This window comes from Acomys russatus, chromosome 13 (genome assembly GCF_903995435.1).
Source record: "Acomys russatus chromosome 13, mAcoRus1.1, whole genome shotgun sequence".
NCBI classification, from domain to species: Eukaryota; Metazoa; Chordata; class Mammalia; order Rodentia; family Muridae; genus Acomys; species Acomys russatus.
Window position 1 is genome coordinate 16,483,714 of NC_067149.1, and position 54,349 is coordinate 16,538,062.

General features: G+C 48.7%; 2 protein-coding genes across 2 annotated transcripts; both read right to left on the bottom strand.

Annotated features, from left to right (window-relative positions):
- Positions 1-869: 869 nt before the first annotated feature.
- Rab43 (RAB43, member RAS oncogene family) lies at positions 870-21,241 on the bottom strand. Its single transcript, XM_051154863.1, has 3 exons — positions 20,958-21,241; positions 3,565-3,748; positions 870-1,195 (listed from the first exon to the last, which is right to left on the bottom strand). Exons 1-3 carry the CDS (start codon positions 21,153-21,155, stop codon positions 945-947), a joined length of 633 nt encoding a protein of 210 aa, XP_051010820.1. The 5' UTR covers positions 21,156-21,241; the 3' UTR covers positions 870-944.
- An 8,953-nt stretch (positions 21,242-30,194) lies between these two features.
- Positions 30,195-47,708, bottom strand: Isy1 (ISY1 splicing factor homolog; the record flags this gene model as incomplete). The annotated part of the gene is made up of 9 exons (XM_051154864.1): positions 30,195-30,312; positions 30,653-30,739; positions 31,970-32,097; positions 32,780-32,902; positions 37,200-37,317; positions 39,020-39,132; positions 46,263-46,305; positions 47,058-47,123; positions 47,571-47,708. Coding segments are annotated over 9 exons (924 nt in total), but the record flags the coding sequence as incomplete, so codon positions are not given.
- Between the last annotated feature and the right edge of the window lie 6,641 nt (positions 47,709-54,349).

Below are 54,349 nucleotides of genomic sequence, written 5' to 3' on the forward strand. Positions count from 1 at the left end.
CCAGGACCACGGGGACCTAGAAGCTCTGGACTTAATTTCTCCACATGGGGAGAGGCTGTCATCCTCAGGGCCCTTTACCCTAGCCTCTGGGACACAACAGAAGCTCCCCGGGCCTGGCATGTGCTCTGAGCTGCCTGTGCAAACTGCTTCTTACTCCTTAAACCTTCACTTTCTTATCTCACTCCTCAACTACACGGGCAGATTAGCCGCTTTTGCAACCTGATTGGCAACATTTTGGGCTATTAGCCTGCAGACAGCGCCCCCACTGGCCCTACGCTTGTGTCAGGGAAAATGAGAAGCTACATGGAAAAGCAGAAAAACTTGAGAGGTCTTGGTAAGGCAGCAAGCCAGGCCCAGGGAGCGAGGAGCTCCAAGCTAGCAGTGAGGGAGGGCACCACTTCCACCCGATGAGCTCAGGCTTCCCAAGGACAAGACTTCGGCACCAGTCCATGGGCCTAACTGATGTGCTTTTTACAGTCTGGTTAGAGGCCGGAGAATGACCCGGAAGAACCTGGGGTACCAGCCACATCCCTGGAGAGCAGCAACCTGCTGCACAGCTGCAGCAGTCAAGGCAGGAGAAGGTCAAAACCAGCACGAGGGGGGCTGGGCAGCACAGCCAGCCCATTTCCCATCATAGTCTATGCTGGAAGGCTCAGGCTTGTCCTGGAATGTGAAGAACATGGAGGGAGCAGATGCTGGCTGGCGGCATGGTCCACATCCTGCCCTGGACCAATAGCCTCAGCATCCTGCCCTGGGCTAATAGCCTCAGCACAGGATACCCTGCTTCTGCCTTCCTACCCAGCATCCAGGCCAGGGGTGTGGAATCCCCCTAGAGAAGCCAGTGTGCCCTGGGGGGGGGCTAACTCTGAAGGGTAGGGCTTGACTGGCCGAAGCTGGTGGAGGTGGAAGAGGTCTCGGCCTGCCTGCCCTGCCCCCCACCCCAGTCAGCACCCACAGCCCCAGTTCTCTGCAATGTCCTTGCTGTCCAGCTGGATGTGGTCGGTGCTCTTCTCACTGAACATGGGGCCTCCATGCCTCATGATGAGTTCAGTGGCCACTCTGGTGAAGGCCTCCTCCACATTGCTGGAGTCCTTGGCAGAGGTCTCGATGGCACACAGGATGTCATAGTGCTCGGCCAGGCTCTGTGCTTCCGACAGCGGGACTTCCCGGAGATCGGCAAGGTCTGACTTGTTCCCTGTGGAGAAAGGTCAAGCAGAGCCTGGTAAGACCCACAGGTGCCAGACCTGCACTGTCCTAACCAGCAAAGCCACACCAAGGGCCCCCAAACATGGCCTCCTCCACCAGCTCCGGGTAAACACCGCTGGGTGTGGTGACCGACTCTTCTTTAAATAGTCCTTTTTATCTTAACCTTTAAAAAAAAATGTTATGTGTGTGGCTGTTTTGCATGTGTGTATGTCTGTAAACCACATGTATGCCTGGCAGCCCCACAGACCACAAGATGTCTTATCCCCTAGAACTGGAGTTATAAATGGTCTGAGCCAAAATGTAGATGCTGGGAAAACTCAGGTCATGAGAGACAGCTCAAAACCACTGGGCATCTCTCTAGCTCCTATTTATTTATTTATTTATTTATTTATTTATTTATTTATTTATTTGACAGGTATAGCTGTGGCTGGACTAGAACTTGATATGCAGACCAGCCTTGAGCTCAAAGATCTGCTATCTGCTTGCCTCTGCCTCCTGAATGCTGGGATTAAGGGTGAACACCACCACACTCATTTGAACCATTTTTAGATTATTTATTTTTTTTGTTTTTTCAAGACAGGGTTTTTCTGTGTAGCCTTGGCCATCCTGGACTTAATTTATATACCAGAGATCTGCCTGTCTCTTGCCTCCCAGAGTGCTGGGATTGCAGGTGTGCACCACCAGGCCCTGCTTATTTGAATCATTTTTAAAAAGAGTTCTCAGCCAGGGTGGTGGTGGCATGCACCCTTAATCCCAGCACTCATGATTAAAGAGGCAGGTGGATCTCTGAGTTTGGGGCCAAACTGGTTTACAAAGCAAGTTCCAGGACATCCAGAGTTACACAGAGAAACCTTGTCTTGAAAAACATTAAATAAATAAATGGAGTTCTTATTAGGTTGTCCAAACTAGACTTGAACTTGTTGATTAAAGCAATCCTCCTGCCTCTTAGCTTCTTGAGAGGTGGGACAGGTGTAGCCACCAAGTCAGGCTGCCTTTTTTTTTTTTTTTCCTTTTAAAAAACTCTTTATTCTCAGCTGGCTGTAATGAAAGTTTTGGTTTCTTTAAAAGCTCAGTTATGTTATGCAAACATATTTTTGTTTTAATCTCAAGTGTGGGATTTTAGTTTGGGCTCTCGTTTCTACACAGCTGATAATTGCAGGGTGTGGTCTTTGCCAGCTGATGATGGCCTGTCTCCTGGCACAGACAGGGGTGTGGTCTTTGCCAGCTGCAGTTAGTTTAATTCTGGGGACTCTGAAGGGTATAAATATGAGAGCTCAGAGAAAGATAGTGTGTGTCGAGCCAGGCGTGGTGGTGCACTCCTTTAATCCCAGAACTCGGTACACAGAGGCGGGGGATTGCTGTTGAGTTCAAGGCCAGCCTGGTCTACAAAGCGAGTCCAGGATAGTCAAGGATACACAGAGAAACCCTGTCTCAAAAAACAAAACAAAAAACAAAAAACAAAACCAAAAAAAGCATCAACAGTTGACTCAGTGATTTGAGGTGCTTGCTGTTAAGCTAAGTAATTCGACTCAATCCCCAGGACCTGCACAGTGGAAGGAGAAAACAGAATGTAAATTGTCCTTTGTCCTCCACACACAGGTTTTGGCATGTGTATACCCATATACACATACTAGACAGACAGACAGACGTAGTAAGTAGACAGGCAGGCAGATAGATAGATAAACAGATAAGATTTTTTAAATGTTTAAACTTCTTATTCTAGGCCAGCAAGATGGCTCAGCAGGTGAAGACACTTGTTGCCAAGTTAAGTGGTTTGAGTTTAGCTCCCAAGACCCACTTAGTAAAAGGAAAGAACTGACTCTTAACAGCTGTCCTCTGATTTCTACATGTGACAGCAGTGCATCCATGTGTGCATCCATACGTGTTCACAGACAGACAGACACACACACACAATGTAATTTTAAAATGAAAAAAAAAAAGTTCTTACTCTATGGCCTCTCTCAGTTTTTCATTTTATTGCTTTCCCGCCCCCCCCCCCCCGCACTGCTGAGGATGAAATCTATAGCCCCATGCACACTAGCCAAGTGCTCAACCACAAGGCAGTAAACCAGCCACATTGCTTCCTGCAGTGCTGTCTGCAAATGCCATGCCTTAGAGCTGGACGGTCTGGCACAAAGGGGCTGCCAAGCGAACTCCTGCACCTCTTGTCTTGTAATCTCAACTCTGGATCTAACTTTGACGCTGAAAAGAGGAATCAGGACTCGCAAACTATTGCTTCAATTTCTGGCTCCTTTCCTGGTCAAGCTCAGCCCTTCCCTGGGCAGGCTTGCCCTGTACTGGGAAAGAAAAAAGAGGAAGGCACAGAGGAGGCTTGTTCTTGGCCCCTCCCTAGCTCACCAATCAACAGCTGCACGATGTTGGAGCCTGCATACTTCCTCACGTCCTCAATCCAGTGAGGCACTGATAAGAAGGTGCTCCGCTTGGTGATGTCATATGCAAGGATGGCCCCATTGGCACTGCGGTAGTAGCTCTGGGTGATGGTTCGGAACCGCTCCTGGCCAGCCGTGTCCCAAATCTGTAGCTGAAGAAAGGGATCGAACCGTCAGACACATGTCAAAGGGACAGGAAGGGCAGCCCACAGACCCATGCCCACAGTGGGTCCACTGGCCTAAAGGCAGATCACAGAAAGTCCTCTGTGAGCCTTAGAAAGCAACTCAGGGCTGAAGAGGTGGCTCAGAGGCTGAGTGGCTGCTGTGCAATGCAAAGGACCAGAGTCTGGATCCCAGCACCACACAGCAAAGCAGCCACCCCACACACATCTGTAACCTCAGCTCCAAGTGTGGCAGAGACAGGGTCACTGACGCTTGCTGGCTTCTAGCTTAGTCAAGAAAACTTTAGCCTCAGGTTCAGGGAGAGACCCTGCCACAAAAGGAGTAGATGGGAAGTGACAGGAGGACACCCAACTCTCTCTTCTGGCCTCTGGATGTACACACACAAAAATAAAATAAGAGCTGGGCGTGGTGGCGCATGCCTGTAATTCCGGCACTCAGGAGGCATAGGCAAGTGGATCTCTGTGAGTTCGAGGCTAGCCTGGTCTACAAAGTGAGTCCAGGACAGCCAAGGCTACACAGAGAAACCCTCTCTCGAAAGAAAGAAAGAAAGAAAGAAAGAGAGAGAAAGAGAAAGAAAGAAAGAAAAGAAAGAAAGAAAAAGAGAGAAAGAGAAAGAAAAGAGAAGAAAAAGATAGAAAAGAAAGCAACTCAGAGATCCAGTGTGAGGAAGAAGAGGGACTGGGTTGGAGGAAAGCAGCTGGCCTCACAGCTTTAGGGTCCCTCATGACAAGAGGCATTTCTGACTAGAGTCCTTCATGGACAAGCTATCCTCTTAACCCTGACTGCAGCTGCAGATGAGGACCACTGGAGTGAGGAACTGGCTCCCAGGCTGCAGTGAGGTCTGCATTTGGGTCTTCTGCAAGCTCCCCGGGTCCTGGCTGTACAATATTGGGTCTAATGATACCACAGTTGGTGGTGAGGAGGCTGGACTGGGGCATGGGTGCCTGCTGATTCACCTTGGCCAAAGCAATGGGGCGTAGGGTCTTTCACCACCATTTATTTCTTCATTTGACAAAGGTCAGTGGCCTATGGGAGGCCTCCTGCTGGGCATGGGCAGTGGAGAGGGAGTGTGGACATGTGATGAAAGAATTATGGGCCAAGAAATCTCAACGTGTGATAAAAGACACTGACTTAAAAATCCAAGGAGATCAACAAATCCCAAGAAGAAGAAACAGATTTGTAGTCTAGAGCCGAACTGATGGGGGAAAAACAAAAGCAATTAAATCTACGCTTCCTGAGTTACTAGGTCACAGTAGCAAAGGCTTTTGTCCTGCATGATCACTTCCTTTATTTAAAAAAAATGTATTTATTTATTATGTATACAGTGTTCTGCCTGCCTGTGTTTCTGGACACCAGATCTCATTACAAGTAGTTGTGAGCCACCAAGTGGTCGCTGGGAATTGAACTCAGGACCTTTGGAAGAGCAGCCAGTGCTCTTAACCTCTGAGCCATCTCTCCAGCCCAATCACTTCCTTTTTTATTCTAATGAACTCTCACTCATCACCTCCACAGAGTAGTCCCATCTACTCCCTCACCCCAATTTCTTTTTCTTTCTTTCTTTTTGGACAGTGTTGGGAACTTGGGATCCAACACATGCTAACAAGAATTCTATCGATGAGCTTTAGCCCAGCTCAGACCCAACTCAATCCTCTTCACAATACTTCACTGCCTGACATAACCTACACACACACACACACACACACACTCAGACACACACACACTCACACACTCAGACACACACACACTCACACACTCAGACACAGACACACATACTCAAGACACGCACACACACTCAGACACAGACAGACACACAAACTCAAACACACAGACACAGACGTACACACACTCTTCATGTGAGCTCCATAAAGACAGGCCTGTGTCTATCTGGTTCTCTTCTCTCTCCTCAGCCCCCAGCACAGTGCCTAGCATAAGATGTTCACAGTGCCTAGCATAAGACGTTGTTCAGTACCAATCAACACTGGAGGAACGGGCGCTGTTTCTGTCCCAGGAGCCTGGCCTGGAATCAGACCAAAGCCCCAGTTCCTGACAGCCGACTGTGGGTCAATTTGAGCGTTATGAAAGCTGAGCGCCTTTTTCACTGCACAGAGGACAGAAATCAGCCTCAAGCTGCCAAGAACACCTACCGCATTGACACCACACCAGTCCCTGCTGCTGCACTCACAGGAGGGCCCAGCAGGGCTTGGTTCTGCACTCTCTCACCTGGCACACCTGCTTCTCAGGCCTTCCCAGCCCACACCTGGCCTTTAGGAGGGCTTCTCCAGGCCATGGCTACCTGGAGTTGTGTCCCTGAGCAGGGACCAGAGCACTTCTGAGTCCAGTGAGGACAAAAATGGGCTCCCAGAGCACACATGCTCAGAACAACACGCTGCCCTCCTTGGCCACCAAGCAAGGTGGGGCGGGTGAGTTTCTCTCCCTTCTCTGACCCTGTAACAGGAAGCCTGGAATCCCTCGGTGGGGGTGGGGCTCCCTTCCGTCCCACACTCAATGACCCCCCAGCTATGCTGGCCCACAAGTCTCCACAAGCTCGCCATGAAGCAATACTGTCCGCACCATCGGGTCCTACCTTAGCATTCAGACTCTCCTATGCATCCTTTATCACCCTAGGGCAGCTCTCCCTGGTACTTGGTCTCCAGCCCTAAGCTAAAGGAACTCTTGTTCCCTTGGTGCTCCTGCCTCTCTAACAGCCCGTACCATAGGAAGTATTATCTATTTTACTCAAGTATCCAACAAGAGGGCTTTAGGAGCTAGGCAGGGCGCAGGAGATACAGCAACACACACACACACAGACACACAGAGACACACACACACACACACACACACACACACACACACACACACACACACGACGAGACCGCAAGCTGCTTTCCAGGGATTCGTGGCTCACTGAATTAAGTCACATGGCTGCAGTAAATCAACCCTGTTTTCTAGGTTAAAAACATCACTGGAAGTTCAGTTCCAAGACATGCGTCCTGTCCTGTCCCTCCCAATGGAAGAGGAGTCTGTCCTGAGTAAACAGACAGTGGAAAGTTTCAGGCTTCTTCGCCTTAGAAGAAAACCTTGGAAAAGTTAGTTCTCAGGGCAAAAACTGAGATGGTCAGACTGACCCAAATACAAGTTCCTGAGCTATTTTTTATGATGTCTTGGGACATGAGTCAAACCAGGAGGTAGTGCTTGAGGGCTCCTCCTCCAACCAGCCTCCGCGGCCTGTGCTCTGTCCTCTAGGGAAGAACTTAGCTGCAGGTTCTCCAGTGCTGCAAAGCCCCCAGTGTGCTGTACGAATGAGAGGCGGAAGCCACATTCAAGGGAAGTGCAGTAGGTGGGCAGGGCCACTCTGCTGTCTAGCTGGGGTCTTGCTCTCTTAATAAGAATTGTGAGTAGGTGATGAAAGGTCTCCCAGAGCTGGCCATCTCCACCCCACCCCACCCCAGTGCCCCTGGGATGGACCAGCAGCCCTACAGCTCAAGCTCCAGGCTTTAGTAGCCAAAGGCTTCTGTCTCTGGGTCCTGAGGCTGGAGGCTCACTGCTCTTGTTTTTGTTATTGTTGTTTGTTTGTTTGTTTTTGTTTTTGTTTTCTGAGACAGGGTTTCTCTGTGTAGCTTTGGCTGTCCTGGACTTGCTTTGTACACCAGGCTGGCCTCGAACTCACAGCAATCTGCCTGCCTCTGCCTCCCCAGTGCTGGGATTAAAGGCGTGCGCCATCATGTCTGGCTTGCCCTTGCTTTTTAATCAGCAGTGGCCCCTTGGCAGCTACTGTGGTCCTCAGTCTCCCACAGCTTGCACTATGCTCCTTCATGAACCTCAATATTGGGGGCCTTAGCGCCGACAGTGGTTGGCGTCGCAGCTCTCAGGCCTAATGTGTCTAGGGCCCCTGGCCCATCCGTAAGACTTGGCAGCTCCTTGGAACTCTTCAAGCAACTGGAGCTAGCCGTTTCTCATCTCTGGTTCTTGAAAGCCTCTATTTCTTCACCTTTGGCCCCCTGGCCCCGCTGTCTGCCCCTCTATTCCCGTGTTTCTGTCCCGGCTGTTCTCAGGAACTCTTCAGCCGCCCTGTTATTGCTATTGCTGTTCTACTGCCACAGCTTCTGGTTCTTTCCTCGTGTCTCTGTGTTACCATGTCAGCCCACTTTACTAATAATAGTGATGAAAAGTAGGTAAGGAAAGAGCCTTCAGGAGAAGCCTTTCATTTGATCTAATGTTGCAACCCCACGGTTCAGTACAAGAGTGTAAACATGAACTGAACTGACTTCTTAAATGGCCAGAAAGGTGCTGTGCTGTGCTGTGCTGTGCCAAGGGTATCTGCACTATCGCTGTGTCCTTAAACAAATCAAGGACCATATTTGCCTCAATCACAGGTTTTCTGCTAAGCCAGAGAAATGTGTGCCCCCCCCCCGCCTCGGCCCTCCCCCTGCCCCCCTCCACCCCCTACCCCCACCCCCGCCACACACTTCTGTCCTGAGGGGAAACAGCTGCTGGAGTTTACCAAGTTGGTGTAGCTTCCTCATGGAATCCATGGAGTGTTCAAATTAGCAAGGGAGCCATGAGGCCAATCAGAGCCCACTGCTTGGCTGATAATCCCCTGCTCAAGGCAGCCAGGGTACCAGGAAAAGTTTAATAGCTGTCAAACCATGTTGGGCCCCATGGTGGCCTAAAAAGGTACGGCCCCCATACACGCGTGTGTTTGGATGCCTGACCCATAGGAAGTGGCACTATTAAGGAGGTTTGCCTTTGTTGAGTAGGTGTGGCCTTGTTGAAGGAAGTGTGTCACTTTGGTGGCAGGCTTTGGGGTCTCATATGCTCAAGCTATGCCCCATGTGAAGCATAGTATCCTGCTGCCTGAGGATCCAGATGCAGAACTCTCAGCTCCTTCTCCAGCACCACGCCTGCCTGCACGCTGCTGCCACGCTGCCCACCATGACGATAATGGATTAAACCTCTGAAACTCTCAGCAAGCCCCAAATTAATGTTTTCCTTTATAAGAGTTGCTGTGGTCATGGTGTCTCTTCACAGCAACAGAAACCCTAAGACATCCCCTAGATCTTAACTTACTTAAAGGAAAAATAAACATTATAAAAGGGTGCTAATAATAAAGGCCTGTTGTTACCACTGCTAGTGTTAACTGCATTGAACAGTGTTTAACTCTAACCCAGTGCCCAGAGGCAAGTCTTGATCTGACAGAATATGTGAGGATAAGAAAAGTGAAAACACACCGGCCTGAGGACATCTGCGGGAGGCCATATCAGAGGGATGGCGCCAGCCCCTGCATCCACAACTCCTCCTGCTCCCCCAACATAGCCAAGACACAGCATCAAACAGCACTTCAGTTCCTTGTAGTAGCGTGGCTCCTGCATGGAAGTTCCTTAACGACTAAGGGCAGCCGTGTCTGCAGGTGTCCTCATCACACTTTGGACAGCATCTGCCCATCTCACAGCTGTGCTAAGAGAATGGTCCATGGTGCCTTGTATCCAGATAGGCAGAACTCAGCAGGGTGCCCACAGCTGCTGGCATTCCCTATCTAACTAAAATAATAAAAAGACCAATCTTTTTTTGAGACAGGACCTCACATAATCAGGCTGGCCTCGAACTCTCTGTGTAGCCAAAAGGGACCTTGAGCTCTGACCCTCCCATCTCCGTCTTCTGAGTCTCAGGAGCACAGGCATATGCCGCCATTCCTAGTTCTATTCAGGGCAGGGGATAGAACCTATGGCATGTGGGGCAAACACTGTACCAACTAAGCTGCATACCCAGCTTCAATATCACACTGTACATCTCCAGTCCCAGGCCAGAGGCTGTGGCACTGGAACTCCGAGCCCTAGCCCTTCACTGTCTACAAGGCTCCTCAATGAGTTACATCCTCCGCCGGCCCCCCACGTCCCATCCCGTCCCTTCCCTTGCACCCCCCCCACCTCCCTCCAAGAATCGAAGTCTTGCCTGAATGTTCTCGATGTGCTTACGTTTGGCAAACAAGTCCTACCTCAGTTGTTCATAAAGGGCTGAGTGTTCCCATCAACCTCTTCTTCCCTTTCTGGAAGCTCAGGCCGCCCACCTACTACTATCCATGAGGCCACAGCACCAAGGAGAGCCTGGAGCACAAGGGTCCTTCCCAGGGACCTGACTCGGTGCAGATGGGCACCAGGGGACCAGGACAGCACCCAGTGAAGCTCTTCGTGTGATTGTGTCTGTCAGGAGAGCCTTTAGTGACATTCTTAGAGGCCACAAGTTATGCCCTCAGGGGCCCTCAGAGCGCCCCCAGTTAAATCTCTAAACTCAAGCTCTCTCTATCACCAGGTAAGGTGACTCTGTCTTGTTTCTTTTCTTTTTTTAAGTGGGGGAGGGGAGGGGTTAAGCTAGGACCTTAGGCTTGCTTAGCAAGTTGCTCTACCCCAGAGCTGCACTCCCAGTCGGCCAGGCCTTCTTGTTTTGCCAGACTTCCTCAGTCAAATGCACCACCCCACAGGCTCCGCTCCTCCCCACCCTCCCTGTGCCCCGCTACTTCGGTAAAGAGAAAGTAGCTGGGATCTCAACTCGGTCTTGGGTGCTTCTGTCCTGCTCCACACCAGCCTGCAGGACACAGCGCTGGGGCAGCCTCCCTGCTCTCTCAGACAAAACTGAACACTGTTTCCTGCTGCCCTCAGCACACGGTGGACGCGATGCCGGCGGGATCAGGCTGACCTGGGAGCAATCCATAGCCTCATCTCTCCCCACTCCCAAGCTGTAGCCCACGCTGCTTAGTGTGTTTCTATGGTCCGGCATGCATACAGCCGTGGCATCTGAAGCACCTTCTGTCCCCTGCCTCCTCAGTAACACTCCTCCATTATCAGTGCCTCCCGCAACCCTTTTGTCGCCATGACACCTGGACAAGGTGGACTGCGGCATCCTCCAGGCTTGTCCAAGCGTGCAATGTACACCCGTGCCTGTCCACGGCAGCCATAGCCACCACAGGGCCCTGCGCTATAGTAGCTATCTGTACTATCAACACAGTTGCCCTGCCTGCACCAGGTGTGTCTGCTGCATGGCTCAGAATCTCCAGCCACCACAGTGACAGCATCGGGTGCTATCCGAGATGAGGCCTGAAGAACAGGGGCCACACCATCTCCTGTACCTTTTCCTCTTGGGGACCTGGACCACTGAGAGAGGGCAAACCATGAGCCATGAGCCTGTCAGTTCCAGGAGAATTCTCTCCCTAAGTGGGAGCTGAAGTCCAAACCTCTACTCAACAAGCACAGCGAATCCATGAGCAGGCTCTGTGTGTCCTTCGCCTCCGCTCTTATTTCAGCTGCATGCTGTTCCAGCAATGCTCAGCCTGAAGCCTTAGAAAGACAGCTTTCCCTTCACAGCTTGGAATGGAACCCTGGACCTTGAACAGGCCAAGCACAGACTCTAACAAGTGAGCTACCCCAAGCAAGGCCGTGGCTCTCAACAGAGCCAGGAGCAGCCTCAGAAAGGCAGAGTTGCGAGTTTGCCCTGACACTTCAATAACAAAATTATTTTTCTTGTTTTTCTTTTTTCTTTATTTTTTGGGTTTTTTTTTTTGTGGGGGGTGGGGGGCTCGAGACAGGGTTTCTCTATGTAGCCTTGGCTGTCCTGGACTCCCTTTGTAAACCACAGTGATCTGCCTGCCTTTGCCTCCTGAGTGCTAGGATTAAAGGTGTGTGCCACCACATCGGGCTATAAAAGTATTTTTCTGTGTGATGTATTCTACATAATTCACAGAATTTCTGTGTACTTCCTAAATTTTTTATTTTTCTACATATTTTACCAAAATACAAACGTAGCAAATATTAGCAAGTAAGAGCTACCAAACTGATATTTATCCTGACAACTGTAACTTATTTTTTGGTCATAAAATTAGGATGATGATGAAGAAGAAGAAGAAGAAGAAGAAGAAGAAGAAGAAGAAGAAGAAGAAGAAGAAGAAGAAGAAGAAGAAGAATCAGCTTCTCATTGAAACATACTAAAAGTAACTCTAACTGCAAAAAAATATAGTGTTTGGAATTGAGGTCAGAGGTAGACTGCTTGCACAGCGTACGTGGAGCCCTATGTTCAATTCCCAGCATTGCAAAGCTAAGTTTTAAAGAAGGAACTTGGGAGCTGGTGGAGGAGCTTCTGTTAGGCCTTCTGTTCGATCCCCACCACCAACAACTCATCCGGCTTCTGCACTCCCCGCCACAGCAATGGCAATCAAGCAGTTGTCTGGTGTGAAATGACAAGGCTTCAGCAAACTGCAGCCAGGGACTGACCTCCCCTCACAGTTACAGCTTGGTGGCCAGCCTGTGGCACTAACAGCAGGTGGGTGCCCAGCCCGTGGCACTAACAGTAGTTGGGTGGCCAACCCGTGGCACTAACAGTAGATGGTAGAACTTTAGAGAGTAGAACCTGGTAAGAGGAAATTGGCTCCTTGGGGACATGATTTTTTAAAATAATTTATTTATTTTTATTTTATGTACATTGGTGCTTTGCCTGCACGTCTGTATGAGGGTGTCAGAAACCATGGAATCGGAATTACAGTTTTGAGCTGCCATGTCCTCAGGAAGAACAGCCAGTGCTCTTAACTATTGAGCCATCTCTCCAGCCCTGGGGACAGGAGTTTGAAAAGATACTAAGATATCTCTCTCTCTCTCTCTTTTTTAAAGATCTATTTATTTATTATGTATCCAGTGTTCTGCCTGCATGTACACCTGCACACCAGAAGAGGGCACCAGATCTCATTATAGATGGTTGTGAGCCACCATGTGGTTGCTGGGAATTGAACTCAGGACCTTTGGAAGAGCAGCCAGTGCTCTTAACCTCTGAGCCATCGCTCCAGCCCCTTGCTCTCTTTTTTTCAAGTCTTCCTCAGCTACGCGCTCCCATGATGTATTCTGTTACCAGCCCAAAGCAGCCAAGGAAAATACCCAGAAGCTTCTAAAACTGTGACCTACAATAAGCCATTTATTTATTTATCTTTAATTAATTTACTTATTTGTTATTCTGTTACAGCAATGAAAACTAATCCATACCTGCTGGCTGGAGGCTAAACCTTGGTCTCTCAAGTCAAGGTGTACTTAGTCCCCTTAAAAAGCTACTACTTCAAAAATTAAAATGGGCTGGAGGAGTGACGCAGTGTTAAGAGCACTTGCTACTCTTTCAGAGGACCAGGTTCAACTCCCTGCACCTGCTCTGCTGCTCACAATTGTCTGTAACTCCAGTTCCAGGGATATCAGACAAGCACATGGTATACATACATTCAGGTCAACATTTACACACATAAAATAAAATGAATAAATTTTTTTTTAAATGTAAAAAAAAAAAAGGCATAGTAGAACATGCCTTTAATCCCACTGAAGAGGCAGAGGCAGGTAGATCTCTGTGAGTTCAAAGCCAGCCTGGTGTACACTGCAAATTCCAAAATAGTCAAAATTATATAATAGAGAGACCCTGTCTCAAAAAAAGAAAGAAAAAAAGAAAAGAAAGAAAAAAAATATGAGACACATTCAGTAAAAGCCTGACACAGGGCACCATGTCAGAACTGTCCTCTGGACCTGGGTGTGCCCTCTAACCTAAAGTGAACCAGCTGGCTATTTTTTACTTTTTACAGTGCTGGGAACGGAACATAGGGCGGGCATGCTGGGCAGGCAAACACTCCAGCAACGAGCTATTACCCTTACAACTGGTTTTGTTTGTTTGGTGGGTTGTTTGGTTTCTTGTTTTACTACATTTTACTTATTTTTGTGTGCAGGAAAGGGACGTGCACGTGGAGGGCAGAGGGCAGCTCTCCTCCCAACGTGCGGACCCCAGAGATCAAACACAGGTCGTCAGGCTTGGCAGCAAGCACCTTTCACCACTGAGCCGTCTCACGGACACCCATTAGTTGGTTTTTGAGACAAGGTCTCACTAATTTGCCCAGGCCAACTTTGAACATGTAACCCTCTTGCCTGAGGCTGTGAGAAGTTGACATTACAGGCTTGGGCAATCAGACCCGATAAACATCAGTACTTAGGTTTTTCCCTGTGTTCATGAGCAAAGTGATGCCATCCCATGTGGAATGTGAAGCCAGATACAGTGACCCATGCCTTTAATCCCAGCTACCCAGGGGCTGAAGCAGGACAAGCCCTGGAACCCAGGAGTACCAGCCCATGCTAGTTAACATGGATCCTATCTCAAAAATAAAGATGAAAGTGGTGGCACAAGCCTTTAATCCCAGCATTCATTAGGCAGAGGCAGGCTGATCACTGTGCACTCCAGACCAGGCCAGTCTACATAGCCAGTGCCAGGCAAGTCAGGGCTACATAATAAGACCCTGTCTCAAAAAATTTATATATATATGAGCAAAAACAAATATGACTGGAAAGTACAGCAATGTGATTGACTCTTTGGCATCACAGCTTAGAACTTAAGTGTTTTGATGGGTGCTGTTCCTCTCAGAGTTGGCTTCTTGAAATGAGAGTTCCAAATGTTCAATCAGCTATGACACTCTACACCCAGAGTTCTTTTTGTAACCTTGTACTTTCTCTTCTGGCAGGTCTGCAGGGGTGGATCTGGTGATTAAAAACAGTCAACAGGCCACTAGGGCCTGCCATTGTGTTAGCAGTTCTTTGGTCCAAAATGAAGTCTGATGCCACCATGATGGCTCACAGCAGCATTTGTAAGGGTGAGACAGGAGGACCACAGCATTGAGGTCAACCTAAGTAAATTCTAGGCCAGCCAGACCTACATAAAAATAATTAAATTAAAATTTTAAAAAAGGGCTGAACATACAGTGCAGTGGTAAAGCATTAGCCTAGCATGTGCTGGATCCTGGGTTCACTCTCCAGTACTGTAAATAAAAGAACCGAGTCTCAAGCATCGCACTGAGGACTGGTTCTTCTTTTTCCACCGAGGTCTCCAAGACAAAGTGGTACAATTGAGGGTGGAAGAAGCGGGTGTGGGCAAGCTTGTAATCCCAGCTCTTAAGATGGGAGGGTTGTTTCAAACCTAAAGCTACCCTGGGCTGTACAGCAAGTACAGGCCAGCCAGGGTTACATAATAAGACCCTGTCTCAAACTATAACAACAAAAAGGAGAAGATATTAAATGAAGCTAATAAGATATTAATGACAAAAGGTCCTTACTCAAGGACTCGAAGCAGGCTAGAGGCGCTTTCTCTACCAGCATTTGGTTGGTGTCTATTGCAATATGAACAAAGTATTTTGTATTCAAACATTAGTCTTGAAGACTACTTTTCTCTCTTGGTCTTAGCGGTCATCTTCAACACTGCCCAATTCATTGAAACAAGTATTTGTTTAGATTAAGCACCTGGTATTACAATGTTGAAGCAATACTGCTAATCACAGTGCACAGTGCAAATGATCTATGACAGCCAGATTTTACTTTATTTTTTTAATTTTTAAATAACACTTCTTTGGGAGTGAGGAGCACCTGCGGGCCACCAAGTGTGGGGGCCAGGGGACACCTTTCAGGAGCTGATCCTTCCCTTCCACCATGTGGGTCCCAGGGACTCGAGTCAGGTCGCCAGCCTTGGCAGTAAGCACCTTTACCCTCGGAGCCACTCACTTGCTGGCCTCCATGACAAGATTTTACACCAATCCCCACCTCCTTCGCTTGCTGGTTTTGTATGCTCGCTGCAGTGGTGGAGGACGTTAAGACTCCAAAACCAGAACAGCTTCTGACCAACAGGCGAAAGGCCAGGCCCTGCCTGGTTCAAGACTTGCCACATCCAGGCTACCTTTGTTTTTCTCATACAGTGGAGACGCCTCCCACAGAGGCTGACTGCAAAGGTCACAGGAAACAATGAGAGAGGCGAGGGGAGACATGCACGCACTAACCGTGTCTCATGCCCCAAGTACCCAGAGAAACCATAACGGAGCCAGGTGTGGTAGCTGACACGGGAAATACTACTTGGGAGGTAGAGATGGAGGACCACAAGTTCAAGGTCACTCTGAGCTGCTGCGGGAGATAGGCAGTTATAAAAACAAAAGGGAAGCGAGAAGAGCAGAGGGAGGCAGGTCAATGACAAGCAGACAGAGAGCCCACACTTCCTGGCTCCTCACGCCACTTCCTCTTGCAGGGACTTACACACCATCACTTCCCATTCTGCTGGCGACCCACTGGAGAAGAATCTGTGAAGGCATCTTAGAAAATGGTAAGTTAGAAGAGGAGCCACCGTTTGCCCAAGGTAACACATGCTAAGCTAAGGGGTTAGCTTGCTTCTGTGCTCCACCCCCAATTCCTACATGAGCACTGCCCAAGGACGGGCAGAATCCTCAGGAGGCAAGGTTTAGTTTACAGTGATGATGGTGGCCACTGGTATCAAGAACAGATTTCATGAAATCACCGTGACCTAGAACGTCTCTTATCTAACAGTCCTTTTACTATTTCTGAGCAGAACCGAATAGTCGTCAGATTGATTTTATCCGAACAGGAAATGCACAGACGCAAAGCCAGATCCTAGCCTGGGAGAGCTGGGAGGACAAACCAAAGTGTTCTGGGTTGGGAGCGGAGCTCAGCAAGGAGCACTTGTGTAGAGTGCCCAGGAGCTCTGGATTCCATCACCAGCACTGAAACACACACACACACACACACTTCTTTTTAACCTCCCTACCCCTACTTTGGAAGTAACAGGAGTACGTATGAAAACAAAGAACATTTATGAGGCCAGGCACAATGAGCTTGAGGCCAGAACAATGCACTGAAAGCCTCGTCCAAAGGCACAGACTCCATGGAGGACAGGTGTGGCGGTGTCTCCACCCAGTGGCCAGGAGGCCTGAGGAAGCCCTGTAAAGGGTTTGTGAAACCCTAACCAGGCTGCCTGTACTTGGGGCCCTGGGTGCCAAGTGATCTGCAAAACCAGGTTTACATAACAGGCCTTTGTGTGCCCACATAAAGGAAGTGAGAGGCAGTGGGAAAGGACTCAGGGTGTGAGCAGAGCTTGGCTGGGGGGCAGCGCAGCAGGGAAGAGTGAGGGAAGAGAAGCAACCTCACCATCCTTAGTCATCTAGAGAGGAAAATAGTAACAAAAGCAACAGTTAAAAAAAACTCTTCTACTTGTTTGCATCATTACGGGTTTTTTGTTTTGTTTTGGTTTGGTTTTGTTTTTTTTTTTTTTTTTTTTTTTTTTTTTTTTTTGCTTTATTTACAATATATTTGGGGGATTAAAAAAGAAATGGGCAGTACTAATTGTTTTCTGCTTATTAGGCTCAGGGTAGCCTCGGGGAGAAAGGAATAACGGAAACTTCCCTGTGTATCCCTTTAAGTCTTTGAAATTTTGTAATTTGAAACCAATATGAATAGATCATCTATTAAAAAAAAAAAAAAAAAAGAAGGCTAGGAAGGGCCAGCAAGATGACTTAGTGAGTGAAGATGCTTGCTGCCAAGCCTGGCGACTGGAGCTCCATCCACAGGACCCACACAGTGGGAGTGAAGAAGGGACTTACACAAGGTGTCCTGTGCCCTCCCGAAGCCTGCTGCTGTAGCACGTCCATGCACGCATGCACACACCCATGCACGCACGAACACACACAATAATAAGAATATACTTAAAAACACAAGCCAGGAAAACGTAAATGTCTCCAAGCATGTCCACAGTCTTTCAACAACTTTCACAAATAGGTCAGGGGTCATTCGTCCCATTTCAGAGCTGAGGAAGCCTGAGGCTCCAAGAAAGGACTCCAGCTGCAAGGACAGGAGTACGGCCCAAGCTAGTAGGCTCTTGGCCTAGTGTTCTTGTTCAGACTCTGCAATCAGACAGACAAGCAGCATTGCGATTCATGTGTCCTGGCTGTACAGTCCTCAGTGCTCCAGTCAAACAAATCCAGGACACCTCAAACGAAGAGGCTTGTGAACCCACACAGCAGCTTATGTGGGCTGAGTGGGTTTGTTTTTTGTTGTTGTTTTTTTTTTAATTCAATGTCTATCTATGACATGTGTGTGTGTTGAACACGCACACATAGACGAAGGTACACACATGCATTTGTGTGGAGGTCAGGGGTCAACTTTCAGGAGTCAGTCCTCACCTTGCACTCTGGGTTCTAAGGTCAAACTCAGGCACCTGGGACTTTTACTTGCTGAGTCATCTAACCAGCCCCTGAGTGGGCCTATCTCAATGTTCTTATTAGCTGATAAAACACTCTGAAATATCCTGGGGCCAGCTCTTATTGAAAATATTTATAAGATTCCTAAGTGTGAGCACTGGCTGTGGTGGTAGGTGCCTGTGGCCCGAGCATTTGGCCCAAGCATTTGGGAAACAGAGGCAAGAAGATCACAAGTTCAAGGGCGTCCTCAGCTACACAATGGGTGTGAGGCCAGGCCAGCCCAGACTATATGAAGCTCTGTCTTTGAAAGAACAAAGAGGAAAAGGAAAAGAAGCCCAGGTGCACACTCTGCTCCCAGAGAGTGTGATGGTTCACTGGGTCCATCACCCTTCAAAACTTTGGGGTCACTTTTCCAGGCACAGAGGGGATCAGAAAGTGACCGCTGTACCCAGAAGCCAGCCCAATCCAGAGTTCAAATCCTGGGCCGGGTGTGGTGGTGCACACCTTTAATCCCAGCACCTGGGAGGCAGAGGCAAGCTGATCACTGTGAGTTCAAGGCCAGCCTGGTCTGCAAAGCAAATCTAGGACAGCCAAGGTTACGCAGAGAAACCCTGTCTTGAATTTTTTAAAAAACCCAATCAAACAAACAAACAAAAAACAGAGTTCAAACCCTGGTTTTGCCCTCTCTTATAGGAGACTGCAGGTAAGCCAGTCACTTTACTTTTCTTGGCTTTGGCTTCCTCTCTATAAATATTAACCAGTAAACAGGCATATAATGAACACATGTGTCTGACACTGGCCAACAGGATCTGGGTGTTTCAGGGCCTTATCTTCAGCAGGAAGAGACAATCCAGGTAATTTCAAGTCTAGGTAAAGTGCTCTAAACACCTAGACAATAGGAGGAAAAGACCTGGGAGGTCACGGGAGGACGCTGTGGGAAAGCTGTACACAGTATGACAAGAAGGGGAAACAGAGCAAAGCTGGTAAGGCAGGAACAAGTTCAGCATGTTTAAAGAAGACGGCTGAAGAGGCTGGAGGCTGAGGCTGGTGAGACACAGGGCAACGGTTGTAAAGGGAAGTGACTATAGAAAAAAAAAGAACTTGATCAGGATCTGTTATTTTCAATTTTCCACTATAGCAGAACTCTCTGAACGAACAAGTAAAACCGAAACAGAGAACGGGATGAGATGGTTTTGCTGTGACGACTGAAACACAGAACTGAATGCAGTGGGTCTTGACCTGTGGGAAGCAAAGCCTCTGCTTTCTTGGCCTTCCCAACTCACTGCAGGGAACTTCCAATCTCAGCAGGGCCCGGGGCGGATGGTGGCCTGCCTCCAAGCTTCCTCAAACTCTTACAAAGCCCAGATCAGGTGGGAGACAGGCTTTACTGGTAGAGCTTGTGTCTAAGTTCAATCCCCCAGCACCAGAGAAAGAACAGCATCGGTAACAGTGCCCTCCAGCCTGTACAACACACCATTAAACAGCTGACTCACAAGAGCTTCTAGAAAGGACAACCAACACAGCTTTGAGGTATTAACACACACACACACACACACACACACACACACACACACACACACAGAGCTCTGCTACTCCCAGGACCACGAGGCTGCCTCCTAGGAGGAAAATCTGGAGTGACCACATTGCGTAACCTAAGCGCAAGTGCACAGTCCACCCAGGGCTGCACTAGGTGACGGGTTATCTCCACAGGTAAACAGGAATACTGCCCCCTCCTTGACCAGTCAGCACAGAGCCACACACACACTGGGCACAGGCCTACAGCTTCCCAAAGGGGAACCGTCCTCCTCATTTTCACACTGTACTTTGCATGTTGACTGCACCCGTAACAGCCCTTCCTCCACCACCTGCTCCAAAGGGATGGTCCAAATCTGCCTTGCATCTGGCCCTTTCCACCTCACGGACACCAAAATATACCGGAAACCCAAAGGACCGTTTAAAAACCTTGCAGGCAAATCTCTAGAGGCACAGTGGTCATTTAAAAAAATAAAAAAATAAAAAAGATTGTTGACTTGCTTTTTTTCTACACGATGGGGACAGGAGAGAGAGGCAACACCCAGGAATTATCCCAACTTTATAGAAACAAAGAGCTGACTTATCCCAGCCAAGGGCAACAGAGAACAGGCCTACAGCCACCCAAATAAGCTGAGCCACAGAGCACCAGGGTCAAGAGACTCCCATCTCCTCCTCTCGGTGTCCCCCCCACCCCCCTGGCTTCAAGTCCTGAAAACACAGGAGAGCCCCCACCCAGTACTTGGTAGAGCTGTTTGGAAAATCCTTGTGAGCTCGAAGCCATGAAAAATGGCAAAGGTTTTCTGTCAGGAAAGTTACTGAGTGCCTCTGTGAGTAGGAACGATGCTGCGTCCTGTCCAGGATGCTACCGGTTTTTGTTGTTGTTTGTTTGTTTGTTTGTTTGTTTTTAGGGCGGGCAGTCACCTAGGTTAAGAAACTGATTTCATTCATCACAAATATTATTTATCAAATCATTGCCAGGACATTGTGGCAACCACATCCTGCTGTTTCTGCTGGGGTCATTGCCAAAGTTTGGTTCTCTCCCCCACCTTCCGGTATCTGTGAAGTTTTCAGTTTCCATCAACCCCTAGTTGGGGAAGCCCCCACCCCCTTACCCCCGACCCCGCGCTGGTCCTAGAGGAGTCGAGTTCCACCACCAAGTCCATATGAGACTGCAGGGAGGCGTGGCCACGGAGGAAATTCTGACAAAAACTTTTGGCCCACCGGTCCTAGCAGCCACTACTTCCTGGTCCCTCCCGGTTGGTCACGGGGATGTCGTTATCTGGCTGAGTGCTCCCCAGAGGGCCACGCAGAGGAGGGTCTGTCCCGGCATGCGCGGCGCTCAGGGAACGGCCCGCAGGTTGCCTTCCACCGCAAGTTATTTTGGAGGAGTCCCCAAGCCGTGGAGGGGTCGGGGGAGTGGACCAGGGGGACAGGATCCCTCCTCCACGCTCTGTCCGCCCACTGTCACCACTCCCAGAACCCAAGTCGGTGCTTTCGGACCTGAACCCAGCCCAGCGCGGACATCAAGGCCCCAAGCCCGTTCCGAAAGAAGGAGAGGCTGAAGGACCAGCCAGGAACCGCCCGCCGGGAGCAAAGCAGCGGGCCGCGCCGCCTCCTACCTTGACCCGCTTGCCCTGGATCTCCAGCGTCTTCATGGTGAAGTCGACGCCGATGGTGCTGCCCTGACGCGCGGAGAAGGCACCGGTCTTGAAGCGCTGCACCACGCACGTCTTGCCCACGCTCGCGTCGCCCACCAACACCAGCTTGAACAGGAAATCGTAGTGCTCGTCCTGATCCCCCGGGCCCGGGCCCGCCATGGCTCCGCCGGAGTCCTGGGACTCGGGAGGGCGGGCGGGGATGGGGTGGGGGGGGAGGACCCGACTTGGGCTTACGACAGCCGCGAGCCGAGGTCTGTGCGCCCCGAGCGAGCGGACCGGACGCCTGGCTACGTGGAGCGGTCGCAAGCACCTGAACGAGCTGCGCGGCGGACCGATCGACGGCCCCGCCCCGCCCGGAGCCCCGTGGACTCGGCTCCGCCCGGGAGCGCACCGCCCGGCCCTCCGCCGAGCTCTCTCCGCCAGCCGTCGGTGCAGCGCCGGCCCAAGGCTACCTCAGGCCTTCTAGTGCGCCGCCTTCAGGGCGGGGCGAGCCTCCCTGCTCTCCAGCACCGCCCATCCCCGGCCGCTCGGCGTCTGGGTCCCGCCCCCAGGACCGCCCAGTCGCCCCCCTCCCGGAACCAAACGCCTCCTACCCTGTCATTTCAGTCGGGACCCCGACGTCTCACCTCCCGACCCTCCCCCGTGCACCAGTCGTACCCTACACCACGGCCAACGCCCCCGACCCTTCTTTCCCTGATCCCGCCCCCAACACCGTTTTCTTTTCTCACTTCTCAGCACTTCTGTAACCCGGGCGTAAGCACCGCCCTGATCCTCCACTCAGCCCTGACCCCGCCCTTAACACCACCTTCCCCGCCCTCATCGTCCCGGAGCCCGCCTTAGCTTGGACCTAGCCCTAGGCACCGCATCCAAGACGGAAATCCGCCCGCACCTCTTCATAGCCTTCATGCTAACACCTCTCTAAATCCTCTCAGGGCAGCCCTCTGCCACTCAGTCTGCCGCGCCACCCCTCCCAAGAAGCCTTTGGCCTCTACTGGTTGACAACTGTTGATCGCTCCCGTTCATCCCTCCCTGACCTCCTGCCCACCTCAGCCGGGACCCACATCCATCCCTCACTGGCCTGCCAGGAGCAGGCAAGAGGCCTCTCTAGGGTAGTTGTGGGACAGGGGACAGCCAGGGCTGACTGTGAAGAAGGGCTCCTGAGGCAGAAACCTCAATGTTTCCACTTCTGAGAATCGAAAGCCCTGGTGACACACAGCAAAGGCAGCTTCCTTTAAGTCAAAAATGAAGACAAGGGGAAATGAAAAAAAAAAATTTTTTTTTTTTAATCCTTGCGGGTAGAATGACCCAGGGTCCCATTTGGAAGAACGATAGGACAGAAAAGGAGGCCAGGTCCCAGGCAAAACAGAAACAAAAACAAAGAAACATCTGCACTTGAGAAGAGGCACAAGGAAAACCTGTGGGCCAACTAACTCTCAGTTTGAACTAGATCAAATAGACCCCATCTCTAAAGATGACAGGAAATTGAGAATGTTCTAGCCTTTTCAGACAGCCACTTTAGACCCTCCAGGGCTGTTTGATTCAATAGATTCATTAATGGCTGTTGCAGGCCAAGCACTGTTCTAGGGCCTTGAGATCCATCCATGGGTGAAAGAGAAAATCCAAACCTTCCGGGGGGAGGGCAGGGGCGAGGGGGAGAGCTCCCAAAACTTAAGGAGACCACAGGGAGCGAGCCCACGGACGACGCCATCACCACAGGCCCTGTGAGCAGCCCCACTGGCCATGCAGATGAAAAGGGAAAGGCTGACGCAGAGAGAAAGCAGAAGAGCTGTTTGGAACTCCAGGCCGGTGAGAGAGGCCCCGCAGCCCCAGCCGGGAGCTACAGTGCCACCGCAGAGGGCTTCCAAGTTTGGCACACTCGTGGGTAGTGGGCACCTGTGATCAAGAGAAACTGCCTCCATTCCAAGATGTACCCTGAACCAGAGTGGCTCTGGGTGGGTTGACCTCTCAGCTGGGCCGAGGTCACTGGGAGAAGGGAAAGGGGAGTCCAAGAGCTGGGTGAGGCATGACAAAGGGGGAAGGGCGGTCAGTCAATGGCTTAGCCGGCTTCCACTCTGCCCTGGCCTGGAGCTGCTGCAGGGAAGAAGGTATTTTGGTTTCGATATGGGTTTTGTCAACAAAAGCCAAGCCACCATTTTCATTTATGGGGTACTAAGGCATTTTAAAATTGGACTATGAGGGCTGGAGAGATGGCTCAGTGGTCAAGAGTGCCGCCTGCTCTTCCAGAGGTCCTGAGTTCAGTTCCCAGCAACTACATGGTGGCTCACAACCATCTACAATGCGATCTGATACCCTCTTCTGCAGATAAAGCACTAATATGCAATAAATGAAATAAATAAATCCTTTAAAAAAATAAAATTGGACTATGAAGCCAGATGTGGTGAACACCTGCAGTCCCAGCACTTGGGAGCCTGAGGCAGCCTTAGGTTGAGGGTTGCTTTGGGTTCCAGGACAACTTGGTCTATATAATACCAGACCAGTCAGGGTTATACAGAAGACATTGTCTAAGAAAAAACAACAATGAATAAATTAATAAAATATATTTTAAAAATGAAAGTTCCTTGAAAATCTAAAAAGAAAAGGAAAAAACAACAACAAAAGCATGGCTGGGCGGTGGTGGTGCACACCTTTAATCCCAGCACTTGGGAAGCAAAGGCAGGCCAATCTCTGTGAGTTCAAGGCCAGCCTGGTCTACAAAGCAAGTCCAGGACAGCCAAGGCTACATGGAGAAACCCTGTCTCGAAAAACAACAAACCCAAACACTGTACCCATAGTGAGAGCTGCACAACTCGGGAAATGTATTAAAGCCATTAAAATGGGGGTTGAGGCGATGGCTCGGAGGTTAAAATGCTTGCTGTGAAAGATGGGACCCTGGGTTCATATTCCCAGCAGTCCTGTAAAATGTCGGGTTGTAGAGGTGCAGGCCTGTAACCATGGTGCCAGGTAGAGCTGACACAAATGGATCCTGGAGGCTCCCTGGCCAGCTTGCCTAGCCAAACCAGCAAGCTCCAGGTTCAAAGGAGACCTTGCTCTAGAAAAGATAATAAGGTAGGAAACAGTAGAGGGGCACTGAACACCAGCCAGCCTCTGGCCACTCTAAAAGAAACTTTTATTTGCCTGTTATAAATGTCACCTTGGAGGCTTACTGCCTCCGTCTGCCAACCTAGGCCTAGTCCTGGAAGCTTCTAGCCTCCCTGCAATCTAATCTAGGCCTAGAATGTTGTTTTGGCCTCTGAGACTTACTGCTAAATAAGATCACCCTTTCTCGTTCTTCCTGAACTCTGGCTGGCTGGTTCAAACTCTTCTCCAAGATGACTGATTCAATCTGGCTTCTCTAAATTTCTCACTGAGAGACCCATGGTGGTGCAGGTCTTTAATCCCAGCACTCAGGAGGCAGAGGCAGGTGGATCTCTGTGACTTCAAAGGCAGCCTGGTCTACAAAGTGAGCCCAGGACAGCCGAATACACAGAGAAACCCTGTCTTGAAAAACCAAATTAAAAAAAAAAAAAAAATCAACTCACTCTCAACGTTAATACTTGAACAGAACTGACTAGAACTCAGAGATCCACATGCCTCTGTCTCCTGAGCTCTGGGATTAAAGGTGTGTACCAAACTGGGCGTTGGTGGCACACGCCTTAATCCCAGCACTTGGGAGGCAGAGGCAGGTGGATCACTGTGAGTTCAAGGCCAGCCTGGTCTACAAAGTGAGGCTAGGACAGAGAAATCTTGTCTCAAAAAACAAAAACAAAAAACACCACACCTGGACCTAAACTTTTCTTTACCAGAAATTTGCTCTATACCAGGCTGGCTTTGAACTCAGAGACCTGTTTGCCTGTCTCCTGGGATTAAAGGCCTATCTGTATTCCAGCAGGATCACAGATACCCAGGTCTCGGGATGTGATCTCTTGTCAGAGCAGCCATGTTCTGAATTAAAATCCCTCTCCAGGCCTCTACATGTGAAAGCATATACAAGCACAGGCACCTCCCCACCACATATACATCTGCACACATACACCACACACACACACAGACACACTTACATGTACATTTTCAAATATTGTATTCTATGCTGTGTAAATCACATCTTAACAAATCCGCATTTCTTTTGGTTGGAAATTTTTTAAAAATACAGTGGCATTTTTAAAAATGCATTATGCTCACTTGGGAATAGAGCAGTTTAAAAATATATATTCAAGCCGGGCATGGTGGCGCACACCTTTAATCCCAGCACTCAGGAGGCAGAGGCAGGTGGATCACTGTGAGTTCGAGGCCAGCCTGGTCTACAAAGCAAGTCCAGGACAGCCAAGGTTACACAAAGAGACCCTATCTTGAAAAACAAAACAAAACAAAACAAACAAAATATATACATATATTTAATAAACTACTTTTCCTATAAAAATATTATCCTATTTCAATTGCAAATTTTAAAATAATGTCTATCTCAAACTTAAATGAAACAAAGATTTAATGTGTTTTAAATATGTGTGTGGGTGCCTGCAGAGACCAGAAGAAGGCATTGGACACCACAGAGTTGGAGTTATCAGTGACTGTGAACTGAGAACCCCAAACTCAGATCCTCTGTAAGAAAGACAAGTGCACTTAACCACTGAGCCACTGAACCATACCTCAAGCCCTATACTGAACCTTTTCCTCCTCCTTTTCCTCCTCTTCTTCCTCCTCCTCCATCTTCTTTTTAAGATTTATTTATTTATTTAGCCAGACAGTGGTGGCTTTAATGTCAGCACTTGAGAGTCAGAAATGGAAAATCTGAGTTCAAGGCCAACCTGGACTACAGAGTTCCAATACAGCCAGGACCACACAGAAAAACTGTGTCTGGAGGAGAGGGAAGAAAAATGTAATAATTTATAAGGGTGGACAAGATGGCAGTTCATCCTTATAAGCCTCCAATAAGAATAGAAATGGAGGGCCTGGAGAGATGGCTTAGCAAGTAAGGGTGCTGTCTGCTCTTTCAGAGGTCCTGAGTTCAATTCCCAGCAACCACATGGTGGCTCACAACCATCTATACTCTCTAATGTCCTCTTCTGGTGTGCAGGTGTACATGCAGAGAGAGTACTCACACATAAAATAAATTTTTAAAAAATTCTAAATAACAGATAATAGAAAAAAATAATAGAAATGGGAGGGCAAAGTACTACAAAGATGCCCAGATACCAACCATGATACCCTGTGTCCTTAATACAGAATCGCTGCTGCAAAATATGAGAGAAATAAATGCAAAAATAAAAACAAAGATATGCTGGAGCAGTGGAGACCTTGGTACTCCGGGCTGCTGCTGGTTATATCCCTTTGGGCAACGTTCAGCTCACCCAGTGGCCACAGAAAGGGCAGGCATCGATGCTCTCTCTTCCCCAGAACTGGAAAGCCATAAGTATAGGCCAAATTCACTCCTTCCCATCTGCTTCTGTCGATGGTCTTAACCTTCAGGCTTGGTCTCAAAATTCTCCTCCAGCCTCCCCCCAAAAGCTGTGCTCCCTTCTGTTTCTACTGCTATCCCCCAGATCAGGCCCAGCCTCAGCCTCTGGTCTACCCTACAGGCTCCCACTTCCCCCAGATCTGCCTACTGTAAGAGAGCTCACGATGACATTATCTGTTTACGGGACTTCAAGGGACATTTCTGACCCTTAGCAATGTCCAAATATTCAATGCCCAACTCTGCAGCAGCAGCATCTGCTCCCTGTGTCCCTGAAGGCCTCAAACACGCCAGCCGGAAGGAGCTGTGGCGGCACCATCCTCTCACCATTCACTTTACAAAAAAGGAAACTCCGTTCAAACACTGCGGCCAGTGGCCTCTGAGGTCCCAGGATGCAGTGAGAGAGATGCCCAGTGCACAGATACAAACAAGCCTAAGCTGGAAGAAGGCAAATGGAGCCAGCCAGACACTGACCACCCTAGGAACCTTTGTGTTCTTGAGGCAAGACGGGCTGGGACGTGGATCAGGACTGCATGTCCCTGTCAGGTCAGTGCGTACGCGATAACCCCCCCCCCCCACACACACACACACACTGAGCCTCTCCTGGGGGCCCGGAGGGAACAAGAATAGCTTACTGTCACGATGCTCTAGGCACAAGCTGGGCTAAGTTTTCATCCACTCATGGTGTGCACGGTCAGGAGTGGGCATCTGGAGCCAGGGACTGTCTTAGGGTTTCTGTTGCTGTGATGAAAAACCATCATCAAAGACAAGTTGGGGAGGAAATGTAAGTGTAAGTTGGCTTACATGGCTTACACTTCCAAATAGTAATGCATCAATGGCGGAAGTCAGGACAGGAACTCACACAGGGAAGGAACCCAGAGGCAGGAGCTGATGCAGAGGCCATGGAGGAGTGCTGCTCCCGCCTTGCTTCTCTTGGCGTGCTCAGCCTGCCTGTTGTTGTTGAAGATGGGGCTTTTCTTATGGTCCTGGCTGACCTAGAACTCACTTTGCAGACCAGGGTGGCCTCAAACTCAGAGATTTGCCTGTCTCTGCCTCCTGAATGCTGGACTTAAAGGTGTGCACCACCACCACCACCTGGCTCGGCCTGTTTTCCTATAGAACCCAGGACCACCAGGCCAGGAGTGGCCCTACCCTCCCATATTGATCGGTAATCAAGAAAATGCCTACTGCCTGCAGCCCGATCTTCTGGAAGAATTTTCCCAATGGAGGCTCCTTTCTCTCAGATGACTCTAGTTTGTGTCAAGTTGACATGAAACTAGCTGCCGCAGGAGCTACACATACAAAGAGAGAAAGGACAAGGAGGAGGAGGGCAGTTGAAGTCTTGGCTAGGGAGGGAGGCACTTGTCCTGGAGGAAAATAAAAGATACTGCTTTAGAGTCACAGGAGGCTAGGTGGGCTAAAGAGAGACTGGGATGAAAAGTCACCTTTCCAGAAACAGCAAACAGGGTTAAAGTATACAAACTAGCTGCCGCAGGAGCTACACATACAAAGAGAGAAAGGACAAGGAGGAGGAGGGCAGTTGAAGTCTTGGCTAGGGAGGGAGGCACTTGTCCTGGAGGAAAATAAAAGATACTGCTTTAGAGTCACAGGAGGCTAGGTGGGCTAAAGAGAGACTGGGATGAAAAGTCACCTTTCCAGAAACAGCAAACAGGGTTAAAGTATACATGCACATTAAGAGACTTTGTTGACCAATTGGTTACCAAGACTGGGTTTGCCCCCTTATGTGAAGACGTAACCAAGATCACCACACCCACATCAATAGCCACACTGGCCCAGCTGCCTCCCCCCACTATTTCTAGGCCTGGGCAGGAGCCCTGGACAGACCTGCCCTCAGTACTCAGCCACTGCTGGGGCCCCCACCAGGGACACCAATAGCAGGCCATTTACCTCCCTATGCAGAGCTTGTTTCCATAACGATGAAATCTAACGGGTCTATCCTGCACCCCAGGACATACCAAGAAAACCAGGGGAAAGCTTAATACCGTAAAGGCCAAGCCCTCAACTTTCAGATAAGCCTGGCCACCCCAGGCCCCTCCAAAGTCTCAAACCTATCCTAGTGTGTCCCCAGTGTTCTCAGATGCCTCGGGTCATGCCATAGGCCTGCTAAGACCACAGGGTAATCACAGGGCACCAGGTGCTGGAATCTGGGGTACAGAAGTTGAGGCAGGGGCCTAAAATGTTATGCTCTATGCTCAAAGTTCTTTCCTAAGCAGGCCCTGGATGGTGCTGGGCGCTATCCTCCTGCCTCTGAGGGTTGCTGAAGCTCCACCCTGGACCTGCCTTCTCCCTGTACACAGTAGCCTTGGCTTATGCCAGTCCTACTCTCAGGGAGGGTCAAGATAAGTTTCCTACTAGCGGCCGGTCGGGGTGGCACGCATATGTAATCCCAGCACTTGGGAGGCAGAGGCAGGTGGATCGATGTAAGTTCAAGGCCAGCCTGGTCTACAAGTGAGTCCAGGACAGCCAAGGCTACACAGAGAAACCCTGTCTCGAAAAAAAAAAAAGTTTCCTACTAGCTATGGCTCACCTCCTTTGCTCTGAACTCAAAGCTCCACAGAGAGTCAGCCAGCACAGCCACTGTTTGGCTCATTCTGAGTTGGCCACTTACAGCAACACGGCTCTGCCACCATCTTCCATGATGTTGTCCCCACGGGCAAAATCACCTTCCACTGTCCCTGTCCTCTAAACAGTCCGCACACATCCTTTGCATGGGATGAAGGCCTGGGTTGGATCCCTGTGCCCAAGGGAGGACCATTGACTATAGCACCACTGACCTCCCAGATGATCCCTCTACCCTCAGATCAGGAGGCCTGGGGCTCACGCTACGGGAGGTTGCTGATAGGTAGCCGAGACTCGGCTCAAGTGTTGCTTTGGATTCAGTCACCGAGCGGCACATGTGCACACATAAAGGCCACACACAGCCATCCTCAGCTGTGAATGTAAGCTGGCGGTGTGTGCACACCACTACACATCTGTCTACACACACACAGTGTTCAGGGCCTTCCATGACTGACTTTGTGTGCTCTCAGTCTAGATACGCCACAGAGCAAGGTCCAGGCACAGACGTTTCCTTTCTTATTAAAAATCTTTAATAAAAGTAGCTTTCTCTGATACAAGTTATAAAAGTAAAGTTGCAAACTCAAAATTCCTGTCCACAAGACAGAAGAAGGTGAAGCAGGCTCTCACAGGGGTGGGGGGTGGGGGTGGTAGTGGGGGGAGGGGTCCCATGGGAAAGAAAAGTGGTGCCTGGCACAAAGGGATGGCCCCACTACTCACCATGGAACTCCACCTGGGGTAGACTCACCATTTGTTTCCCAGAGAAGATATGTCTTTGAATTTAAATATGATTTGAATAAAAAACCATGTTTGTTTGTTTTTTAATGTTGGCTACCAACTGATCTTTCTCACTCCCTAAAATCACAGTACAAGATGGAATAAATTTTCCAGAGAGCTGATTTTACACATTCCAAGTGAAAATGAATGGATCCCTATGTAGCAAACGTATCTGTACAAAGGTGATGGTTACAGCCTGGGTACCCTGACAGCTTACTGGGAAGTCAGGGACAGGGCCCTACCATCGGGCCAGCTCACATGTCCAGTAAAGGAGAGAGGCAAGATGAAGGATGAGAAAGGCACAGGGCCTCCCAGCGCCAGCCGGCCTAGCCACAGCCCAGGGCAGCTATGAGGATGGCACGCTCAGGTGTCACAAGCACACCCAGCAGATCTTCCAGGCTCATCCTAGTACCCCAGGAGTCGCTTGGCTTCTTCACTCTGTGCCTGCAGGGTCTCACTGGCATATTTCTGGAGCAGTTCCATTTTCTTCCTCCGCACAAGCGCCTCCTCAATCTGCGGACACCCATAGCAGAGGAGTCACCCCTCGGCAAGGACCCCACCGGTACCACAACCCAAGCTGGGAATACATGCAGGGACGTGGTCAACAAGTCTGACTTGCACTAGAGTCTGCAAGACCTAGCCATCCCCCCCACCCCCCACCCTGGGAGCAATCAAAGCTCATGCTCATCAGTCCCGTCAAGAAGGTCCTGCCCTTCGCAGACCCCACAGCCCTCTGTGAACGCAATAACAAGCGCCACATGGTCGGGATTTAAGACTGCGTGGTGGGATGGAAGGATGAGGAACACTGGGCGGTGAGCTGAGCTGGAGGAATGGCTCGCAGCACCCATCCTACCTCCTGCTGCGACGGCACCGGGACGTGGGCGATGAACTTCTGCTGGCCATCCTCCCCCACCTTCTCCTGGCTGCCTTCCTCATCTGACTGCACAAGACAGATGTACAACCCATGAGCAGAGCACCACTGGCACAGGCACTGATACCTCGGGACAAAGCGTCACTCGGTGGGGCCTGGTGGCACAAACCTGCAAACCCACACTTTGGGGAAGCTGAGGCAAGAAGCCTGCCTCGAGTTCTAGCTAGCATGGGCTACAGAGTGACCCCATCTCCAAAAGCAACAAGAAACAAAAGCAAGTGGGACTGAAGAGTAATGTCTAAGGCCTGCCTCATGATCACAGTGACACCCTATCTCAAAATAAGAGAGACCTGGGGACAGGGTTAGCGGTAGAGGGCTTATTCCCCCAGGGCCACAGAAACAACCAAGCGAACGAAACACTTAAGACAGCTACCATTATTTAAAAGGAAAAAGAAATCCTTCCCTTTGTTCTTAAAGTAAGGGAAATGTCTATTCGGTGGGAATCCCCCTTTGCCCCCATCACCCCAGGACTGCACTTGTCTGTGCGCGACACTAGCCTGCCATCTGTCCTTGCTTGCCACAGCATCTCCCAGCACACGCTGCTTGCTTTGCTCCGGCACCTGGCTGAGCATGGTGTGTTTAGGCCACTGACTAAACCGATGAAGAATCAAGCATTTATCTTTAACCCAGACAAATATGGCCATCCTGTGTTCAACGCTTTACTGATCTCTACTGCAGGCCAGCCGGACCTATGCAGGAACCTCCATATCCAGGAACATAGTCACTAAGTCATCAACCCTGTCTCCAAACCTGCTGCTTTGTCAGCAATGTACAAGCAAGCGCCATCAATTGTACATGCAAAACCTGCCTCCACTCCCCTGTCTCAGAAGAGCACTCAGAAGCATTCTGACTGGTCCATGCTGGACCCAACAGCAGAAGAGGCTGGCGCCCAGAGGCTCGGGGTGAGAAGTGTGGGCCACAGTCCCACGCCTGGTCACAAGCCTCTGCAGAAGCCCACGGACCTGTTTCCATGTGAGAAATGTGTGTGGAAGACGACACAAGAGCCATAGGGGGCTAAGGCCGTGAACTAAAGCGCATTCACTAACTGCCCTACATCATTTGAGAGAACTGACCTGATGAAAGAAAGCTAATAAGAGCTCCCTTAGCCCCTCCTGTCTGCAAGCCTCCCTGTGCTCCACCCTGCAGCTGAGGAAGCTGGGTTCTGAGCCGTGGCCCAGTCTCCTCCCGGGTGACTGCAGCTCAGGAGAGGACAATGACCAGCAGGACCCACGCCCGTACCTCCTCCTCGGTGACAGCATAGATGTTGATCTCCTCCTCCTCCTCCTCCTCCTCCTCCTCTTCCTTCTCCCCCCTTGCCAGCCGGGCCTCTCTCTCTGCTTTCCATTTTTCTACCAGCTCAGCTCTGACTGAAGACAGAGGAGAACAGAGCATATTTAAAATACTGCACTGGGCTGGGAGGCCAAGATGTCCCCTTTGGAAAAAGGGCACCCCCGAGTCTGCCCTGGAGGTTGAAAAATGGCTGCAGAGGACAGTCTGTCCTACAATGCCTGTGGCCTTGAGTAGGTGCAAGGCAGCGAGAATGTCTCCAAATCCTCTCCAGGGGCTGACTGACATGCATACGTGAAAAAGGGAAGGACATATGCATGCTGGGTCCCACCCCACCAAACATTTCCAAATTCCTATGGGAGCTGCATGGACCCACTCCTCAGGCCGGCATGGCGTGCTCTGCAGGAGGAAGCACGCACTCCTACAGACCCTGCCTCCTGTCAGCTGCGCAGGAAGCCCATCTAAGAGCTGTCGATCCGGGGACTACTGAACAAGCTCAAGACAAGCTAGCTTAGAGGGATTTGGATTGTGACCTCTCACAAACTGGATCTGGACAGAGGAAGACCTGTGGCTTCACCGGCTGCTCCGGGCCCAGCATGACCCTGACTGACTCACCCACCACCTAGATGTCAGGTCACCGCAGGTCCCTGCAGACCTTTGGCAGCAATAAAGCCAGCTTTGGTATCATGCACTATTTAAACCATTTTCAATGGAGAGAACAGAAGGCAGGTGGCAGCGACAGTGACATGCCCACGGACATACGTTTCTTTTCATACTCTTGCTCCAAAGGCACAATAACTCCATCGTCTTCATCCAGGTAACCGTAGTATTCAAAGTCGATCGCCTTCATGAGCTCAGCACGTGTCTTTCTGGGAGGAGGAAGGGCTACAAGAAATGGCAGCAGCTTAGCTGACCTGCCACCAAGATCATCCTGAGCCAACCCTTTTCTCCATACAGTGCTAGAGCCACACATGTCACATGCACGGACACGCCACAAAGTCAGCACTTCTCTATTCACACATGGGACCAAGCGAGCAGGCCCACCTTGCCTAAAGCTGAGGCTTTGGCCCAATTTGAGTAGAATCTAATTAAAGAAGCCTATCTCTGGGCTAAGGTTATAGGCCAGCAATTAGAGTCCTTGACTCACATGCCCGAGGCCCTGGGTTCAATCCTCAGCAATACAAAAATAGATAACTAGCAAGTAAGTAAATGGAACCTATATGTTTTACATAAGCAGAGCTGGAGATGTGGGTCAATGGTGACCTGTGTTTAGCAAGGCTCTGGCCCCAGGCTCTGTCTGAAGCACTTTCTAACAATGCCCCCCAAACCACAGATCCATAATAAAGTTTTATAGGCAGAGAAACACATCTCAGGATTATTCATACAGTAGTAAAAACACTAGGAATAACCTAGTATTATAAGTCATGGCATGGGGTATCCTGAGGCCCCTTTTATGCTGTTTCACAAAGTGTCTTAACAACACAGGACATGGTATAATGTTGAGTGACACAAAACCATAAGAAAGGCAAATGACGGGGGTGGGGTTAAAGCACTCCTTTACTCCCAGAACTCAGGAGGCAGAGACAGGTGAATATCTGAGTTCGAGGCCAGCCTGATATACAGAGTGAGTTCCAGGACAGCCAAGGCCATATATAGAAACCTTGTCTCAAGCAAGCAACAAAGAGCAAATGAGAGCACTTTGAAGAAAGCATTTCAGACTAAGGACAACTATCTAGAATATAAGTTTAATTATCAAAGGGAAATCAAATGAAAAGTTTAATCTAACACTGGCCAAGGAATAAAAGTTGACCACTAAAGAAAGAAAAAACGTGGGGACTAAAGAAATGGTTCAGTGGTCAAGCTGAACCTACAGTCAGCTAGAATGCAGGTTTGGATCCCAGCATCCATATGGGGGCTTAGAACCATCTATATCTTCAGTTCCAGGGGATCTAATATTCTCTTCTAGATTTTGAGGGCACTACATGCATGCACACAGATACCATGGAGACAAAAATATCTATACACAGCCAGGTGTGGTGGCGCATGTCTTTAATCCCACTCGGGAGGCAGAGGCAGGTGGATCGCTGTGAGTTCGAGGCCAGCCTGGTCTACAAAAGCGAGTACAGGACAGCCAAGGCTACACAGAGAAACCTTGTCTCAAAAAACCAAAAAATAAAAAAATTAAAAAATGGAATTATCAACCTTATTAGTCACAGAAGCAAGCAGGGAACAGTAGCAAGCATCTCTGATCCCAGGACCACATAACAAGATCCAGGCTGGCTTGGGCTGCACAGTATGACCCTGTGTCAAACAAAACAGGGAGATGGCTCAGCAGCTAAAAGCGCTTGCAAGCCTGACAACCCGACTCCAATCCCTGGAACCATGTAACCACGCCAGACGCAGCAGCAAACATCTGTAAATCTAGAACTCCTGCATCAAGATGGGAAACAGACAGGAGAGACTCTGCCTCAAATAAGGCAAAAAGAAAGAACCAACTCCCAGAAGGTTGTCCCCCACATGCACGCTGGAGCACAGATATGCCTGCACTTACACACAAAGACACAACATTTTTTCAAAAACCTTCTAGTTATGAGAACTGGAAACAAAGGCCTGGCAATTGAAGAATGTGTTGAAGGGCTCTTTTCAGTCTCCTTTTGGTGCGAAGGCTCACGCCCAGGCCTCCCGCACAAGAGCTGCACCATCACTTCATCCCCTGCGATGCACTTTCAGTCCTCCCGACCAATTATGGAGTAGCTTTAAGTGCACACATCAAGGAGCGTCACAGCAGGGAGGGGACGGCCATGTTTTGGCAGACCTCCACTCCTGCCCACAGTTGGTAATGGCAACTTTATCTGCCACTTTAGGCCACGTCCTGTGAAGGTGTGGGCATCACACTGACTGGGGCAAAAGCACTGCCTTCCTCCTGACCACAGGGACCAGTTTTAACGTGCAATCATGTGAAGGTATAGAAGAAAAGTGCACTTTCAGTCAACTGGGGCTGATTACTCTCTTACCTAGTATGGATATCAGCCTTGAAAGGGGCCTAGAAGGAAACAGGAAGGTAACAGTAGTTCCCAGTCCCCTCTACTGGAGTCCTGAAGTGGGGCAGCACTTTACTATATGAGAAAAGAGTGACTTATGCACGCCACTCTTGAGCCAGGCATGGTGGCACAGGTGACTAAGGCAGGATGTCACCTGAGCCTTGGAGCTCATGAGTTAAGACATGCCTGGGTAACACTGAAAGGCTCTCTGTTGACAACAGCAAAGCCTACAGCTGAAATAAAATTATATGCTGAGGGCTGCAGACAGCAGCCAGCAGCACAGCACCTGCCTAGCGAGTGCAAGGTCTTGGGTTCAACTCTTAACACGACAGAAAAACTAAACATATTTAGAAAAACGTAAATGCGGCAGCGAGGTGGCCCAGTGGGTAAAGGTGCTGGATGACACACGTGTACCCCCACACACACAAAGATACTCCCACTAATAAATAAATGTTAATCACAATAAAGAAAGATGAGAAGTAAATGCAAAAACCAGAACAACTACAACAACACAACCCGGACACGACACAGGTCTGCAATCCCAGAACTCTCTAAAGGCGGAGATGGAAGTTACATGGCAAGTTTGAGGCAACCTGAGCAATGTGTTAAAACAGAAAACAGAAAACAGCTAGGTGTCCATAATCCTGGCAGGTGGAGGCAGGAAGGCCAAGAGCTCAAAGCCTGGGCTATATGAGACCATGATCTAAAAATATCTAATAAAATTAAGAACAAAAATTTTAAACTATTTTTAAAAATCTGGAAACACTAATTCCTACACCACAGAGCACATAGCTATACCAGAGCACACAGCTACCCCACATATCACACGGCTACACTGCACAGCACACGGCTACACCGCACAGCACACAGCTACACCGCACAGCACACGGCTACACCGCACAGCACACGGCTACACCGCACAGCACACGGCTACACCGCACAGCACACGGCTACACCGCACAGCACACGGCTACACCGCACAGCACACGGCTACACCACACAGCACACAGCTACACCGCACAGCACACAGCTACACCGCACAGCACGCAGCTACACCGCACAGCACACAGCTACACCGCACAGCACACAGCTACACCGCACAGCACACAGCTACACCGACGCTACACGCCAGCACACAGCTACACCGCACAGCACACAGCTACACGCACAGCACACAGCTACACGCACAGCACACAGCTACACCGCACAGCACGCAGCTACACCGCACAGCACACAGCTACCCAGCACAGCACACAGCTACACCACACAGCACACAGCTACACCGCACAGCACACAGCTACCCAGCACAGCACACAGCTACACCACACAGCACACAGCTACACCGCACAGCACACAGCTACACCACACAGCACACAGCTACACCACACAGCACACAGCTACACCGCACAGCACACAGCTACACCGCACAGCACACAGCTACACCGCACAGCACACAGCTACCCAGCACAGCACACAGCTACACCACACAGCACACGGCTACACCGCACAGCACACGGCTACACCGCACAGCACACGGCTACACCACACAGCACACAGCTACACCGCACAGCACACAGCTACACCGCACAGCACGCAGCTACACCGCACAGCACACAGCTACACCGCACAGCACACAGCTACACCGCACAGCACACAGCTACACCGCACAGCACGCAGCTACACCGCACAGCACACAGCTACACCGCACAGCACACAGCTACACCGCACAGCACACAGCTACACCGCACAGCACACAGCTACACTGCACAGCACACAGCTACACTGCACAGCACACAGCTACACCGCACAGCACACAGCTACACCGCACAGCACACAGCTACCCAGCACAGCACACAGCTACACCGCACAGCACACAGCTACCCAGCACAGCACACAGCTACCCAGCACAGCACACAGCTACCCAGCACAGCACACAGCTACCCAGCACAGCACACAGCTACCCAGCACAGCACACAGCTACCCAGCACAGCACACAGCTACCCAGCACAGCACACAGCTACCCAGCACAGCACACAGCTACCCCACACAGCACACAGCTACACTGCAAAGCATACAGCACACTTCTTTGACTCAGTGGCAATCATCAAAGGCCAACACCTTCTCAAAATCGAGCTACTTACGTTCTTTCTCAAACAGCTCTCTGACACCGGGTAAATCTTTTGCTGCCCCAAAGTACTTGTAACCGCGGTTTCCTGGGACTTCTTTACCCTCGTGATCCAGCATCTTAGGGCCGACTTTCTTATTGGAAAGAAAAAGGGGAGACAGGTCTGATACGTAAACCTACTTTTCTCTGTTTACAGTGCATTTTGAGATAATTATATCATACATGGACAATCTGTGCATTTTCCAAACCCCTGAGAAGTTAATCTAGGAAGATGTGGTTCCAGAGCACAGTGCTCACTAGCGTGTAAGTAGCCCTGGCTCAGTCCCCAGCACCACAAAGGTTCTAAAAATAAGAAAACAGTGGCCTAACATGGTAGCAATACCTTTAATGTCAGCACTGAGGGGGCTGAGGAAGGAAGCCTGATGACCTAAATTCAATTCCCCAGGACCCACATGGTAGAAGAGAAAAAAATGCCTTCTACAAGTTGTCACCTGACCGCTAAATGCACACTGCGGCGCGTATGTGCATAGCCACAAATAAATGAATAAATAAATCAATGTCATTAAGAAAAATGAAAAATCGAATGGAAAAATCAACAGAGCTGAGGCTGTAGCTCAGCACAGCGCTTGCCTAGCCTGGAGTAAACCTGTGTGTGGTGGTGCAGGCCTATAATCTCAGCACTTGAAAGCCAGAGACAGGAAGACTGCTACAAACCCAAGGCTAGGTTAGGCTACATAGTGTTAGACCAGCCTCGGCTACAGACTGAGACTTGGTCTAAAAAGAAGACAAGAAAAAATATATCAAGGCACCTATGTAGGGAGGCAGTAAATCAGCAGAGCCTTGTCTAGCTTGCACAGGTGCTGGAGTCAGTCCTCAGTACCATAGACAACCAGACATGGTGGCACATGCCTCAAACCCCGGCACTCAGGAGGTAGAGGCAAGAGGCAGAAGTTCAAGGCTAACCTTGGTTACTTTGAGGCCAACCTGAACTACATGATACCCTGTCTCCAAAATAATAACAATAACAACAATAATAATAGATATACAGAAGGGAAAACGCCAAAGTGCATGACAGAATTTTCTCAGCAGACTTTTGTGTGCACCATACTGCTGTATAAAATGTGTGTGCTGGGCTGGAGGAATGGCTTACACCTTAGAAACATATCCTGTTCCCCCAGAGGATCTCAGTCCAATCCCCAGCATCCGCCTCAGGAGGCTCACACCTGCCAGTAACTCAAACTCCAGGGAGATCAGACTCCTCCTCCCCCCTCCCAATATTCGTGTTCTCCCAGTGGCCCCCCCCTACACACACACTAAAACAAAAACTAAACAAAGCAAAAAAACATTTTTTTTCCTAAATCTAAATTTAAAGTAAAATAAAGTGTGGATGCCAGGCTTCTAATCCTAGAAGAGGCAGGTGGATCTCTATGAGTTCAAGGCCAGCCTGGTCTACATAACTGAGTTGCAGGACAGCCAGGGAGTCTCTACATAACAGAAGAATCTTGCCTATAAATGAGCAAGCAAACAAACAAGCAAATAAACAAATAATACTATAATCAAGATACTACAGGGGATGGAGCACAACAGGCAGGACTGTTTCTGGGGAGCTCAGGGAAGAACGTGAGGTGGCCATGGCCTAGGACAAGGCCTGAGCCATGTGGCATTTTAGGATTGTGCCACCATCCTTTTCACAGATGTTCAGCTGCTTTGCAAGGCCCTGTCAGCCGGCTCCTCGTGGACAGACAATGGCTGCACCTACAGGCCCTGCTCAGGCAGGCCCAGCTGCCAACAGCTCCCCAGCGTGTCCCGGGCGCTACGGCGCTATGGCCTACTTACTCCATAATCAGGGCCGCCCAGCTCCTTGATCCGGACCTCCCAGTGTCCTTTCTCCCGGAGCAGCTTGTTAATTTCATCATTCAGGTCTCGAATTCGGAATTCCCCTAAACCAGCTGGCAAACAAAAATGTTAGTATCATTTCTTCAAGACGGCATGCCCTAGAACAATGAACGCCAACACTTCCAACACATGCACTCAACGCTATAGCTGTAAGATGGACGGCAACTCACCCAAGGGTTACTACATAAAACTGCTCATGTAGACTGATAAGAAAATACCCGGTGTGGTGGTGCGTGTCTTTAACCCCAGCACTCAGGAGGCAGAGGCAGGCAGATCTCAATGAGTTCTCGGCCAGCCTGGCCTACATAGAGAGCTCCAGCCTAGCTAGGGATGCACAGTGAGATCCTGTCTCAACATTAAATAAATATCTTTTTTCTTTTTTGTTTTTTTGAGACAGGGTTTCTCTGTGTAGCCTTGACTGTCCTGGACAGTCACTTTTTAGGCCAGGCTGGCCTTGAGCTCACGGAGATCCGCCTGCCTTTGCCTCCCAAGTACTAGGATTACATTACAGGCATTTACCACTGCTCCCAGCCCCAGCCAATAAATAAAATTTTTTAAATAAAATAAATTGATAGGAAAAATCATCATCACCATTAAAAAAAAAAAAAAAAAAAAGCCAAGTACTGTAAACATAGATTCCCAATAGTTAAGGTAAAAAAAAAAAAATTTTTTTTTTTTGGTGGTGGTTTTTCAAGACAGGGTTTCTCTATGTTATCTTGGCTGTCCTGGACTCACTTTATAGACCACGCTGGCCTCAAACTCACAGCGATCCACCTGCCTCTGCCTCCCAAGTGCTGGGATTAAAGGTGTGCACCACCATACCGGTGTTAAAATATTCTTTAAAAAACTTCACCCCTAAAAAAAATAAAATAAAAAACCTTCACCCCTACCAAGAGGTGGTGATGCATACCTTTAATAGCAGCACTTGGGAGGCAGAGGCAGGTGGATCTCTGAGAGTGAGTTCGAGGCCAGCCTGGTCTACAGAGTGAGTTCTAGGATACCTAGGGCTGCACAGTGAAACCCTGTCTCAAAAACAAAACAAAAAACAAAAAAATTTACCTTAGTAGCAACCAAAAAAACCCCAAATGGAAACCCTTCTATATCATTTACACTAAATTAAAATGAACAGTCAGGGTTGTAGGCAACAGTCCCTGAGGCAAGCAGTGAGTCTGGTGTAAGCACCAATGGCAGCACCACACTATGCTGCTTTGGCCCTTTCAGGAAAGCTGCGTGTTGCTGCTCTTGAGAATTTTTGAGACTAAGGACTTGGTAGCCATCCCAAGGGACCAGCTGAAAACCAAGCACACAGGTGCATGCTGAAGCACTGCCTATGGTGGCCAAGGACTGGACACAGATGGACACCGCAACAAAGATGAGAGGACAGCTGGTGACCACACAAGCTGAAAGCGTTCAGGAGTCCCAGCAAGATCTGTTAGGCAAAGATGAATGGAACAAAATTCAAAATGGGCATGTGGGCTGGAACACTGTGCAGTGAGGGTCGTAACCTGGCCTGTCTCTGTGACAGCTTACACAGATACATGTCAACCTAAATCCAGCCCCCTTCATGTTAGAGATGGTGGGCTCCATCCTGAATAAGGCCACTAAAGACAACGAAGATAAGGGTGGAGAGAGCTCTGCTGCTCAGCAGAGGACCTGAGTTCGATCCCCAGCACCCACATCAGGCAGCTCACAATGGCCTATTAACTCCAGATGCATAGGATCTGATGGTGTCCCTTCTAGTCTTAGCAAGCACCTGCACCCACATGAACACACGCATCAAACACATGGTTAGAAATAAAATAAATCTTTAAAAAAAAATTAGCGATGCACAGCCATCTCATTATTCTGGAGGCTGAGGCAAGAAGAACAAAAGAGCTCACGGTTTAAGTGGACAAGAGTTCAAAGTCAGCGTAAACAGTAAGACCTTTTCTCAAAATAACTACAACCACTACCACTCCTGTGATCTAGTTAGCCTCTTAAGAAGAAAAACAAAAACAAAGACCTTTCATTATTTTGAGGATGTGCAATCCTATAGTCAGAAAGAAACTCAAAGCAGCCATCTTCCCAAAACAAAGATAATGTTTACCAAGAAGAAAGAGGAGAAGAGGAAGAGGAGGAGGAGGAGAAGGGAAAGAGGAGGAAGAGAAGAACCCTGTGTTTTAGCATCTTCTTGCTGACATTTGGAACACTACCTAGAAGCTGGGTGTAGTGGTGCACGCCTATGCCTCCCAAGTGCTGGGATTAAAGGCGTGCGCCACCACAGCCAGCAATTTTGTTCTTTTTAAAGACTGGTTTGGAGATATACACATACAGACATACATGTAAAAAGTGTATGCACAAATGTATGTATGTATGTATGTACGTACGTATGTATGTATTTTGGAGACAGGGTCTCTTGTTGCCCTAGCTGGCTTCAGACTATGTAACTGAGGATGACCTTTAACCTGAGGCTTCTGCCTGTAAATCCCAAAGCTCAGATACCTGGCTTCTGCAATGCTAGGGGTCAAACCCACAGCTGCACGCATGTTAGGCAAACCCTCCATCACCTGACCCACATCGCATCTTGCTCTGGCTATTTTAGATTTTTTTTTTTCCCTTAACATTTAGATTGTTTATTTGTTGATTTTTTTCTTTTCTTTTTTGGGGGTGGGAGTGGGGAGTTGAGACAGGGTTTCACTGTGCAGCCTCACCTGTCCTGGACTTGTAGACCAAGCTGGCCTGGAACTCACAGAGATCCACCTGCCTCTGCCTCCTGAGTGCTGGGATTAAAGCTGTGTGCCAGCACTGCCCACCATCTAGTTTTTTAAATAAAGCTTATCAACATAAGGAAAAAAAATCCTGTTGAGATTTTGATTTGCTAGCGTTTGCATTAAAGAACTGGTGCAGCATAGCAATTCCTTGTCTCAAACAATAGCAGCAAAAAAGGTGGGTGTGGTGGGCCATGCCTATAACCCTAACTCTAGGGAGGCTGAGACAGGAGGACAGCTGTGACAGCCAAGGAGAAAGGGAAAGAGGAGGGCCAGAGGGAAGGAGGGAAGATGGGAGGGACGGGAACTTACACTACGCAGAGGCCTCCCATCTACAAACACAGAGTCTCTTCATATTATTAGGGGCTTATTCCATTTCTTTCAGCAATCTTCTGTTGTTTCCAGTGAACAAACTCTGAATAGATCTGTAGGATTTATATGGAAGTAGTCTGGAAGTATGTCTCAGTCACAGAGTACCAAACATACAAGACCCTAGGCTCAATTCCCAGTAGCACCTAAGTACACAGAAAATGTATAAACATTTCTTGTGATTTCCTAGTAGTTCTGTTTTCCGTTTTTATTTATGTGTATTTATGTGTCTAACACCTGTATGTGGATACCAGCAGAGGTCAGAAAGGGTGTTGGATCTCCTGGAACTGGATTAAGTATCTGGGTTATAGCTTATAGCTGTGTATAAACAACCTGATGTGGAGGCAGGGAATGGAACACAGTTCCTCTAGAAGAGCAGCAAACGTCCCTAACAGCTGAGCAATCTTCCAGCCCTTTGCTTGGTTTTCTCTTTCTTTTCTTTCTTTCTTCCTTTTTTCGTGAAAATTCTTGAATCTTGAGTTTCTTTAAAAACACAGAAATACAGCCAGGCATAGTGGCGCATGCCTATAATCCCAGCACTTGGGAGGCAGAGGCAGGCAGAACGCTGTGAGTTCGAGGCTAGCCTGGTCTACAAATCGAGTGCAGGACAGCCAGGGCTATGCAGAGAGACCCTGTTTTGAAAAAACAAAAAAACAACAACAACAAAAAACAAAAACAAAAACAAAACAAAATACCAAACCAAACAAAATAAAACCCCACATTTTAATCCTAAGTGAGGGGACATGGAGCCTCTTTAGACTATCTGCAGCAGCTGACTATGATTTGCCTCGTGCTCTAGCAGAGGCATGGTTTTGCCAGCTACAGATAGTTTCTGCCATGTGTGACAGGTGGAATTCTGGGGACTTTCAGAGGGGAGATAAGTGCTAGGGCCCCTATAGTCAAGGTGGGTGGTTGTTGGTTGTGCAGGGCGGAGGGTGGGGGCTGGCTGAGGCTGATTAGCAGTTGTGCTCAAAGAAGAAACAAGAAGAAAGAAACTAGATTCAAGAATCTCTCCCTCTCTCCTCTCTATCCTTTCTCTATCTAATGTTAGGGGGTGAAAAAGAAGAACCCACAGAGTACTAAAAGGTCAAGCTATATTTTTGTTTGTTTGTTTGTTTTCTTTATTTTGTTTTGAGACAGAGTTTCTCTGTGTAGTCCTGGCTGGCCTCAAACTCAGAGATGGGCCTGCCTCTGCCTCCTGAGTGCTGGAATCAAAACCATACAGCATGGCAAGCAATGTATTTGGTTGGCTTTCAAACCTGGGTTATGTCCTTAACCACAGGGCTGTCCCGCCTGAGCCTCCCACTTGGTGTGTCGTGAGTGTCAACAACACGAACGCTCTTGAGTCCCACGCACACTCACGCACGTGTGTCAGCTGTTAAGTATGCAGGCATCTTTCTTCCTGTTGGTATAGTCAGAAAACTTAATTTGTAAGATTCCAATCATCTTGAATTTTCTGACACTTGTCATATGGCCTAGAACATGTTCTATTTTGGGGAATGATTTGTGTGCTCTTATAAGGGAAATAGGATAAGTAGTTATGGATGCTGGGGGGGGGGGGGGGCTGGAAGGATCAAGTGGGAAGAGTAGGGAAGGGGGTTGTGCGAGGCAATACAGGGAGAGACCGCTGAGCAGTATAGAAACGTAGTACAGTACAAACGTCCTACAATGAACTCATATTGAAGACGATCACCTCTTGTCACCAAAGGAAGTTTCTAGTACTAGATTGTGTTACATCTAATTGAGTTCTTGGCCAAAGGGGCCCCACAGAAATCCTTCAACAATCCAGGCTGTTACTGAGACTACAGGTTGTTCTCCACAAACTGACAGCAAGGCCCCCCTATTGAAGACAACACCTACACAACTCATGACGACGGAACTGCCCGGCCAGCGCCTACACAGCACCTTCACCCCTCCACTCCAGCTCCTTCGGTACAGCACCACACTTCGCACGCTCTCAAAAGAGACACTTACGGACCAACCAGCTACAAACCTTCTATTATCTACAACGGTGTCCTGCCTGCAAGATATGTTAGGGCAATGGCCTGAGGGAGTAACCAACAATAGCCAGTGTGACCTAAGGCCCGCCCCACGACATGGAGCCCATACCTGACACTGTTTGGGTGACTAAGAACCTGAGACTAAGATAGCTGAGGGACATAGGGTAAGAACTAAATAATACTGATCTAAAAATGGGGGAGGGGGGGGTTGCAGTGATACAATTAACCCTAATGGTGTTATGCTACACTTATGGATCGGTGCCTTCTTCTGTCATCGTCAGAGAAGCTTCCTCCTGCAGCAGATGGGAAAAAAAATAAAGACCAGCAGCCAGACATTCCAGAGAACGAGACCTTGGAACACTCAGCCCTAAATGGGATGTCTCCATTAAAACTCTCCCCTTGAAGGACGGTGGTGGCGCATGCTTTTAATCCCAGCACTAAAGAGGCAGAAGCAGGTAGCTGTCTGAGTTCAAGGCCAGCCTGGTCTACAGAGCCAGTTTCAGGACAGCCAGGGATATACAGAGAAACCCTATCTATAATAATAATGATGATGATGATAATAAATAAAAAACAAAAAACAAACACCAGAAAAGGAAGCAAGAGGGGATGGAGGAAAACAAGACCCTCCAGAACAACATGAACAAAGCTCATCTGAGCTTGCAGGGACTGACGCGTGCACAGGGCCTGCTCAGCTCTCCGCCTTATCTTCTGCATTCATATCATGGTTGTTGGCTTGTCTTTTCCAACTTTGATGTCATAGTTTTTGTTTTATCATATTATACATATATTTTTAAATTTTTATTTATTTACTATGCATACAGTATTCTGACTATATTTAAGGCCTGCAGGCCAGAAGAGGGCATCAGATCACAGTATAGATCATTGTGAGCCACCATGTGGTTCTTGGGAACTGAACTCAGGACCTCTGGAAGAGCAGCCAGTGCTCTTAACCTCTGAGCCATCTCTCCAGCCCCTATTTTTTTTATATTTTAAAAAAATGGATGACCCCAAAAAAAAAAAAAAAAAAAAAAAAGGATGAAAAAATGACTGAAAATCTAGCCTCTGGGGTAACAGCTAACTGCGTGGAGAGGGAAAATCAGTTTTTGACACTAGAACGACACTAGGTGTATCACCCACCCAGGGCAGGCCTCACGTTCTGTATCACCCACCCAGGGCAGGCCTCACGTTCTGTATCACCCACCCAGGGCAGGCCTCACGTTCTGTATCACCCACCCAGGGCAGGCCTCACGTTCTGTATCACCCACCCAGGGCAGGCCTCACGTTCTGTATCACCCACCCAGGGCAGGCCTCACGTTCTGTATCACCCACCCAGGGCAGGCCTCACGTTCAGGAGTACTGTCAACATACAATGGACGCCGAGGGTTGTCAGTGTGCTTACACTCCCATTTGGTCACAGTTTGGTAGTTCTGCTCCCTGTTTTGGTTTCTTGGTTTGGGGGAGTTTTGTTGCACTGGGTTTTGTCTGTTTTTAAAGAAAGAACTTGATGTAAGGTTGGGTGGGTGGGAAGAGGACTTGGAGGAGGGAAAGAATATGATCAAATATATTTAAATTTAAAAATTGTTTTAAATAGCTGGGGCGGTAGTGGTGCATGCCTTTAATCCCAGCACTTGGGAGGCAAAGGCAGAAGGATTGCTGTGAGTTGGAGGCCAGTCTGCTCTACAAAGCGAGTCCAGGACAGCCAAGGCTATCACAGAGAAACCCTGTCTCGAAAAAACAAAAAAAGGAAAAAAAAAGTTAAGTGTAACAGTTATATGGTGCTGCAGTCTATAAATGCCAACTAGATCAAACTAGCTGACAGAGTTGTATGTTTGTTTTGTTTGAGTCTTGTGTGCTGTGTGGCTGTGAGGAGTCCCCTGAGCTCCTGCCTGCACCTTGCTGACACTGGGATTCAGGCATGCACCATGCATGGGCCAGTGTTCATTTCTTCTCTTCAGTGGCCTTGTTAATTTTCTATCTATTTGTTTTATTGGTCATTACAAGAGGAGGGCTGAGGTCCCCACATCTAACTGTATATTCTAGAACATTTTCAAGGGTAAATGAGCTTACCATTCTGAATCTGAGCAACTTTTTTTGAGATCTCTCCAATGATCTGTGGGGAAAATAAATAACAGGCACGTTTTTATGACTTCTGAATATACTGAAAGTATAGGAAAACTGTAATTCACAAGAAACCAAAACACTACATGTGTGGGGGAGGGCAGCTTTACCTTCACCACTGGGGAGGCAGAGGCAGGCAGGTCTCTGTGGGCTCAGGGACAGTTCGCCCTATATAGGAAACTCCAGGCTAGCCAGGACTACAAAGTGAGACTACGCCTCAAAAGACAAAAACAAAGCCGGGTGAGGTGGTGCACGCCTTTAATCCCAGCACTAGGGAGGCAAAGGCAGGTGGATCTCTGAGTTCGAGGCCAAACAACAAAATAACAAAACAAACAAAAAACCCAAAACAACAACAACAACAGCCAAGTGGGGTTGTGCAAGACTGTGATCCCAGCACTCTGGGAGGCAAAGGCAGGCAGATTTCTGAGTTTGAGGCCAGCCTGGTCGACAGAGTGAGTTCTAGGACAGCCGAGGCTGTTACACAGGGAAACCTTGTCTCAAAAAACTAAACAAAACCAGCCTTTAATCCCAGCACTCCAGAGACAGAGACATCGACAGATCTCTGTGAGTTAGAGGCCAGCTTGGTCTACATAGGGATAACCAGAAATACAAAGAGAGACCTAGTCTCAAAAGAAGCAAAAACAAACAAACAAACAAACAATTAGAGCGCTGGTTCGGAATCACCGAGATAAGAAGCAAGCAGAGGCGTTACTCCTGTTGAGATCAGGTTTACACGGAACATACCTGCCGTCTCCATTTCTCAGCTTTGGGCAACTCAGTACATTCAGAAGCAAGGAAGGGTCTCCGTTCCTATGGAGGATGAGAGGAACACACGTTCGCCACTAGGCTGGCTACACACGTGGTGAGTGACATCCACAACCGATTCAGGCTTCAAACCCGAAAGTATTGAATGCTCTCAATATGCTTGAAGTGACAGCGCTGGAGGACATCGGATTCCTAACCCTCACTCTACAGTCTCTTCTTAGGAAACTCCATAATTAGGATACACAATTACTCAAGGACTGTGTGTAGTTAAAATAAACATATACAAATATTTAACTTCTCCAGGCCCACACTATAGCTTCTTATAGTCACTACTAGAGCTAGAATAAGAGAACCCAGACATCATTTTAAACGGAATAAAGGAAAAGGCGGGAGCCAGATAACCACACTGCCCCAACAGAAAAGGGGTAAAACCTGAAGTTCAGGTGCACAACCCTCCAACGAGAGCTGGCAGAAGAATCAGACTTCACTCACCTTGACTTTTCCCTCTTCCAGCTGAGCCTGACGAAATCTCGCCAGGGCAGTCCTGCCAGGGACACAAAAGACCTCATTAGATTTCTTATCTCTCAGGTCCCTGGATGGGGGCAGATCTGCTCCTGACCCAATCTGATATCATTCATGTAAGTGGTAATTAAGAAGCCAGGGTAGTTAAGGGTTTCTGTGGTCCAATGGGTGGGCCTCCAATGCCATCTGTGTTTCTGAACACTCGAGTGTCTACTTTATTTATATGGCACATATAGACTGTGGGGGAAACTATCGGACTGTTGTGATAAGCAATGTACGGAAAGGTTCAAAGATCAACATCAGACAGGCCCTTGCTGTCACTCCCAACCCACCCACAGGCAGGGACGTGTCTACCCAGTATAAGTTCTAGAAGACGCCAGACAAGATTAATGGGAAAAACACAGGAAAGCTATTTTACCACATGGAGAGAAGAAACCACTTCTAGAAAGACTCCTACCAAAGGGGCCACACAAAAGTTCTGTGCTGGTTATTAAAGCTCAAAATTTTCTGCCCCAAGTAAGTTGATACTCACATGGCTTTTTCTGCATTTCGAGCCTAGATGGAGACAAGGAGAGGAAACAAGTTTAGAATGACTAATTTTTTTTTCTTGTGGTTGATTTTATTTTAATTTACTTTAATTTTTATTTTTTATTTTATTTTTATTTATTTTTTTTTTTTTTTGGTTTTTTGAGACAGGGTTTTTTTTTTTTTTTGTGTGTGTGTGTGTATGAGACAGGGTTTCTTTGTGGTTGATTTTAAATGGTAAAACTTTTGACAAAATGTATGTGTGTGCACCTGCTTGTCTGTATGTGCACCGTGTGTGCACCATGTGTGTACAGGAGCCGGAGGGTGGAAGAGAACATTAGTCGCATGGAGCTAGAGTAGAAGCAATTGCAAGCCACTTGATATGGATGCTGGGACCCGAGCCTGGGTCGCCTACATGAACAGTAAGTTCTCTTAACCACTAAGCCAATTTCTCCTCCCCTACAACATCCTTTATCACTTCTTTTGTTTTGTTTTGTTGGTTGACTGGTTCTTGGCTTTTCGAGAAAGGGTTTCTCTGTGCAGCCCTAGCTGTCCTGGAATCTCTCTCTGTAAACCAGGCTGGCCTCAAAGTCATAGAGATCCACCTGCCTCTGCCTCCCTGAGTGCTGGGATTAAAGGCATGGGACACCACCACCTGACCTTTATTATTATTATTTTTTAAGTCATTCGTGTGTAGAATGCATAGTGATCATATCCATTAACCTCTCTGATCCCTCTCTCACCCCTGTTGGGATTACACATGAACCATCAATCATTGCTCTAAGCAATCAACTCTGAAAGAAACCTGGAGGTGGCAGGTGAGTAAAAGCGCATGACAGCACTGTAGGACACGCCCTCCTCCGGACACAGCTGCTTCATGACCACTGTTTTCTCTCCTGCTTAGTTTTCTGTACTGAACAGTCTAGAGTAGCTTCCAACATATCCTCTTTAATCATCCCATGGCTTCCTAAATTTTTTGCATATCTATTTTTATTTAACAGGATTATGTATCTGTTTTTACCTGCACTCATATAAATACCATCCCCCCAAAAAATGTAATTATGGCGCTTTTTTCCTATTTAGTATTGTACGTATATGAGTGCCTTGCCTGTATGCATGTAAGTGCTCCACGAGAGTACTTGGTGCCACCTCATAAGTGGGTGTTGGGTCCTCTAAAACCGTAGTTATAGATGATTGTGAGCCACCACGTGGGTGCTAGGAACCAAAGTGATACGGTTCTTAAACACTGGGTCATCTCTGGAGGCCTCGAGTATTTACAAATACTGTTGTATTTGAAAATACTACAGTAACCACGCCTCTTTGTACCAACAGCGTCTGATCTCATATTTACATAGTAAACGCTCCTTGAGCGAGTGAAACCGAGGATCACAGCCTCTCAACACTTTCAGTCCATGTTATTCATTCATCAACGGTGACGTCACGCCTGTCTAGAGAATGCCAGACTCTGTTGCCGGCATTAGGCAAGCAAAAGTGAGAAGATCCTGCCCCTGACAAGTCCGCCTGTTCAGTTTTTATCTATAATGCGCCTCACTCGGACTGAACCACAAAGATGCAACTCAGCGGCTGAACTCTAACAGCTACACCAGGCGGAAAAAGAACCCCAGGGTAGGCCAGGGGGCCCGACGCTGCACACTGGCCCGGGCCTCTCGTAGCCCAAGCGCCCGCTCCCCTCCCCACTGCACTCACCATGATGCCGGCGAGGGCGCCCCGGCGCCGCGCAGCAACTCAGCGTGCTTTGCCGACCTGAACAAGGCCGGGAAGCGCGGGAACGCAGAACTCTTAATAGAGGACAAAAATCCTTTTTGTCGGAAGAATAAATGGAAAGGACCGGAAGTTAAGGGCCGGAAGCGAATGAGAGAACCAGGGAGGGGAGAGAGACGGAGTTGCGCTTCTGGGGGCGGCTTCCGCTGGCGTCTGTCCGGTGCGTCACGTCGCGCGTACTGCGCACGAGGACGCTTGCACCGCCGAAATGACAACGTCACCATTTGGTTTCGTTCCCATGGTAACAGCGATCAGCGAGTCGCCAGCCTTCTGATTCTTCTTATGACAGCAGATGGCCTTTTTGAAAATGACTTCACCTCTCTGAGTGCTCACAGACACTCGTCCTGAGTGGAGTACTATCACCTGCGTGGACCCCGACCCCTGGCACACCTTCGGGTGCGGCGCTGCGTGAGGAGCCAGTGGAGCAAAACTGGCTTCCCGGGGGCCTTCTTCGTGGCTTCCTGTCATTTATTTGGAGCTGGACAATGCCTCCCTCCTTTTAAGAAACAAGTATAAATCGGACGCCGTGACGCACGCCTGCAATCCCACCACTCCAGATGCAGCGGGCAGATCGCTGTGAGTTCGAAGCCAGCCTGATCTACAGAGTCCAGGACAACTAAAGCTACACAGAGAAAACCTGTCTCTAAAATAAAAAAATAAAGAAAAGAAAAACCATGCATAATTATCATTATACTTTACTAAAGGTGACTGTTTCCAAGAAATTGGCAGGATGAATGTGATCGTGAAAGAAACGTCTGAGCCAAGGAATCGGGCTTTTCTCCACACATTCCCAGTAGTCAGAAACCACTCTCTTTAATTTTATTTTACGTGCATTCAGATCCCTTGAAACTGGAGTTACAGATAGTTGTGAGCTGTCGTGTGGGTGCTGAGAATCGAAACCAGAACCTTTGGAAGAGCAGACAGTGCCCGTGCCCCAGCCCCGCCCCCGAGATCACACTCTTTTAAAATACAGAGTTAAAGCTAGTCTTACTGCCCCGTGCCTTTAATCCCAGCATCTGGGTGGCAAAACAGGCGATTCTGTGAGTTGGAGACAGCTTGGTCTACATACAGAGTTGCAGGTCAGCCACTGCTGCATAGTGAGTCCCTGCCCCAAAAACTAAAGAGAAGAGCTGCCTATGATCCCAAGACTCAGAAGGCAGAGGCCAGTCTACAAAGTAAGTTCCAGGACAGCCAGAGTTACACAGAGAAACGACTCAAAGAGAGATTAGAAGACACTGAGATAGAGTTAAGGTCCAGAGAAGAAAAAAAAAGCCACTTGAAGAAGATGGGGGGCTAGAGATTACGAGTCACTTGCCAGAGATATGGGTGCTGGAAATGGTGGTGGGCTCTCCCTCTGAGTCGACATCAAGGAAAGCATCTGTGTCACAGTCCAGGCAAGAATGTTACCCCTGTGCATCTAAGGCCAAATCGGGGTCCTTTATTAACAGGCCACTGAGGGCAGGCTCTTGTCCCTCAGGGACACAGCGTTTATAAAGGTAAAAACCAGTGATGTTGAGGTCATGTATAAGTGAAGGAAGCCAGGTCATTGTTTTGGCTATACTTACAGCAGCCATTTTGGGTATGCATCCGGGCCTTGGTCAGCCCATTCTTTCGGCTTTCCCTACTCCATTAGACTCAACCATCAGTATGTACACAGGATCTCAGGGTTAGCCCCTTTGACTAGGGGGTCAGGATCAAACAGGTTCAGATACTTAGACTATCTATGTGAGCAGGTGGCCACCCTGCTAGAAACTGCATTCCCACTTCTTGTAACCAGGTGTAGGGATGTGACCAAATGACCACCAGTGGGGGTGTAGGCCAGGAGCGCCAAGATCTGTGCAATAACTCTTAATTTCCGCATTTCTAAAACACCGTGACATTTTTACATTCAGAGATTTATGAGGTTTGTTTGGCCTTTTTTTGTTCAATTGTCCATAAATTTGAAGGAGGATGGACGGTGAGCCTATGGACATGGCCAGCGAGATGAACACTGCTTCACTTCATGAAATGAATCAACATTAAATGCCTAGCACCACATTAAAAACCCTTGGCCTTTTCCCTTTCTGCCTCTGTTTTGAGAGGTAACCCTAATTTGGAACCACCAACTTGAACTAAGAAATGAAAGTCTCAGCCGGGCATGGTGACGCAGGCCTTTAATCCCAGCACTCTGGCGGCAGAGGCAGTCTCCTGTGGATCCCAAGCACTGTTCTTTCCTCTATCTAGAATTTCCGAGGGGTGTGGTAGAAAAGGATCAAATCACAGCCCTCAAAGATGCCCACACCCTTATCCTCTGGACATGAACACTGTTACCTTACACACCAAAAGGGACTTTGTAGGTGCAACTTACGGACCTCAAAATGGGAGCCATCCCATGTCACCTAGTGGCCTTCGTGGAATCACAAGAATCTTCATAACCGGGAGGCCAAGGTTCAGCTGAGAATTGTCACCTTGTTTGAATAGGGGGTGGTGGTGTGGTCAGAGTCAAGGATGTGGACAGCCATTAGAAGGCAGGAAAGACAATTTCCTTGGGGCTAGGGCTGTAATGGTGGAGGATGAATGCCTGCCTAGCACGTACAAGGGCCGAGGCCCAACCCCCAGCACCACACACGTGTCCTCTAGAGCTTTCAAAAGGAACACAGCCCTGTCTGCTCAATCATGAGCCACTTCACACATCTCCAGCACTGCAGGCTCATGAGGAGATTTACTGTGTTGTGTTTTGAGATGGGTTTTTAGTCCAGACTGACCTGAATGAAATACTTGTAGCCAAGGATAGCCTTGAACTCCACTGCTGCTGCTGCTGTCTTCTACACATTCCCGCTTATTTAACTACTCCAACCCAAGACATTCCTGTCACTGTTGACTTGATCTTAAAGCTTAGTTAAGGAGCTGGAGAGATGTCTCAGCAGTGGTTATGAACACTGACTGCTCGGTCAAAGGACCTTCGTTCAGTTCCCAGCATCTACATGGCTCCAGTTCCAAGGAGAGCCAAAGCCCACTTCTGTCCTCTATGGGCACTAGGCATGAACAAACACTTATACATGTATAGAAAATTAATGGGAACTGGAGACGCGGCTCAGCAGTTAAGATCACTGGCTACTCTTCAGGGTGACCCTGGTTCAATTCTTAGCACCCATAAGGCAGTTTACAACTATCTGTTAACTACAATTCCAGGGAATCCAACGTCCTCAATACAGATATGAATGCAGACAAAACACCAATGCACATAAGATTAAACAAAAAAAATTTAAGATGGATTATGTACACAGTGCTGTCTCCATGTGTGCCTGCATACCAGAAGAGGGCAATGGGTCACATTATAGACGGCTGTGAGACATCATGTGGTTGCTGGAAATTGAACTGAGAACCTCTGGAAGAGCAGCCAGTGCTATTAACCTCTGAGCCATCTCTCCAGATCCCACAAAAATCTTTAAAAGATAGTAAAACATAAGGGGTTAGAGAGAGTATGTGCTACTCAGCTGATGTGGTGGCATAAACCACTAATCCCAGCACTCAGGTCGGCCTGGTCTACAAAGTGAATTCAGGCCAGCCAAAGCTATACAATGAAGCCTTGTCTCAGAAAAACAAAACAAAAGAACAAAGAGTATGTGATACTCTTCCAGAGGGCCTACCCAAGTTCGGTTCTTAGCACTCATGTCAGGTAGCTTACAACCACCTGTAACTCCAGCACCATGGCATGCAATGTCCTCTTCTGGCCTCAGCAGGCACTGCTATATATGGCGATCACTCATACAGTCATATACAAGAACAATAAACATCTTCACAGGACATGGTGGCAGACACGCTTAAAGGCAGAGCCAGGCAGATTTCTGAGTTCCAGGACAGACGTGACTACATAGTGAGGTCCTGTGAAATAAGTGGCTTAAAATGCCACCTAAAACAAAACCCTTTATATCTAATCTTGCATTGAAGTACTATATAAAATGTTTGCTTCTCTAAATTGGACCATCCCCAAGACAGCCAGAAATATCTTCTAGTACTGAACATCCAACTTTCATCAGTGTGGGAAAGAATGTAAGCTTTGTCACAGGTGAAAGCAGTCTTGGTCGGCTTTGCCCTTGGACACACCATGAATAATACGTGGGCCTGGAATTCAGGAAACAGACCTGGGGACTCCACCTGGACTCTTGTTTTTCTAATCGACCCTCAATGGGAGGAGACCGTCCTTCACACTTGGCACAGGCAGGTGAAGAGGAGAGAGCAGCCCCAGGTTCACACCCGGCTTGAGTGCATGTGGATTAGGAAACAGGCACCAGCACGCAGGCCAGAGGCACCTAGGGACCCTTCCCATGAAACAGATAGCGGAAAGTTCACTCTTTTTTCCCTTTAACCTTTTTCTCTCTTGTGTAAGCTAGTTGGGGGTGTATAATAAAGTTTAACTGTTAAGAAACAAGAGCCTACACATCAGTTCTTAATCAGAAAAG

What these genes read in the sequence shown, in the direction of transcription:
- Rab43 (XM_051154863.1), bottom strand. Translation starts at nt 21,155, where the DNA reads ATGGCGGGCCCGGGCCCGGGGGATCAGGACGAGCACTACGATTTCCTG. An exon ending in TCCAGGGCAAGCGGGTCAAG is followed by an intron (nt 3,749 to 20,957) that starts GTAGGAGGCGGC and finishes CCCTTTCTTCAG; the next exon opens with CTACAGATTTGGGACACGGC. An exon ending in CATCGTGCAGCTGTTGATTG is followed by an intron (nt 1,196 to 3,564) that starts GTGAGCTAGGGA and finishes CTTTCTCCACAG; the next exon opens with GGAACAAGTCAGACCTTGCC.